The sequence below is a fragment of the Aphis gossypii genome, chromosome 2 (assembly GCF_020184175.1).
Source record: "Aphis gossypii isolate Hap1 chromosome 2, ASM2018417v2, whole genome shotgun sequence".
Lineage (NCBI taxonomy): Eukaryota > Metazoa > Arthropoda > Insecta > Hemiptera > Aphididae > Aphis > Aphis gossypii.
In genome coordinates this window covers 1241537-1305752 of record NC_065531.1, presented here as the reverse complement: position 1 = coordinate 1305752, position 64216 = coordinate 1241537, and the positions used below count along the sequence as shown (strand labels likewise).

Sequence of the window (64216 nt, the reverse complement as noted above, 5' to 3'; positions counted from 1 at the left end):
ATAATGATTAATTTTTATGCGTCAATCATATATTTTTTTACAAAAATAGATATATATTTTTATTTTTAAATGTTTTTTAAATTCTGTAGGCTATAAGTCATTAAAATGAATGGAATTATTTTATACTTTGAGTAAATTTATTTGTCAAAAAGAAAAATTAATAGAAAAAAATACTTCCAATAATTCAATCATATATTATGATTATAATTTATTATAATATAGGTATAGTCTTCTTCAAATAATCAAATACCTAACGTAGAATACTATACCTACTGTATTTATAATAAAAAAAATTATTTGATTTGTTTGGTTGTTATTCGATGGACATGTATAAATCAAAAATAATTAATGTTTATTTATAGAGTTTATTTTTTAATTACTTTTGTTTATATTTCCTTCATATCCGAACCCTTTTAAATAAATAGTATTAATCACCCAAAAATAGGTAAGTTATACAAGTTACTAATAAATTAATGGTACCTATGTCCTATATTATATTATATTATTAATACGTTCACATAACTATTTTTTTGCTAAAAAATAAATAATATATGAAACAATAATAACTACTTTTAAATGAGTAAAAATGTACCTATATTCATTATCACCATCTATTACTGTTATACAATGTAAATAACAGCTTAGTTTGTTAAAAGTTTAAATATTTTTATTTATGATATATTTTTTATAATTTTTGTTTATACTCTATGAACGATTAATAAATTACCTATCAGTGTTTTGGTATGTACAATGCACATTATTTTAATTATGAATAATGATATACCTACCTAATCTATAATTTTGTTTCTTGCGTGATTTTTCGTCATATAAATTTAACTATTTAAACTTCAACATGAAAGTACCTTTGGACTTTGATGTATAAACACGTGATATACTATTAGTAAATATTATGATTTTATAATTCCGTATAAGTAAACATTAAATGGACCCGTGGCTATTTACAAATGCGTTGTTAAATCAATGACAGGTGTTATGCGTAAATAATCACGTGCAAGGGGTTAGGTTATATACCTACTTATATAGGTAAATATTAATTATGATTATTACTTCATGAATTATGGTACATAAATAAGTTAACACATACCAATGATTAATCAAACAGAAATTAGATAATAATAACACTTCATTAATAAAGGATTATCATAAAAAAAAAAATAAAAACCTGTTCGGTGTTATACTGTTTATAGTATACTGCGTAGTACATTGATACAGTTTTAAGGTTAAAATTAATAGATCCATAATAACTGATTTAAAGTAATTTATAAAATTTATCACATATGATATATTTGTATATAAAAGTGTAAAAATACAGCCAAAATAGCAGTTTTTTGTATGAGAAATGTATCAACAATTTCAAGTAGGTATCTCTATAAATTGCTCAACAACTAAAAATTAGTGTCGAAATTGGAATCAATTTGTGTTGATACAGAGGAATATTTAAACAACTTTTTTCGACAAATGCAATACATCCAAAAAACATTTTTTATAGAATAAAATTAAAAATAATTAATAATATTTCATAATGCGTTAGTAAATATGTTAGTTAGCATTATAATGTTAAATTGTCGACATAAAATTAACAAATTTGTTATTTCAAATTAAATCATAATAAAAGTTCTATTATAGGAAACTTCTCTAATTTTTTTAATAGATGCGTGTGTGCCAAACATTCACTCATCAACAACGGTCCAAATTGATTAAAGTTATGCTTTTATGCCTCATCATTGAACAATTATACTATTACAGTATTAAACTATTACCTAACTTATTTAACTACTCTTAAAAGTTAAAACTAACACAATGTCATCTATAAGTTATAAGCAGTTATAGCTATAAACTCTTCATCCTTAACTTATCGTGTTTTATGAGTAGAACATGCGTATATTTTAGATTTTCTGGCGGTGTACTGCGGTGAAGAACGATCATTTTAAACCATCGTCCACCAGGTAACTATAATGATTCGAATATGGTTTACTAGTAATGATGATGTACTTGTAGCCATATTTAAAATGGCTAATATTATACTTATTTTATATAGGCTGAAGTATGTTGTATTCTTAATAATTTCTTAAAAAAATCTTATTATAAATATTTAGTGAATATGTCAAGCATCTTACCATTATACCCACCTATTCATTTTTGAATTACAATAAAAGAACAAAATCGATTTTGATTTTTATAACTCATGTTGCGTAAATATTCTTCCGAATTTTTATTAGCTTTTCTACCATATTTTGCTACCAGAAATTCGAGAATTTTAATTCAAAATAGAATTGAATTTATTGAATTTGAATAAATGTATTTTTGTACTAGAGATAAGCTATTGATGAAAGTAACACTATCTAATTTATATAAATTATTGATATAGAAAAAAAACACAGATGGTATCAAACAAAACATTATTTTTAAACACTTTAGACACTAAGTAATATTTTTGCTGGTAAATAAAAACCATACTTCGAACATAGTGTTTATAAATGTACAGTAATTTATACGACACAAACTATAAGTAATACTAGTTTTGATATACAAATAACTGAAATAACCAGGGTTGGGATTTTATAGCACTTAAAATTGCATAAATATGCGCTATAATATGACTTAAAATAAGTCATATTTAACAAAATAAGGAAATCTTACAGTAGAAATCGACAAAAAAGTCCCAATTAAATAAGCAGATAATAAAAATTAAAACCAAGTACCTAATTCGAAATCATCGTAATGGAATATTATATTTATAATCTATAGGTATATAGGTAATATTATTGATGTAATTGTACGGCGTTGTATTAGCGTAGGTAATCGGCCTATTTACTTAATTTATACATTTACAATTTACTTGATAATTCGATTGACAAAAATCTAAAACCACGTTTTGATTAAACATTGTTTCATAAAATAAGACTGATTTTGATTCAAAAAACAGGTAAAAAAGTAAAAAAGTCTCAAAAAGTACAAAAAAAGCACTACAAATTAAAAAATCACAAAATATGCAAAAAAAACAAAATAAAATTTTTAATTTGAGTTCTCCGTATCATGAAACACATTTTTAGCTTACTCTGCTAATTTTGATTTACGACGCATCACTCAACACTATAGTTGAGTAGGTACCAATTTTATTTTTAATTAAGTATAGTAATGGTAGAAAATTACCAATCTCAATCTGACGATTTGCTTAATCACACACTAATAGCATCACTTGTCAAACTTTTAAAAAAATAAAATGGTTTTTTGCAAATTACTAGAAAAATTAAAAAAAAGGGTAATAATTTTGTGAGGGTCCTCTTATTATCCCGGGCCCCCGTCCCCCTCCCCCTAAATCCGGTCCTGTGCTCACCAATCAGCTTTCGTACTGCTAATTAATAGTTACAATGTTTTTAATAATTATATATTATTTTTGTTTTACTTTCTATTGTTAATAATAAGTAATTATGTTCCATGCTAGTGTCGTCAACTATATATTAGTACAATTTTTTAACTGTTTTGAGCTTTTTTAATTTCCCCTCCTCTCAATTTTCTGACGAGACGAGTATTATTTATCATTATTATATCACGATACCATCCATAATAAAACATTTTTTTTTATGATCTACTTCTACTGCTAAAAAATCGTCGGGATACGCCATCATTAGCTACATATTTATATTATATACTATAACATGTAATCCTGATATATTTAAATAATTTAAATTAGGTAATAAACAGTATTCTTTATTTATAATAATCCAGTAATTAATAATATACTCAAGTATATTTTGTATTTCATCTTCGTGTTTTGTATCATAGCTTATACATATATAGATATTAGATATAGGTACCTAGTACCTACTAGGTATAATATAAGTATTTTTATACGAAAAATCAATTTTACTTACATAAACCCTACGTAAAATATGAAACCTTATATTAATATTTTTATACCTACGCTACAAAATAAACAATTCATTTTAAAAACAAAAAACTCAACGATGGTAGGTCAGGGCCTAATTATTAGATTGTACTGATTAATAGAATGCTGCACTTGATATTAAATTATGCGCACGCATGTGTTTATAGAATACCATGCACTTGTCATGCCATGAAATTGTGCAATAATTATTTTATAAATTGTATACACATTAATTTAGTAGAAGAATATAGAATAAGTGTAAACATCACAAATAATATTTGTTACTTTCATCACAATCATATAATCAAACAAGTATACTAATAACCGAGTTATGGAAATGCGCAATAGTTAATTAATTAATTAAATAAGTTACTATCTACTCTTTATTCCTTTTAAAATAACACGTATATGTTTTATTTACTAAAGTAGGTATCTGGTCTTAATTCGTATGGGTATAATATTTTTAGAAGATTATTTACGTAATAAAATTTTTACAGATAGTTGTAATACATTTCTCAAGAAAATAATATTAATTAAAATAATATACAAGATATAAAAATTCTTGTACGAAATATAATATAAAACACAACTAACTGCTGAAACTCGATTTTTGAAAATGTACACACCAACTTACTGTTTTAAGGATAAGAAAGACACTACAGGCATATAGCCAACAGCAAGGATTTAAAATCAATTAAATTAAGTTTTATAAACTTTGCTATATACGTTCGTCGTTCAAGGATCAAGTTTGTACTTAAATTTATAAAAATATCAATATTGTTAATGATCTATACAGGGTATTTCTGAAACGAATCCGGTCACTATAGTATACACGTATACTATAGGTACTCACTATGATGGCCCAATGAAGATTTTTTTGAAAATTGTTTTTGTATCTTCAAAATCTGGGTTTCTTCAAATTATTTTTAGAATATTATCTTAAATTTAAAAATAAACGTTCTAGTTGTGTTGTTTGCAAAATTCTCATACGAATCAAGCTTCACATAGTTTTTGAGCTTGTTACGCATCTTTTACGCTTAAATCGCCGATTATAAAACAAGTGGTGGACACATCGATTTGTATGAGAACACAGCACTATTAACAGTGATGATAAATGTTTGTTGTCAATTAACATACATGATTAACATAAATTAACGCATTGTTTTACATTTATTATCTATATCTGTGGATATTCTAAATAATTTTAATAAACGTTGTTACAAAATATTTAAACGATTCAGAATTGTGGTACGAAGAATATAATATATTAGTATAATATGATATATCAATACTATACAATGTGTCCCGGGGCGAAGTGACCGGCCGCCGTCATATGAAAGTATACCTAAAATGACGAAGAAATAACCTTTAAAGTGGGGGTCTAACTCTTTTTTTTTTGAGTTATGGGCAATTTAAGTTTTTTTAAACCAAACAAAAACTACCACGGATTTTTTTATGTTTCTCCGAAACTTTTCAACATTTTAACATAATTTTTTTTTGTTTTAAAGCTATTTAATTGTCCTTTCAACCAACATACGCAATTAAACCAAACTTATGTAAATAATTATTATTAAATTGAAAAAATTAAATTTTTTTATCAAAAGTTGGAATTTTTAAAAATAAATCTCGTATTACTCAAAATAATTCAATATTTAGTATGGGTTATTTTGATTGTGTATTATTCTACAGAATAATACCTTGAATACCTTATAAGTTTGGTTTTCATATCTTTCATATTCGCAGAGTTATACGCAGCTAAACATTACAGGTCTTTTGTGATTTTAATTATTGGCAATTTATAATTTTTCTAAACATGAAGTATAACTTAGGCATAAACTCATTAGGGGCGATAGCAGCAGAAGAAATACGACAAAATCATGCTGAAATACAAAGGACTACACAAAGTGTTTCATTTAGAGCTCAAGCTTGTTTGCAGTTAGGTGGGGAACACTTTGAAAATCTTATTAATTAATCAAATAAACATAACATTTATTTCCTTGTTATTTAATTATTATTATTATTAAACTACTTTATTTTTAATTTATTTTTAAAAAAAATTGACTTCTTACATTATTTATATCACCTAAAATTACCATAAAATAAATTGCCAATAATTAAAATCACAAAAGACCCGTAATGTTTAGCTGCGTATAACTCTGCGATTATGAAAGATATGAAAACCAAACTTATAAGGTAATCAAGGTATTATTCTGTAGAATAATACACAACCAAAATAACCCATACTAAATATTGAATTATTTTGAGTAATACGAGTTTTATTTTTAAAAATTCCAACTTTTGATAAAAAAATTTAATTTTTTCAATTTAATAATAATAATTTACATAAGTTTGGTTTAATTGCGTATGTTGGTTGAAAGGACAATTAAATAGCTTTAAAACAAAAAAAAATTATGTTAAAATGTTGAAAAGTATCGGAGAAACATAAAAAAATCCGTGGTAGTTTTTGTTTGGTTTAAAAAAACTTAAATTGCCCATAACTCAAAAAAAAAAAGAGTTAGACCCCCACTTTAAAGGTTATTTCTTCGTCATTTTAGGTATACTTTCATATGACGGCGGCCGGTCACTTCGCCCCGGGACACATTGTATGGCTGCATACTAGTTGCGTCCCGAAAATATCTACGAAAAAAGGTCTAATCCGAATTGCGGCCCGAGTTTATTTTGGGTACAGACGAGTTGCGGCCCGGGTTTTTTAATTCTAAATTCAACATCCTACTTTATACAAAATACATAGCTAAATAAGTAAATTATACATCAATTATTTCAAATAGATATTTAATAAATTTTTTTATCCATATTACTCATTTAATGAATTATATATATTTGTCATTTTTAAACTAAATAAATTTAATTAACATGCATTTTTGTTTGCATATTTTTGTATACCTATTTGAATGAAAATCAATGCATAAATGCATGCATATTATACCATAATAAAATTTAATTACATACATATAATTAATTTAATTTTAAATTCCGGGACGCAATTCATATGTAACTCAAAAAAACTCGGGCCGCAATTCGTATGCATCCCAAAAAAACTCGGGCCGCAATTCGGAAGAAATTTTTACCGCGGGACGCAACTAGTAGCCACCCCATTGTATAACAGGGGTGGCCAAACCGCGTCTCACAAGCCGCATGCGGCTCGCCACACAGACATTTGCAGCTCGCATCATATCGTATCGTAACAAAACATATTTTTAATATGAATTATGTATATAATAATATGACCTTTTTTTTTTTTACATTTTGGCTCTTCCACATTTATTAATACATTTGGAGGCTCTCGAGTCTCTTCTCGCTGGCCACCCCTGATATATATCTATATGAGAAATCCCTTTGTTATTGATTTGATTTATAACAGTAAATACAGTAAGGTATGTGATACAGTAAACTTAATATTTTTAAAATTTTTATTTATACATATAATAATATAATACTCAAAGCTGGACAAGTCAACGATTTTTTTTTTAACTCGTTAAGTTGAATTATTTTAAAATAATAAAGTTAAGTTAAATTAAAAGTTCCTCATATTTTTTTTTGTTAACTCGTTAAGTTAAAAGTAAGCTTTGAAGAAAAAAGTAACTTAACTTAGTTTATTGTTAAAATTTTCTAATTTGCAAAATAAAAAATTCCAGACACATAATATATAGTTAATTAGATAGTTTTTTTTTTTACACTCACGAAAATTACCGACAAAATTTAAAATGATACATCAAAATATTAACTAGATATCAAAAAACCTTCTTCTCTAAAAACCTCATTAAAAATTTGCATTATTGTTTTGGACGAAAATTAACTCAATTTAGATACTTTTGAATAAAATTAACTTGAAGTTAATACGTTTACCTTAAAAAAAAAATAGCTTATTAAGGTAAAAGTTCATTTAAAAAACAAATTAACGAGTTAATGAACTTCATTTAATTTTTAATTCGTTAATGCCCAGCCTTGTTATCTCCATTGTGATTTGTTAAACAATCATGGGCGCCCATAGGTAATATTTTAGGGGGGGTCAAAATAAAAAAATTTTCAAATGTAAGATAATAAAGATACTAATAATATTATGCTAATATTTATTGAGTAACAAGTTCATAATATTTTTTGTCCAGGGGAGGCAAGTGCCCTATCTTGCCCTCCTCAATGGGCGCCCATGCAAACAATATACTATTATAATAATATTATATAGTCATATATAGAAGACGGAGACACTTCAAAATATAATACGTTGTGCAATATTGATTATAAATTGTAATAAATAACAGCCCGCAACCTATACTATTAGCTGCGACCTACCGTGAAAACTTCCGATATCTCACTACTGAGTAATAGGTACTAATAACTATAAGCAATTATATAACATTTTATTACTGTAACTATGGGAAATGGGTATTCATTAATCATCAACTTATTCGTATTTTTTTTTTATCTATAAAAGTAATTAGAATTAATTCAAGATAGAAATTCTGATTGTTGTTCATAATTATACCATTTCAAATATTATACCTAATGCTAGTAGGTATAAGTGGTACAACCATTTGATAAAAATATAACTGCTCATTAAAATTAAAATGTAATGGAAGTATTCTGGAATGCAAATACATTTTTTTAATCAATTTAAAATGAGCACTTCCATACTACATACATATAACTTGAATTATAATATAAATGTTTGATTTATCTATCCTTGCTGCAAATTCATTATTCTCATTATTGTTCGAAAAACTCTACTATAAATTGTATTATGAACGTTTAATATCGAAACTCTGCAAACATTCAAACGGCAATTAAATATAATTCTCACAACGTTTCATCCACTATAAATTATAATATTTATACTTTTGTACTTTTTTTTATGTACCTTAGTCCTTAATATTTATGTCTTATTATTATAAAACTCTAGTAATCTAGTCTATAGGAAGAGAAAATATCAAATAATACATAATTTACTAAATAAACTTAATTAATACTCCGAACTAACTTTATGTAGTATTAGCGAAAACTTCGATTTTACTACAAATATAGATTCATATAAATTATACGATAACATTGGCACACCTATAAATTATATGTTAATTTAATTTTTAACTGGTTTTTATGAAAAATGTTTTGAATCAGATCCACTACGGAAGACATTTGCCCTTTGCCGAACCCAGCAATGTTGTATTATATTATATATCAAAAATTATTACATAGGTGATAGGTATAACTTACTCGACTAAGATATGTCCCATTACTTCCATTCTCGTAGACCTAAGACCTTAGTAATACTCTTAAACAAAATACTTGTCTTCTCTCGTATAGACGTATAGAATACATATTATACATGTTACTGCCACTAAACTGATCTTAACTAAATACTTAACTAATTTTTATAATTATTTACTTATTTATGACAAGTAATATTATATACATCTATGAAAATATATAGGGGAACTCGGTAAATTATTAAAACCTATCCTGTCGCCTTGTTTAATACTCTATGTTTGGCGGCATTTTTTATTTTCAGCTGCCTACACTGTCACCGTTCCAGGGTTACGCAATTTTCCGTGCTTCTTATCACCCTTACTATCAATTAATGTAAGGAAAAGATCGAATTAATAATACCCAATTTTAATTAATAAAAAGACGTCACTAGTCAGTAGTCACTACGTCAGGTGGCCCAGTGTTTAGTAAAGCAGTGGTCGGATTCGTTCCGATTTTTTTGTTTTCTCAGTTTGTGTCAGTTTTCTAAAGTATTTTTCACGAAAATACTATTTATTCTCGTGCGTAGTGTTCTATTTAATAGTCTGAATAACGACAACGATGACGATATCTCCTCACGATAAACGTGTCGCGATCGTCATCCTGCAATATAATTGTTACTGTTGGACTTCGGACGTCGATTCGTCCCGTTTTAAACGCGTGTTTAATTGTTTGTTGTTATAATTATTGTTGTTAACAACATACACGCGGCGGCCGTCTGGGTCCGTGCAATCGACGATTGCCGCAGTGCGCAATAAACAGCTTTTAAATTTTAATTAGTGTTCACGCGTAACGCGTTCATTTTCCTTTCCACTACACCGATCGTTCGTTTAGTTTATTTATCATTTGCTGTTCTACGTAAGTCATAGATAATAGGCAGTGGGGAACGTGCAACCAGTCTACTCGAGCCATACGCACAGTTCCATCCCCACCGCGCTCGGTCGCGTAAAACCGTATAAATATTTTCGCTCGTTGAGCAACGAGCACCAGTGTCAATCGACAGTTGTTCATAGTCGCAAATACTCACGAGTGCAAAGGTATTCTTCAAGTCGTGTGTTTTCGTTGTATGGGTGAGTATCTACTATAATAATATTAATATATATGTGTATTAATTATAACGTTATACATTTAAGCTATGATCGACGCAATGCGTACTTTTTAAAATTATAACTGCAAAAATGTTTAGCTAAGTATAATAGCATACCTAATTATGCGAGTATGTATTGGTAAGACGCATTGAATCGCGTAGACATTAATTAGTATTACCCAGTTTGTTTTCACCATCTACTAACAACGATCTTGCTCACCAAATCTATCTCTTACTGCAATTCCGTTACAGTTCAGTTCCCATGACCGTGTGTAACAATATCAATATATCATTAATATTTTATATTTATAGTCAGGTAGGTACAATATGTACCGCGGTCACGGACGTACATAACTGTGTCAATGTTTCCACCCGTTACCTGTAAGTTACCACCTAAGCACTGAACGTTGGGAACTGTAGAAATGTGGAATATAGTGAGTGAATTCCTTGGCCTAATTATAATATCTAAAATTCGAACTTTAATATTATCTTTGTATCATAGTTAATGATCCATAATTCCGTACTTTCCAGTACCGTTGGTTGCTGTTGTCCACTACAACTGTCCCTCCTCTTCGATATTTTGTATTTTTTTGCGTGCCTTTCGCCTTACGATATTTATGTTATTATTTGTGTCGAGTCGCATGTGACGTGTATTGGTTAATTTCATTGAATTTGACCTATACCACCGGCCACCATCAACCGTTTTATCGAATTATTGGAAATTTCAGTTAATAATTATTGCGCGCTGCTAGTTTCGAAACTGTACTTGCGTTGCATTGAAACGATTAAAATATTATGTGATAAAAAAAAATAATTTATTACGTTCAGTTTTGTATCTATTATTAATGGTCATGCATTATGTAGACGCTTTTACCAATGATTCAATCCAACTTAATTATACGTAATCAATGATATTACACATCATTGGCTTTATGATATTCATAAAATAATATAATGCATAATATTTATTTAATATCATTCCAAGTATTAAATTTCATTAACTCTATGCCTCTATGGTGACTTTATCAACTTGTATTGGAATTTAATCGCTTTTTGTCTTTGTTTTTTTTTTATTCGAGGTTGTCGTATTAGTTATACATCTATATTTTTCTACGAATTAAATATTTACAAAAAATACATTTCAAACATTTAATTTATCCGTGACTATTATTAATTCTTGAATAATTTATTAGTGTACAATATACCTAATATAATTTTGTTTTTTAATGAATCATACGTTATTAATAGATTTATGATTATGACTTACGAGTATTTTCATAAATGTTGAGTTAATCTCGATTATTTTTTAATTGTTGGGTAGGTAAAGTTTGAAGTTTATTAATTTTTATTTTGTATCTGGTTTAGCAGTCGTACGCAAATTTATGACTGTATATGGATTTTATTTGTTTCATCACTGATTTTGCATTACGTCATTACGTTATACTCATCGTTGCATAAATTCTATTTACAAAACATTTTTTTTTTTTTTATCTAAAATAAAAAAAAATATATATTATAACACTATACAGTACTTAGACAAATAAGCAAAGGCAACACTAATTATTGTTAAAAACAATTTATTACTTTTTGAGTTTTGAATGATTTACTAACCTACAAAATAATAACGATTTATTTATATTTAATTCATTGTGTTTTAGAATGTATGTGTAATTATTTATTTAATTACATAATAATATATGAGTTTGTTAGTTTAATACAACATTATTTTATGATGTCAAGATAATTTTATTGTTACAAATTGTATTAAATATGTAGGTTATATAAAAAAAGGAAGACTATTGAATGTATATGTTTATTTTATATAAACAATAATATCTCCAATATAGTATTATATAAAAAAAAAAGTTATTTATTTATTATTTCTGACACTGAATATAAATAATCTTTGTTTTTACATTATTTTAATAAAAAGGCATGCAGGTGTTAGTTTGATTCACTATTAATTTCTAAAAATACATTAATTTAAATTTTATTAGGTTAGTAACTTAATATTTTAATTTATTTATATTTAGAGCGTGAGAAAAAATTACTAGAAGTAGAAGGGCCTGTTGGCGCTGTAGAAGACAGCTGCTACAGGGATGAATCCAGCTACATACCAACAGTCGGTAGATGGGGAAATGAATGGCCGAGTTGACTCGAAACCCGGCCTTCTCCTGACAACCACAATAATGATGATGAGTATGCATTTTGGCTGAACTATGGCCAGAAAGCGGACGACTGGCCAATTGGTCAGCCAGTGCCCTTGCCAAAATGGGGTAGTTCAAGGCCACCCCTCGTGGTCAGCTCTATTGAGGAATATGAAGAGCTGACCAGACAATTTGAAAATGAAGTACAATTATTACTTCAGGAATATAATTATGATTCAATAACAAACTTCATCAAGTAAATAAAATATAAACATGATATACTTACTTATTATATCAAAACTTAAATTATACTTCTGTTTTAGATTTTATAATGAATTCAAAAATGGAAAATATGAAACACTGGAATACTTCTTTAGAAAATATCAACCACCATTAACTAAAAATGCAAATACCTGTGTTGGTCTTGGTTTGTTGTTGATTGGTAAACTGGCATTGTTGGAAAGCAGATTTCCTGGTGTTAAAAATAGCCTTTATTTGGTGTCTTGTGAAGAATCTATAGAGGTTAGTTTTCACTTTTTATTAATTGTTAACATGTACCTATACCTAATACTTCATCTAAATCACAATTTTTTCTTTTTAAATATTTAGAGCCATGAGGGATACATTAGTAATGACTATCCAGACCCATGGGTAAGTGATAAAGAACATGTTATGGTTGCAATGCAAATTGAAATCAATGGTCGTGGTGGTGTGATATTGTTGGATCCAGGTTATCAAATTGGTAGAGTTATTACTGTAATGATCGATCAACAATATCCTCATACTGGTAAATATTTTCACTAAAATCATCTTTTATTATTTATTTTAACTCATATCATGTATCTTTTCAATAGGTCGTTTTGTTCCATCATCTTGTCCTCAAAAAGAGTATTGTTATCAAACAATGGTCGGTGAAAAGTATGTGCAATGGTCCGTATGGAACGGATCAAACAAACCAGAAACCAACTTGGTGTATGTAGGAGCATCTTATCATTCTCCAGTGTCTGTGACTGAACGTCGAAATTTAGTTTATAACTTTAGAAGCTTATTGGCCACCAATAACAAAGGTCATTTATTAGCTGGTGTTTATTTTAAAGCAGCACTTCAGTCCACATTCACATTGTTTTGTGATGATGATGAAGATCCAACAATTAAACACCGAATTAAAGTTCCATCTGATAAATTTATTACATTAAATGTAAAGAAAACTTAAACTAAATGTTAAATTGCATTCTATTTATTTCAATTATATTTTTTTAGGAAATCGACAATGAGGTTGAAAAGATACTTAATACAAGTAGTAAACATCTTAAGATGACCAAGGTTCAATTTTGTAATATACTATCTGAAGTTGCAAAAATATTAGAAGACAACGACTTTCTTGATCAAATGTGCAAAATTAATGATGATATCTTTAAACTTGGTGTTGATGAAAATAACAATAATGAAGGCGTTAATAATTACAATTTATCTGGTTAATTTAGCATTCACAATTATATAAAATTAATTTTTTTTCTCAAATATTATTTTCTTAAGTGATGATAAAATATTTTCTAGTTAGATATTATACAGTTATTTTTTTCTTATAATATTATTTATTATAAATTAGACATTATTAGTTATACTATGGAAAAGGATAAAATGTTGACATGAAAATAAATTTTTTTTGAACAAATAATTTGTTTTTTATTATTATAATTAAAATAAGTATTAACTATAATTAAGCTTTACCATCAAGAATAGCAAATTGAATACTATAAAGATCAATTAATCACTCACATAATAAGTATATATATGTATAAAAAAAAAATACCAAACATTAAGAATAGCCTAATCCTTTTTTAAATCATAATTCTTATAAAATAATTAATATTACGTATTACAATATTAAATGTATACTATTTAAATGTCATACTCTTTCACACCATTTCCTTAACATTATTTTATGGAACACAGTTTGAAATATAATTTGTGAATACAATGAAAGTGTAGAATTTTCTAAGGTAATTTTATTTATTCTATATTATAAAATTAATAGATAGTAAGAAAAATTAACTTGCTAGCATAACTTAGGCGTCATTAACAGGATATTGTTGGATCTTTTTAGGGGTTCGCTGCTTTGCTGCACGTTTTCTTCCTTGATCTTGCTGACTTTCTATAGGCAACACCTCACTGAAAAACAAAATATATAATACATGGCAGTTATTTATGTACAATTTTTAAACTTTTATAATTGATAAGAATAAAAATGTCAACATAAAAAGTATTCATAAAAAAATAACCTAAACTAAAGAATGTTTCATAATATGTAGTCAGAAAATTCTAATTTTTAGTATTGGATAGTTAACATACATATGGATTAAAAATAAACAGGATATAAAAAAAACACACGCTGTAAGACATTATGACAAGTTCCAAGTTTTTTTTTTATATAGATGTTTTGATATCAAATTATAGTGGCTAATGATAAACTTTATTATTGTTAATTTAAATTTAAATATTTAAGTTTGAAAAGATGATATCAATTATTAATTAAGATATCTAGTAATTTCTACGGAACACATTATTTTAAATTTTTTCCTTGCTATAAATAATTCTGATTATAAAGTTATGAATTTACTTTTGGAATCTTTTTCATGTATGAAAAAGTATTACAATTTTTAAAATAACAAAACTTAATCTAACTAGATAAGACACAGTTTCATTATAGTTAAGCAGAGGCATCTTCATAGGGGAGGGGGTAAGGGGTTAAAACCCCTTACATAGACACTGGATATATATATACAGGCGCAGATTCAAGTGGGGTTGGTATCCCCTCTTTCATTGGCTATATCAAAATGTGTTACCAATTTAATTTTTTAGGTACTTATGCATTATTACGATTACCTTAATTTTGAACACATGGCATGCAGAGTGCACATCCTTATATTTATCTTTTTACTTTTACAATAATACAAAACATAAATTTATAAATTGTTGATAACAATATTATTATTATAAAGTTATTAATATATTTGCTCAACGAAACAGAAGATTGAACTATAACATTCAATTTTTATATTGTATTTTATTGTGAATCTTATAAAATATTTATAAGGTAATTTTAAAAAGTAAATAATTTAATATACATTTAATACAGATTATGAAAAAAAAAGTATTCGTTATTATATTAATAAGGAATTATTGCATTAAGTACTTACATATAATTATAATTATTGCATTTTTCAATTATAGATTTTTTTTTTTTTTTGTCTTATTGCTTATATTTGAATTTTGAAATTTATTTGTTTACAATTAAAATGTCGCGCAATAAAATTACAAACTTTTTTACACAAGTGTCAGTGTTACAGCAGTCAATCACTTTAACAGTTTAACAGAAATACGAATTTAAAACAGAAAATAGTAATAACATTTCCTGAGCATGTGACTGTGATTAAGAGAACACAAGTACTGTTATTTTTTCTAGACAAGATATACAATTGTACCTTGTTATATATTATGTTACTAAAGAGCATATAGATATTAACAACCTACATATTATTTAAGAAAGTTATAGAAGTTAAATCATAATAACATAATATCGATTTTTATATGAATAAAATGAGTAATTAAATTTTTTTATTTTATTCAAACCCATTAATTTGCATACTTTAATTTATGCAGTTGTTTACACCTCCAAATGTGATACAAAATCAATGATCACTAAATTATATTAGATTTCCATATATTTAGTCACTATAATATTATATAGTAATTATAATAATAATTTGTATTACTTCATATTATATTTATTTATGGGTCGACAGTCGCGAACCATAGGTTGGGAAACACTAATTTAGACCATATTGATATATCAATGTCTGTAAAACTAAATTTTGTATGTGAAATTAAAAGGCAAATCAATAAAGAAGCACTTAAGGTTAATTATTAACAAATGTATAAAGAGAATAAAAATACTAGATTCAAATGAGTATAGCATGCTCATAAAAACTTTTTATTGAAATGTTAACTCACCTGACATAACTTATATAGATAATAAGAAAAATATTACCAGTGGTGTGCTGAACAATTTTTAAATTTCAGATAAAACAAAAAATTAAGTACCTACCTGCTTAAAATATGAAATTTTTATGTTTCATAAATAATTTTTTATAGCAAAATTAACTTTATAATATTTCATTATATATTTTTAACATTAATTATCACACATTTAACCATTTTAGACAGATGCCTCAAAAAAATGTTTCTTCAGCACAACACTGAATAATTTTGAACACTAACTATTGGTTTTTTTTTTTTTTAAGATAAAATAAAATAATTGCACCTAAATTAAGCAAGCAACAAATTTAATTATTTTATTTTAGTGAGTAAAACTTAATATATAAAATTAATAACAACATCTGTAATCAGTAAGGTATTAAAAACCAACTAACAAATAAAAAAAGACAGTTATCCATTATATATTTCATCATAAATAATAACTGATTTATTATTTATTATTACTACACATACCTGCTACGTAATGTTGAAGGAGGAGGGGGTAATGCCTTGAGATGCCTTTTTAAAGGAACTGAAGAATTTTGAACTCTAATTGTAAACATAAAATAAAAAAAAATAATACCAGTGTGTACAAACATAAAATCAACTAAAAATATAATAGTGTTAAAGTGTTTAGAGGTGTAAACATGTAAATTCTTAAAAAGCAGTTAATAGTGCAGTGTTATTATAACTTAAACATAAATACAGAACAAACTTAATTTTCATAAAAATTCCATCCCTCAATGATAAATTACATTTTAACATAAATCATCAAATCATGCTTAGATTTAAAAATCAAATAAAAAGGGAAATTTCTCGGATGTATAAGAAGGAGTTAAGTATACCAGTATACCTCATTGAGTAAGATACTGTAATATTAAACTGAAATTTAATGATATGTCATTATATACAATAAAAAAATGATTTTGAGTAGTAGTATGCCAGACTGTATTTCTAAGTACATCAAATGTATTATTATATATTTATTTATCTATTAGTAAATATTAATATAGCAGATTGAATTAATTTTTGCTAAAAACAAACCACATAAATTATTTGACAAAGTTTGTCAAACAATTGAAAATGTTGATGATAAAGTATTTATAAACAAAAAAACAGTTTCAAGTTATTATTTTATTAAATATCAATATAACTATGTACTTGGCCAAATACGGATATATATGGAAATATGGATTAATGTAAAAATGTCAGTTTTTCATATTTTTATTTTATTTTTCAGTTATTTTGAAATTCTTAGGAATTATTTACACTAAGAGTCAACTAGATCCAATTTACTATCAGATATTAACTTTAAAGTTCATAAATAAAGCATTTTTATAAACCCAAAAATTAAAAATAATATAAAAATAAAATATCAACAAACTTATAACTCCTTTCAGAATCTTAAATTATTACGAATAGATTGTTTTTTGAAAAAAATGTTACTTTTAAGAATAAAGATGAAATTTTAATGTAGTTTTTTATATTTAAATAGAAGAGTTCTTAATAATAAAAAGTTCTTGGAACTGATCACTATAGAAAAAACTTAAAAATTTTAAATTAAAATAGAACGATAAAATAAATTTATTAGCTATTCTAAACTTGAATATATTTCTATATCAATTAAGAATAAAAATTTGTGACATTAAATTATGTTTATTTTGACGTTTGTACATACTTATATATTCACCTAATTTAACAAAAATACTTACTACTCTAAATGTTATGTAGTTATGACTTATGACTATATTATCAAATTAAGTTATTACTTTTTTTTTTTTTTACAAAATTAATTTAAAATTAGTAATATCTACTATATTCTAATATTTATTTCATATACAAAATAAAATCAAAATATATCATACAATCATACATACCTATGAGTGTAGGGCAAATAACGACTACGATGTGAATTCAAGTTTTGAGCTTTATTGCGCCATTCATTGTTGAACTCTTCTGCTTCATCTAAAAATAAAAATTGTTAAGTCGTCATTCATTTCAAAACATGTAACATTTTATATGCATGTAAAATAGTATTAATTATCATTGAAATATAAATAATATAGATTACAAATACAGAAATCTTATATTATGTTATGTATCATTCCTATAGCTTTTATTATTATTAGTATGATAAAAATAACATACATTAAAAATGAATTAATATGATAGTTAAGATAAGTACTATTACAAAAATAAAAATACACAGTATAGATAGAAACAAATTTAAAAGTGAGGGACGTGGCCTATATACTTATAACTAAATTTGTAGCTCTAAGCATTTAATGAAGTATCTGGCTGTACCTGTATGATATTTTATGTGCTGGAATATAGAATTAAGACTTGGTTTTAAATGAATGGTATACCGTCAAGTGAGCCATTTAACAGAGCAAATAGAAACTCTAGGTCTGCAATATTGTGGCGAAAGGATAATATTAAGATATTGAGAACCTGTTTTATGTTGGTATAGTTGTGAGGTAAATGATGAATATTAAATATAATGGGCACGGACACCTGGAAGATTTAAAGAGTTTTGTGTAACATGTGATAAAGTCGAGTGATTTTAGACCTTTATTAACTACATTATTGACATACGGATTAAAACCGACATCAAATCAATAATTAAATCCTTAATCTTTAATACTGTAAATACTTAACACGTTTTAATTTGAAGTCATATTATGAAAAATAATTGTATAGAATGGGAGAATGAGTTTTGGATAAAGAGATTATATGACATATGGCTAAATTTAGAGATAGTCCTAGGTGGGAAACCCATTTGTAGAATATATTTAATTCACTTTGAAGCAGAAAGGAATTGTCAGGTGAGCTAATCTAAGAAAATATTTTAATATCACATGCATAAAGTTAACATTTTGCTTGGGTAAGCCATTGGGGTAATGAATTAACAAAAAGAGAGAATAATAATGGGCTTAGGGACCACCCTGAGGAATACTAGATGTTACAGTTACAACATACATTTTAGAAGAGGATCCTGAAATAGAAACAAATTTTTTTCTGCCTTTCCAATAAAACTTAAGCATGGGTAAAAGTGGATTACTAACGCCTAAGCACTTCTGTTTGTCTATTAATAACTGATGGTTGACTGTATAAGGGTTTTTTAAAATCAGTAATAATAACCTCAACTTCAGACAATCACTAATATAAATTGTAAAAACAAGATTACTAGTTATGGTACCCTTATCAGGATAGAAACTGTTGCTCGTTTATTAACACATGATTAAAATATCTTTTAATATTATTAGGCACAATAGGTTCAAAGATTTTTCCAAGGTGAAATATGATAGAAATTGGATGGTAATAAGTGACAATAGACGAGTCACCAGATTTTAAAATTGGAGTTATAGAACAGATTTACCAGATGTCAAGAAACAAACCATTGTCAAAAGCATATTGGTATAGTTTGTAGTGGTTAAGTCAGAGAATTGCAGCTGTTGTAAAGTAGACATGCAGAAAATATCATTTGGATTTTGAGCCATCAGAATGATTGTTTTTTAGTTTTTTTGAGCGTTGAAAGCACATTTTTTTACATACCGTTTAATACACATACGTGTAGAGAGCATCACTCAAAACAATTGCTGTTTTATTTATAGTGTATCTATATAGGAAGAATAAAATTAGTCCCTCTTCCCAAAATGTCTGCTAAATTTCCTACTCAATTCAACAATTAATACTAAGGATAATAATAAAACATTTTTAGAAATTAATAGGGAGCTTAAGTCTTCCCAAAATTTTGGGCTATTTACGCTTATGATGAAAAGAAATAAATTAAATTTAGGTATCATAATATTTAGCTTTTACTCTGTTTTTAAATTATACCAACCATCTTCTAAATTAATATATTCTTGGTTTTCTTCTTGGTCTCCTGAATATAAATTTTGTTGACGTTCAACAATGTGTGCACGGTCTCCAATATGATGTCCAATAGCCAACTTCTTAACACCTGTCCTTGAATCACAAACTGCTTTTTTTGTTTCTTTTATTCCTCCTGGACCGGTACGTGTAGAAGTGGAAGCTTTATATACCTAAGAAATATTGAATACAAAACCAAATAAATAAAAAATTATCTTTGATGCATAATAATGTACGTACTTGAGGTTGTCCATTCGGTCCATTTGATGAGTATGACATAAATGTACTGCTGCTACTGAATGATTGGCCTGGTTGATTACCACTGAGCATCATATTCATAGAACTATTCATATTACCCATCATAGAACCAAAATTTCCAAACATTCCACCACCAAATGGCATCATCATGCCAGCCATCGGATCAGGAAATCCACCACCAAAAAATGAATTCATCATTTGGTCCATTTGGCGCATTGAATTTCTGAATTAATTGAAATGATTAATAATTTTTGTTAAAATAAGAGTAAATATTTAATTATATCTGAAATATAGTGTTGATATTTTATACCATAATACTTCTCATGGAAACTATTTTTTTTTTTTTTTGTTTAGTAATATTTTAAATAACTTTTGTTTCCAAGAATTGTTTAATTGCATAAAAAAATGATTAATTTAATAGTTTACTAAAGTATAGAATTGAAAGAACTAATTATAGATCATTAATTATTAATTTATCTTTGGTTCTTGCCAAATGCTTACTATAATACTATTGATGGTTAAATCTTAACATTAAATGTTTAATGATTGTTTAAGCAAGCAATCTAGCAGTCATATAAACTTAGTGCTACATAAGATAAAATACATTTTTTAATATAATATGAAATAAAAAGAATAGATATAAAAATAATAATAATAAATGATAGATAGTCAACTTTAATCACAAAGTCAAATAAAATATATAGTTTATGAGTTATTAAAATGAATATAGTACGGAAGACTGGTTTACAAAATGATTATTTAAATCAAAATAAAATAATTAATTTTTATAATCTTTAATCTATGAAATTAGAGCTAAGTCCTAATGTTATTTTGGATTCATCCCAATATCTACTTCTCCAATAGGTAGCAAAATATCGATATGTAATTCTAGACCAATGCTTAACTTAAGCTTTACACATTACATACATTTAAAAAAACTTTCATTAAATACCTTAAGTTGCAAAAACTCTTCTAAACATATGACAATAAATATACTCCCAATAAAATTAAACTTTTCACTCAACTTTTCAGGAATAAAACTCTCCAAATTAGTTTTAAACAACTAATTTGGCTTTCAGTCTTCAGTTTTGGGGGAATGCAAAATAATTATACAAATAAAATTCTATCTTTTTAAAACTCAGCAACAAAAACTAATTAGGTACTGTCCCTTTAAATGAATTTACATAACTTAATTTACATGTACATTTTAATATTATGTTTGATTAGAGAGATAACTTTGCGAAACAGCGCCGTAAGCAATCTATCATGGTGTTTGTGATCTACCTACTCTAAGCCCACAAAATTATGCTCTTAATTAACCTAATTAACCAATTCTATGTTAACTATTAGTACACAAGCATATGTACCTAACCTGCTTATGGCATGTTACAAAACAAAACTGTTCAATTTGAGTCAATGGTGCTTTTTCTTTGCTCGAAAAGAGCTTGGAAAAAGGATTTAATATTCGAGCCCAGATAGAACAAATGTGAAATGAGCATTTAAAAAATCTCGTGTGTTATGGACTGGATGTGATAGCTCCCCTTTTCCATATAAAATAAATGTTGAATACGCCACTGCACATAGGTAGTGTGTTTAGTTTTAAAAATGTAAAGAAATTGTAGATTTAAATAAAAATTAATGTTGTATTTTTTGAAATATATTGTTGGTTTATTTTAGATATCACTAGGGCTCGGATGTTGTTGCACTAAAAATGTTATAAAATTGATTGCATTATTGCTGTGAAAAAAACCCAAAATTGCACTTAAAAATTGCAATAAAAAAATATTTTGTACCAAAAAAATTAAAAAAAATATTAACGAGTAGATAATAAAAAAGATTCAAATTCAAATTCTCGTCAGTTGTCATTAAAAATCTAGTAAATTGTCCGGTTTTCTTATTTTTTCAGAAATCTACAAATAATTTTATTAAAAATTAAAGCTTTTTATTTAAACTATTTTTTGATTTTTTTCTACTAATTAAATGGTTTTTCCAGTTACCGCCGACGACGACGGACAAATAAGCCGTCACGAGTCACAACCAATAAAGCCCGACATAACCATAGATTAAACCTGTATAATCTAACAAAAAAAAAGTGAAAACACAAAAAAACACATAAAATTGTATTGAAAATGACAATAATTAACAAAATTGCAATAAAATTAAAAAAAGGTCAAAAATTGCAAAAAGTTGCACTTAAAATTTTTATGTATTAATTGGTACTCATTTGAAACAAATTTATAATCTACTTAGCAACGAATCCGAACAATAGAAAAGAAGTTGCAAATGCAACAACATCCGTGCCCTAGATATCACAATAATAAAAAATGTATTATTGGATAAGAAATAAGTAGGGTAAGAACACTCAGAACATTCTAAACAATCTTTACAAAAATTAAGTTTCAGATTGAAAACTGATGTTCAGCAAAAAAAAAAACCTAAACTTAAGTTCAAAACAAGATAACATAATTAAATCTTCATCCAAATTTTACAAATGGGACATTTGTTCAACAAAAATATTATTCACAAAAATATTATACATTTCAACATACCTATATGGATTATCGTTTCCAAACATATCAGTAGTTAATGCATTAGGAAACATGTTGAATTTTCTGTAGTAAAAGTCGACTCCTGTAAGAATTGCAAAGTTGACTCGAGAAATTCAAAATGGTGCACTATTTGAATTCCCAGTATCCAACACGATGAAATGCCAAAAATATAATTATATTACAACAGATGGAAGTTAAAACGATCGCACAATATTGAATTTACAAGACAAAATGTGTAGAAATTAGAATGATGATTTCTCAGTATTAAAACATTTAAAATTCACACGAATCAGCGAAATGCGAATAACGTCAATAGTCAATACTCAATGGTTATGTGATAATTGCAAATTTTAATAGAAAATGATTATAATTTGTGTCTTGTGATTTTATGATAGTTTCTTCAATACAATCATTTCTAGAAAATTCAGGAACTTTCTTCATAAATCAGTGTGACCACAATTGAGAAGTTAAAATATTTTATGGTAATTTATAATCGGTATCACCATTCATAATGTAAACATTGTAAACAAACAAGGTTTTGAACATATTTTGAACTGTAATTTTAGTTACACCATGGCGGCATGGCTAAATTATTTTATTTATAAAAAAAATAAAACATTCACTTTTTCTGTTTCCAGTGTTTAGTTAGACATATTACATAATTCAAGATACTATAATGTATTAGTATATTACCTATTTAAATATTTAATAATATATAGTATAACCACGGTCTTACACTCTTATATACAACCAACGTATATAAGACCATGAGTATAACTATTTAAGTAATATATATACTGGCCAAATCCACATCAGCTAATCTAATCTGCCCTTCTCCTATTGATCTACCCAAGGGTCAAGACCACGATTTAAGATATAATTATACATCGTGGTCAAGACTGATTTTATATTTTTATCCTTTTCTTAAAAAGTTACATCTATAATCTTCTAACAGTTGAACTGTTGAACAGTTCTAAATGTTCTAACTGGAAAACATTTTTGATGATTTCACTTCGACTAATCATCGAAATATAAATATATTTTACCTAATATTTTCAATAGGTAACGCCTGTTTTAATACCTAAAATTTTCTAGACAAAAATACCACTTATTATATATTGTTCAATTTAATCGTCTTCGTATGAGTATAATTTATTACCTAGTCACTTATAAACTTGGCTTAAATAACTGTCTCTTTGACCCTTTTGCACACTTAATTTGTACAATTGTATGAATGTATCTGTAACCAGTGTAACCTCTCCCATATTACATTCGATTGCCCTACTCTGCTGCTGGCCACACAGCTTACCTATTATTTAACTTAACACGCCTAATGTTTTTTTTTTCTTAACTAATACCGTTAACAAATTTTTAAGAGTATTATTTTTGATGTAATCTATTTTTATGACTAGTACTAGGAGTGTAAAGGGTGGAGTTTTAAAATATACCCCCGGGTGGTATATTTGTTAACTCGACCCTAGACTTTATAGATGCTTTTGATATTACGTAGTTATCACTAGAGCGCGAATTTATATGGATTAAAAACCAACAAATGTGCGTTAAAAAATATTAAATATGCATAAATATACGCATCAAAATGTTAAGGTATGCATGCAAATTCAAAAATATGCACAAAAATATTATTAAAAAAGTTATTTTTTGAACAATTCTGAAATAATGTCTATTATATGTATAATGTCTTATATGAACTTCATTGTCATAGTCGTAAATTCGTAACCGATTATTTTCTTATCTTGGTTTACGTATTTAATTTCCCCGATTATTTATCTAAGCCCTAAGGCCATAATGGCCATATTATTTTGGATTTGCGAAAACCGTTATAAGTACCCAAACCCGTAGTCAGTGGAGGTGCAAGGGGAGCGTTGCCCCCCTAAAATTTAATGAAATGTCATGTATATAAACATTAAAAATTGCATTAATGTTTTTATATATAACGCCCTCCCCCCCGAAAAAAATTTGCTCTACCCCACCTGAAAATTTGGTCTGGCTACGGGCCTGATTATACCTATTAATTTTTTGATATTAATCGGAACTATAAAAATGTAATATTTTTATTAGTATTTATTTAAAAAATCTTAAAAAAGATACCTACATCGAAATATGCACTAAAAGATGAAATATGTAATTCAAATTTTAAAATAAGCTCTTAAAATAGAGAAATGTTCAAAATATGCATTAAAAAAGTTTCATTTTTTAAACCGTTGTCATGAAACAAATTTTGGGCTCACTTAGCAGTTGGCGAATCATACAATCAAGCATCAACCGCAGAACAAATATGCGATCATGCAAATGCTACAAATCACTAATCACGATTAAAGAAATGAATAATTATTTTTTGGTGGTCAAAATTAAGACAGTTTATATTGTTTATACTATACTTGTTGTTTACAGGTGTATGTTACACTCCCATTCTTTCAATTAAATCTCACTTTTGAGCACAGTAAAAGAAGATTTGTGTTGATTGAACACAATTCGGTACACAATACTTATTTTTAATTAATTAGTAAAGAGGTGCGTAAATACTAAATAGCTATAAATGTATAATTATTAAAAATTTGATTATAAATATAAAAAAGAACCCAAAAATATCTTTAATCGCGTTTTAGAGTTTCAAACCGCGATAATTTGGAGGGAATTTTACATCTTTGTTCACCACTTGAAGCGCTAATACACACTATACAGTTATTATCAGCATAAATTGTAGAGAGTATTTCAGAAGCATTCATATTTTTATTATTAAAAAAATAATAGTACCAAACTACCAAAGAACAAACATATCGGTATACGGTTCGTTGAGTGACCAATGACCATCTTATCTTTAATCGTGGCCGATTGCCAATGCCATAGTATAGCCCATATTGCCATTTTTTATTCACATACATTACACATTACACAATATTATGATACTTACCTATCATGTTAATATTGCAAGTTTAATAATTATTAGTTAAATATTGCTGTATTGACCTTAATATAAAATATAATTTAATTATCTTAAAGAAATTCATACCAATAGTCACTTATTACTCAATTCTATTGTTTTAAAATTGTGATGTTCATAACGTTTACATAATATTTAAAGAACTAATAGTTGCAATAATAGGTAGGTAGTACTTATTGTTATTCTAACATAATGAATACGTTTTATTTAACTTTATGAAAACATAATCATAAACCTATAGAATGAAAACATTATTATCTTAAAATAATTTGTTTAAAAATGAATTATATTTATTTACTTTAAAATTGTATTAACATTTATATAATTAATAATAACAATTAAAGAAAAAACAATCATTACTACAGTAAAGTAACTTTTAGTACAAATATTGTAATGCAGTCTTTACAGTTAAAATATTATTCAAAACTTTCAAGATTCTTATCAAACACTCGCTCATCTAGAACTGTACATTTTAATTCTCATGATATATTTTCTAAAGAAAATTCTTTAAAATCTGTGAAATGTTTTAAGTCATTATGTCCTGAACTGAACACTGTTGGTAAACGTCAAGCTGCTGTTCTCATCCCTTTGTGTATTGTTAAAGATGAAATATCATTATTATATACACTAAGGACAAATAATTTAAAAAGAAATAGTGGCCAAGTATCTTTCCCTGGTGGAATGCGTGAAGCAGATGAACAATTAAAAGATACAGCATTACGAGAAACTTGTGAAGAACTTGGAATAAGTATAACTAGTATTGATATTTGGGGAAGTGGTAGATTTATTGTTTCTAAAGACATAGCAATTATGCCATTTTTAGGAAATATTGGTGTTATAGAACCAGACAAATTAAACATTTGCAGTGAAGAAGTACAGTATGCATTTGCTGTTCCCCTTAAGCATTTTTGCAAACCAGCTAATTGTAAACATACATATTTCAGACATCAGTCAAACAAAATAATGATGATACCAGTATACACAAATGATTATAAAAAAATATGGGGTATGACTGCTTATTTGACTTGGATAGTTTTAAGATCCATTATACCAGAGAATTTTCATCAAAAAATTAATTTATCATTGAATAGAAGAAATTAAAAAGTGTAATAAATACTATATTATCTATTAGTTACCATTTTAAATCTTTTATTATAATTTAGTAGTAAGAGAGTAAAAATAATGTATTAATTTATTATGTACCCTATTTTTAGCATGATGTATAAATATTTACTAGGTAATTGATTTAATATCTGTAATTATGATTATAATTCACTTTATAAGTAAACAAATTGTGATAAAATATTTTTAAGTGTATTTTTGCAATATATTTATTATATATTAATATTTTAATAAATTAAATTATTTTCATTATATTACGTATTCATAATCATAGGCGCCAGGTTTCATAAATGCCAATGTGGGCCGAATTTACTAATTATTATCCTTAACTTTTGCCTTTCAAAATAATTTAAATATATGTGGTTAAAGAGCAGACACAGGAAGTGGACTACTTATGTCTTTATTATTAACTATCTCCTTTTAAATTAAACTCAAATCTCAATCTTTTTAATGGGGGCTGAGCCTCAACTCCATCTTTTCAATGGGGGCTGCGGCCCCCGAGCACCCATGCAGTCAACGCCTATGTTCATAATTATTATTAATGTAATAACAATAATAATGTACGATCATAGGCATGTGCAGACTCCGGTTTTAGAGGTAGCATGATAATTTTTGGCCAATTAAATGGGTACATAGTTAAAGTTGTAAGTATTATAACATTATTCAATATTTGCTAGCTGCAAAAGCCCTAAGGAAAGTCCAGGGTCAGCATATGCTGCCTCTGCTGTTCTCATGCACACAATAGTACAGTATATGTGTAATTATCATTATAAATTTATATACCTAAAATGTATTATGTACTACTCTTTTCAATCTTGCTAATAATTAATATGAATTTGAGTCAACATTTTCATTCAACAAGCATTATTTAAATATTTAAAAAAAAATTTCATCAATTCTAGGATTTATTATTAGAGCCTGTAAAGATTTTATTAATCCAATTTCTTTAAAACCATAGAATTATTCACTAGTCAGTTCTATTTAAGGAAATATTTTTACAGACTGGTCATCTGTCAATATTCACATTAAGGTATTCAAAATTATTTATCATACAAACATAGTATTCCACAAAAACTTCAATCCTAAATATCGATCAAGTCTTTGTTACAACCATTAAATTTGTGCTCAGGGTGATTTAGATATTTTTTAAGCATGTGCTATAAAAAAAGTCATTAATGTAAAGTTAAAATTTTTATTTAGTCAGATTTTAGTGAAAGATAAAATATCAGAGGAATGGAGAAGTATTTTGGATTTTGAAAGCCCTATTTAAAGGTTAAGAAAATAGTATGAAAATTTAAGGTGTCTGGTGTATATAATTTATAATTTGAAAAAACAAAAGATTATTGAAAATTCGAAAATACTTAGACTCAACGTCAATGGGCCATCTTCACTGCTTTAGCCTATAGAAAACATTGCATTTATTGATATATAACACATTAACTAATTATTTTCTTACATTACTTGACACTTGACAGCAGGTATTTGTAGGACGTTTCCTTAGCTGTTAGGACCTTGGCCCTGTGCCCCTGACGGAAATTTAAATTTATAGAATGTTAAATGTATTGATATTTGATAATGATATTGTGTTGACTGATAATAAGTTGTTGATTTCTGGTCATAGGGTAACTTTATGTTTCTGGAGATAACGTTTAAATTATTATCTAATTTTTATCAATATTTAAAATATACAATTTGAATTATACACGTGTTTTTTAGTTTCTATACTCTTATTTAGTTATTTTTTTTATTCAGGTACCTAGTAATGGCTAGTATTATTTAAGTATTTACAGTCTACATTACATGTTATGAAGTATGCAATATGGACATAAATAGTCAATAGACAATAGTTATTACTTATTAATATTCTATAAATTCAAAACAAAATTATAATGTACGAACCAACACTTAAAAATTTAACAAATGTAGATTATGGTAAACCCCCCGATTCCCAAAATCCAGTAAGTTATAAAAATAATTTTCAATATTTATGAATATTCATGTTTAAAATTATTAAATTATTTCTCAGATTCTTCAAGAATTGGGTACTCCACACATAGATTCGTTTAATTATATGATTGAAGAAGGATTGAAATTAGCTATTTCCGATTTATTACCTGTTGAATTTGATACAAAAGGAAAGTATCGTGTAAAACTCACCTTACTGGTAATTAATGTATTTTTATAATTTGTGTAAAATTGTATTTAAATAATGTATATTTAATATTTCTAACTTATATGAATTATATACCTAAATAATAAGATAACTTATATTATATTTTATTAAAAATATATATGAATAATTTTAGGATGCGACCATTCATCAACCTCGAGTTCCTACAGGATCACTTGGTGTTAAAGCACATAGTATATATCCATTAGAATGTCGACAACGTCATGGTACTTATTCAGGAAGATTAGAAATAAAACTCAGGTGGAGCATTAATGATGTTGAACAGATAGTAATTGACAGAGATATTGGCCAAGTGCCAATAATGTTAAAGGTATTTATTTTTATTATTATTACAGTTATTTGGAGATATACCTATCTATAATTAAATATATATATTATTTTTAAATATGATGAATGGTAAACTAATTTAAAGAGTTAAATGTCATATATGATTTATACTAAAACATAAATATTTTTTTTAGTCTAAATTATGTCATTTGGAAAAAATGTCTCCAAAACAATTAGTTAAGTTAGGAGAACATCAAGATGAATGGGGTGGATATTTTATAGTTAAAGGCAAAGAACGTTTAGTACGGCTTTTGCTTGGAACAAGGAGGAATTTTCCTACTGCAGTTCAAAGAAATACTTGGAAAAACAAAGATCAATATTTTTCAGATATTGGTATTATGATTAGATGTGTTAAAGATGATTTAACAACTGTTGTAAGTTTTTTTAAAACAATTTTATACCATACTATTTTTTAAGCATATAATTAAAAACTATTTTTTTTTTTTTTTTATAATAAATAATTTTAGACAAATAATTTACATTATTTGACAAATGGTACTGCTAAATTAATGATCCCAATTAAGAAGAGAATATATTTTGCACCCATAATTTTAATAATGAAGTGTCTAACCAACAGTTCAGATGAATTTATATTTAGACATATTATTAAAGGACATGAAGATGATTTATACTTCATCAGGTAACTTTCAATATAAATAATTTATATTTATTAACTTCTATATTTAAACTGTTGAACATTTTTTTTTTCAAAATTAAAACATTTTTTCTAAGATCTGTAATGGAAATGATGCGTTCCTTACATGAAAGTAATATACATTGTCAAGAAGATGCAAAAGAATATGTTGGTGTCCTGTTTAAACCTAGATTTTATGAATTGCCTGAATGGAAAACTAATAAAGAAGTTTGTGATCATATGCTCAGGTTTGAGAATTAATTATCATAAATCTTGTAAATTGTTAACATCGGCTAATTGTTATTGTCAATTGTTGTAATTAAATGCTATAATTTTCAATTTGTTCCAGGAACTATGTTTTAATCCATTTGAATACCGATTTCGATAAATTTAAACTTTTAGTTTTTATGTTACAAAAGTTATTTTCAGTGGCTCAAAATAAATGTTTAGTTGAAGGTGCTGATGGAATTATGATGCAAGAATTAATGCTTGGTGGTCATCTTTATCTTAAAGTAATAAAGATAAATACTTTACACAATAGAATTATAAAATTAATATTTTTTCAGATTCTCAAGGAAAAGTTGCAAATGTGGTTGAATTTGGTTAAAATCAACTTGCTTAAAGTTGACCAAGGTGGTCAACCATCTATCGGTGATATGATGACTGCTTTAAGAAGATGTGATATGATTGAGCACTCGTTGACAAATTTTTTTGCTACTGGTAATCTTCACAGTCAATCTGGTCTAGGAATGCAGCAAGATAAAGGTACTCTATTTAAATTTATCTAATTATTAATTCATAATTTATATTACTTACCATTAAGGCACACGTGCCACATGCAGTTTACAAAAAAAAGATGTATGTATATTGTATTCTAATTTTTATTTGATTGAAGTCCGAGGTTATCAAGTTTTATTTGAGGTAAATGACTAAACAATTATCTTATAAAAATATTTTTAATGTTTCTCAAACGATTTTTGAATACATTGGTCAAATTAAATGATGGCTGCTGTTTTTCCTGTAATTGTTTTTTTTTTTTGAATAGTTTGGTAACTTATGATCTTTTACCATATTTTTCTTAAGTTTTTCCATAAATATTCATCAATTGTTTTAGTTAATGTATTTATTTGTGTGTCAATTAAGTAGTTTCTATGATTAATAATTAGGTGAATTTTATCATAACTTGATGATCTTCACTCGTATAAACAAATATTTGTTTCTGGTTCTATTTTATAAAATTATTTTTGCCCATAATGTTTCTCTCTTAACATTAATTATCAAATAATTACGATTATAAATACTATAGCTTATACAATCCTTAAACTCTAATTATTGGTAGTATCATTGTCAATATCTATATCATCATATGAGCAACTTTACCATGTGGATGTGACTCAGCCATATTAATCATTATGAAAATTCATAAAAATTATTCAATGAGTATTAAACACATACAAACATAGCCATAAAATAGCGTTATAAAATATATAGGTATATAATTAATATTATACACAGGGGAAAAAGTAGGTATTGTACCTAATTGGTACCCTGTTTCACGAGAGAATCACTTTTCGCACATCTCGACTGACGACGAGCACCGACGTGAATCAAAACACTCTGAGCGCCATGTCACCCTATGGGCACGCTCTCTAGAGTGTGGTGACATGCGTGCTTGATTGTTCTCTCGTGAAACAGGGTATAAGTGTAGATATCAAAATATGACACACAATAAATTAGATATCATACAATAAATGCACCATATTAGGTTCCAATTTATAAAATAAAATGTTTTAATATTTGTTAACAAAGGACTTACAATTTTGGTTGAAAACATAAGTCGAATGCGTTATATGGCTCATTTCCGTGCAGTACATCGTGGTGCTATTTTTGAGTCTATGAGAACAACTGAACCTCGAAGGTTGCTGCCAGATGCTTGGGGTTTTATATGTCCAGTTCATACTCCTGATGGAACTCCTTGTGGACTTCTTAACCATTTAACCAAATCATGTATAGTAAGCAACAGTTTTAAAATTTAAATAAATTTATTTATATTTTTAAGCTAAATATTTTGTATTTAAATTAAATGTATTATAATAATATTCAATATATGTTTATCTAGGTCACTAAATCAGTCAGTAGAAAAGTACTGCGTGACATTCCAAAGGTATTAGTATCCCTTGGTATGTGTGAAGCATCATATAAACCTCAGGACATCAATATTGGATTTGTGTACAATGTAATTCTCGATGGTCGTATAATTGGATATATACCTGAAACATTGACAGCACTTTTTATCAAAAAGCTCCGTACCTTGAAAGTGATAGGAAAACAAGTAAATACCATTTACATTATACATAAACTGGTGTTACCTATAAAATAGTTTCATTAAATTTTTCAAATTCTGTTATCTTGAATAAAATGCTCAACATTAAATACTATTAATTTATTTAGTAAATATAAATTATAATTAAAATGTTTAGATACCAGAGACTACTGAAATTGTTTGGCTTCAAAAGAAAGGAGAAAATATTTTGGGTCAATTTCCTGGTCTTTTTTTGTTTACTGGAAACGCAAGAATGATGAGACCAGTTTTTAATTTAGATTTAGAACAAATAGAGTTGATTGGAACTTTTGAACAAGTTTATTTAGATATAAGTATTTCAGAAGATGAAATTAGACCTAATGTATGTATTGCTCATACAATTTCAAAATTGAAAACTGTATTTTAATATACTATGTATTATTCTCACTATTTAGATAACTTCATATAGAGAAGTTACAAAAACAGATTTTCTTAGTCATTTAGCATGTTTAATCCCTTTGCCGGACTACAACCAAAGTCCTCGTAATATGTATCAATGTCAAGTAATTATAATTGTGTATTCTTTAATAAATTATAATAAATAATGATTATATTAATATTTATTTTTATTTACATGTGTAATTGTAGATGGGGAAACAAACAATGGGAACCGCTTGTCATAATTGGCATTTACAGTCTGAGACTAAATTATATAGGATACAAACACCAGCATCACCATTGTTTAGACCTGTTCATTATGATGCATTATCAATGGATGATTTTGCAATGGGTACAAATGCTGTTATAGCTGTAATTTCGTATACGGTAAAAAAAAAATAATATATTTGTATAAATAATACAACTATAGAAACTTAAACAATGTTCGAATTGTTTTTAGGGTTATGACATGGAAGATGCCATGATAATCAATAAAATGGCATTAGATCGAGGTTTTGCTCATGGCTCTATATTTAAAACTGAATTAATTGAAACTAAAGTATATTAGTATTTTTTATATTATTCATTAAACCTAAACTAACATAAATATTTTTCTTAGCCACATACTTATTTTATGCGTGATCCATTTAAAGAAGGTCTTTCTGATTCTTTGGGTTTAGATGGTCTTCCACATATTGGTTTAAAACTATCTAAAGGAACACCGTATTATAGGTAAATAAAATATAATTTATTCAAGTTATTTTATAAAACTAAAATATAATTTGTTTAAGCTATTTTGATGAACAAATACAAGGATTTATAATAGCTAAGTATTTAAGTAATGAAGAAGTTATTGTTGATTCAGTTCGTCAATGTGGGGATTTTACAACTGGCCGAAAAATACCTAATAAAGCTACAATCACTGTGAGAGTTCAAGTATGTTAATTTGATTAATTTATATTAAATTCAATAGTGTATTATTTCTTGTTATATTATATTTATATTTTCAGAGAAATCCAACAGTTGGAGATAAATTTGCTAGTCGTGCTGGACAAAAGGGGATATTTAGTAAAGGCTGGCCTTCAGAGGACTTGCCATTTACAGAAAGTGGAATGGTTCCCGATATTGTTTTCAACCCTCATGGTTTTCCTTCAAGAATGACTATCGGTGAATACTTTTCTTTACTGATAATTTTAAACTTTACTTTTTCATAAAATAATTTAAATGTTTATGTTTAGCTATGATGATAGAATGTATGGCAGGCAAATCTGCAGCAGTGCATGGTGTAGTACATGATGCCACACCTTTTAAGTATAGTGAAGAAGATACTGCAATTGATTTCTTTGGGAAACTCTTAGAAGCAGGTAAAGTGTCTATATTTAATTGGAAAAATGATACATTTAGTCTTTTACATTCAGAGGTGGTTCATATATTTATGCATTACCTACATTACCATCAAGAAAAATATTTAATCATAAATCATAATTATACTACTTAAAAAGTATTTATGAATATTTTGTTTTAACATTTTAAGAAATTTAGAATTTGAAATATTTGAATATAGTATGTTATTTGCATTGGGATATTACTTATATATAAGGCAAAAGGCTATGCTATCTTCGTCGGGTATGATGATGCTGAGTAGGTGGTTGGTAATTCACACAATTGCAGTACATCATAGTACAGTGCGTTGATTATAGAATAGGTGTACACTGTACAATGATAGATTATGTAATAGTCCATTCTATAATCAATGGTACCGTATCAAAATTAAAACATGTCATTACATGCAAGGTGTATTGTTCCCATGGGCGCCCATTGGGAGGGGCAAGGGGGGCACTTGCCCCCCTGGACAAAAAATATTAAAAACTTGTAACTCATTAAATATTACCATAATATAATTATTATCTTTACATTTGAGAATTTTTTATTTTGACCCCCCCTAAAATTTTACTTATGGGCGCCCATGATTGTTCCCATACACCTAACCAATTAAATTTTTATCAATTGATCATTTTAGACATTATGTGTCTTCTGTATTATTTATTTATATTCTAGTTTTATTTTAATTTCTCTAATATTTTCATTAATTAAGAATAAATATAAGTTTTACTTTAAAACTAAATATAACCTAAATATGCATTTTAAACATAAATAAAATAAAAGTTTAACAAATTAAATCTAGAAATATTATTATAATATATATTTTTGAATGCACATAACATTGTTAAAAGCTCATGAGGTTCCACTACAGTTATATTTAAATTTACATTAAAAAAACACCATACCTGTATGCAGCAAAGTGGATTGACTAAAAATAGTTTTTTTTTTTTTGGAATTGTCTTATTTATAATTTAATTTTTTTTAATTCATGTGCTTCCCCCCCAGATATGGTAGATACGACTACCAAGTACCACCCACCGGAACTTTCCTGGTATCCCAGTGGGTTAGTTGCCACTGTCTGTATATGTTGTCTTCATCTTATAAATGTTCAACACATGGAAAATTGTTGTCAATTTTTGTGCTTAAAGGTAAAAACATTATTTGTGTTCTTCTTCAAAAATGTTAAGCTAATTTTGAGTATTTTTAAATTTTTAATATTTTACATAATATTTATAATTTGTTAAAAATTAACACAAAAATACGGTAACATGAGAATATAAATAATGTACTTATAAGTACTATAATAGTTTATTTGACTTAAATATTTTAGTTAAACACAAAATCATTTCCATTAAAAGAAAATTTTCCATATACATCTATAAGACAGAGGCATCATATTATGCAGCTGTGGTATCCTTAAGTTATTGATAATATGTTTAGTTGTTTTATTGATTTTCAATTGAATACCATTTATTACTTAAAATTCTTAGGTGGATACAATTATTTTGGAACAGAACAAATGTATAGTGGTGTAGATGGCCGAGCAATGAAGGCATCTATATTTTTTGGTGTTGTACATTATCAGCGATTGAGGCATATGGTGTCAGATAAGTGGCAGGTAATTATATCACAAGATCATCTATTACTAAAAACAAAATAATATACTAATTTGATGTTAGGTACGAAGTACTGGCCCAGTTGATGCTGTTACAAAACAACCTGTTAAAGGCCGTAAAAGAGGTGGTGGTGGTCGTGTTGGTGAAATGGAAAGAGATGCACTTATATCACATGGAACTCCATTTTTAATGCAAGATCGATTCATGGATTGTTCAGATAAATCAACAGTTAGTATTTATAGTTGTAAAATTATCATAACTTAATTTGGAATTAAAATAGCAATAGAAGCTTCCAAAAAGCCCTTGATAAATAGCATCTTAACTTTAAATTTTATGACAAATCAATGTTTTATAATTTTAAAAATTATAAAGTAAAATGGTTTAATGTGAATTAAATATTTGGTGTGTTGTATATTTGTAAGTTGGAAACAACACTTGCTAATATGGTGTCTTCTCAAGTCTCAATATTAATTTTAACATTAGTTCTTAAACCATAATTAATTATACTTTTCAAACATTTCAAGTAAAAATATTTTAAATTTTAAAAATGTAACTATTTGTCTTTTAACCATTATTTTATTAAAATGTATTTCACTAAATGCTTTATTATTAATTAGTAATTAATAATTATACTGTATTGTATCTTTTTAGGCTCTGTTGTGTTTGAAATGCCATACAATACTATCTTCATTAATTAACTTTAAAGAAGATAGTTATTCAAGTAAAATTGTTAAATGTAGAACTTGCGACTCCACTCAAGTACAAGAAATTGGAATACCTAATGTGTTTCGATATTTATGTTCTGAACTTGCAGCAATCAATATTAAATTACAATTAAATATTGAAGTATAAATACTGTGAAAAAAATAAAAATAATTACAATCAATTTCTATTTCTATTTTTATTTTTTATTATAATTAACTATATCATAAAACAATTGTATACATAAAAGTGGAAATAATTTTATACGCTTGTTTTTTTTGAACTTTTAAATTATATTTTTATCTGCTAATGTTTTCCTTTTGGAGTTTAAATGATAGAATAATTGAACAAATATAAAATAATATTTAATAAGTAAATCAATAGACATTGTATGATAAATAATCACCTAGATAAAATTGACTAAGTGTAAATGCAAATTAAATCTAACAAATTTTAAATAACACTTCATTCAGTTTACTGGATAGTTTTTTAGCTTTTGAACGGAGTAAGGAATGTATTGATTTTACAATGATGTGTTTGTTTTTTGTGTGTGTGTGTACAGCATAACTTATTGAAATAATATTTCAATTTCAAACTTCGGGGTGGTTTCCGAAGACAAAGTGAATATCCTTGGTGCATTATAGAGATCAAAAGTAAGATTTTTCTATTAGTTTTCAAAAACGTTCCACATCTCTGTATAATATATCAATACACCTTGATTATATTAATAATGGCTCTCTAGTTGTTACCATTTGTAAAAAGAAAGTTGATACAACATGCAACTTACAGGTTAGGTTGTACATACAACTGCTTGCTTAAAATGTTATATTATACATAAATTTATATTTGTATATGAAAATTTGGTAAACCCAAATACTTTATAGTATAAGGTGGCCAGACGTCCTATATTATACAGTAAAGTATTATATTTCAAAAATCTGTCCCGTTGTCCTGACATAAGCTTTCGGGACGCTAAGTTGTCCCGTATTTTTTAAAAATATGTTGTTTTTCATATGTATACAAATATGTAAAGATAATTACTTAAAATTAAAAATTTAATCTTAATCTATCTGTATTAAATGTCAATAAAAGTATAATTATTTTCAAAATAACGTTAACCTAACCTTGGCCTTTGAATGAATTATGAATTCTGAATAAAATTATATCTATATCTAGACATCAATAATAATTCTGACATTTCACACTCAACAACCAACGTTGTACCAGATTACTATTATATTGTACTATCCATCTTTATGATGTGATACAAGATTTAATATATCATAAATACCAAGCTTAAAATCACAAAAATCAAAATATTTTCAAATTTATTTGTCTTACATTGTATCAGTGATATTGAGATTGTTTTATAAAAATCATTATGTGTAGTTAATGTTACTATTTATCATAGTTTTGTTTAGCATTCAAGTTTAAGACACTGATTTATACCATCTATATTAAGTTAATAAATTATAATAGACCTATTAAGTATTAGTATAGGTGCTTGGAAAATTATATAAGGTCATCTAACACTTAAATTTGAGTAGTTGCCTATACTTGTATAACAGTATATTAAATTATTAATACAGAACTACAGAAGTATAAGCATTAGTATTTAATGTAAAATAATAAAATAAGAACAACTTTATTTTACATTTAAATAAAGGTGCCAATAATTTGACCTAGTTCTTAAAATAATGTTGAAATATAGTTCACACTTAATGCCAAATTCTATTTTAAATACCATTATTAAATATTATTCGATTTGATAAATATTATTTGTCAATGAATAATAGTACTATAAAGTCAATGTCATATTTTATCCGCTAGTATTTTCAATTAGTTGTAAAACCTTATCAGTAATTTTTAAACCTTGACCTTCAACATAAATTGTACAAACCATAATTCTAAAACATTTAATATTTCTCTATAACACTGTACAATGAATAAATTTGAACAAGAAATGACTTAATTTAAAAAGTCTACGTGTACAATACATTACTAGTAATAATCAATGGGAACAAATGATAACAAAATAACAACGTGGTTTACTCATAATTTAATCTATTATAGTATTGTCACAAATACTGACATTACGCGGTAGCTTTTTTCAAATAAGCAATAACATTGTTTCTTTCATCTACTTTCTTGATGCCAGCAAACACCATTTTGGTACCAGGTATGTATTTCTTAGGGTTTTCTAAATACTCGAATAATGTTTGTTCATTCCATGTGATTCCTATGATCAAACCAAATATATATAAATTATTAATTAATCAATGTTATTAAAAGGTTTAACAAAGCTTAATTCTATTATTGAGATTCAAAAAACAAAATGTTTAATAAAGTTTTAAAAGACTTATACATTAAAGTGACTTTAAATTTACATTTAATTTCATTATAAAAGTTCAATGTTAGATAGGTAGGACATTTCATAAAGTAAAGCAAACTGTTCAGTTGGATCTTTATAAATAATTTATGAATGGTTCTTTTTAAGAAATTTAAGAACATGGTAAAAATTATAATTTTACCACAACTATTCAATAAACTAAAAATCAAGTTTTTTTTAAATAATAACTGTTGTGTAAAAATATTAAATAGTTAGATATATAATAAAAACATATTTACCCTTCTGTTTGTTGGCATCAGTGTAAGAATAACCAGCAGCTGAGCCGGTTTTACGACCAAATAAACCATGTAAGTTAGGTCCAACTTTGTGTTTGCCGCCCGCCTCTACAGTGTGGCATTGAGAGCATTTGGTTTGGAATACCTAGAAATTACATTAATATTTAATCTAGTCATAAATCTTAGATGAGGTGTATAATACTTACTTTAGCTCCTTTTTCTACGTCACCCATTTCTTTTAATTAATTGAAAATTGGTTTATCTGCAAAAGTTTAAAAAATCAAAACGTGACTCAAAAATAAACCTCAAAAAAAAAGTTTTTTTAATTAATAAATTATTTGCAAATAATAAAATTTATGGCAAAATAAAACAAATTATTTTTTTAGAAAATATAATTAGGTTAAAATATATTTACAAAATTGAAATAATTACTTACAAAAATGAGCGAAAAGGCGGGTACGCACGACCTGTCAATACAAAAATGTATGTGAAAAGAACGAGGAAAAGTATTGGTTAGTAAGGAATAGGAACTGACCCAGTCATAATGTCCTGCGACCGCCTTGATTGCGAATTATGTTGTAAGTCGATTGGGTGGGGATGCCGGAAGGTCATGCTTTTTATCATCCATGATTGTAGAATTGATTAGTTTGTAAATTGTTTATTCCAAGGTATAAACCAAGGTGACATTACCAGATACCATTTAACTAATCATTTTGTTTATCAATTATCTACATACAAATATATATATGTATCTAAAATGAATTACTTACCATGAACTTACTAACAGCAATGTTTACTGTTGAATTGTAAATTTACTATTCTTATTTTTCAGCTGATTAGAAAATTAGTTAATTTACAAGACATTAGTACACCACACATTTCTTGAGTTTGCGATATTTAACTTTTTAAATCGTTAAAAACTAATTCATTATAATATTTTGCTGAGAAAATTTTATCAAAATGGTTGGCTTTCTTAAAATTGTCAATCCAATATCACGAAGTACTTATTCAAAAATTGTAAGTATTTGCTTTCAATTTAAATTAGAGAACTATATAGTTAGACTTAGGTTCCTGTTAATTACCATAAACTTATGATTTAAAATTAATGAAAAGAAAAAAGTTGTTTGGTTCTATTTCTTTTTACATTTTTACAAATTATAGAATAATGAATGGTTTAGTTTCAAATTCTTTACAATACATTACATAAATATTATTTTTGTAGTATTCTATTGAGTGATTTATTTCTGGAATCATCGAATTAAATTTTATATAATCTTGACACATTTGTTTATTATTATTAAAATTCTAAAAGCCAAATTATCTTTTTATTTAAAATAATTAGAACCTAAACTGTTGAAATTATGTAGAGCTTATAGTTTTATAGAAATATTTGCTGTTTCATTGATTTCTTATAATTGCACGATACTCATAATCAAAATTCACATTTTTAATTGAAATTAATAATACAATTTGCATAATTTTTTAATAAACGTAGGATGAATTGAAGAATTTATGACAATCTTGAATCTCATGACTTCTGAATAAAATAATTGGTGGGTTCTTCTAAAAGTTCATTCTTTATTCATGGTCTGATATTTATAATTCATTCTTGTTTAATTAAAAAGTAATGTCTATTTTAAATTATATTAATAACTGTATTTTAAAATTATATACTTTATATCTATCTATAATTTAATTCTTATATGTAGCTTTTAAATTCTTATTAGAAATAATTTTTGTATATTTCTTATAATACTTTTCCAAACTGTCTTAAAAATAATTAGTTTTTATTACTTAAAATTTTCTACTTAAACTTATGTTATTAATAAATTATTAGTTATTTCTAATATAGAAGTATTGCATAATATGTTGCAATAATTCAGTAAATATTAGTTTATCAAACTAATCAAATAATTAATAATACAAAAATTAACAGTGAAAAAATTGAATACATCATTAAAAATTGTTTTTATCAATGAACTAACATTATGTTTATATTCAAGTTGCATAAGTTAACTAAATTTATGTGTATTTATTTTTTAGAATAATTGGAGCCGTCCATTAATTGGCACAAGAAACTTACATCAAACCCAATACTATTCATCAAAACAGAATACAGCAGTAAGTATATTTTTTAAAAACAATCTCCTAACTAGTTTAATTATTTTAATTAACACATTAAAAAAAAAAAGTTATTTGAAAGTTTGTTCAAAATTGAATAAATTAAACTATTTAGATTTATTTTTATTTAAAATTATAATCAGTATAGTTAATTAATGCTTAATATTAATTAGTTATAATAAATTTACTTCTTTATATTTTATATGTATAAATTAAGTTTTACTTTTCTTTGTCAATTATCTTAATATAATAATTATAAAAATATAATTTTGTAGAATTAATTGAGAATAATTTCTAGGGAACTAATGCATATTCAGTAATTGATCATGAATATGATGCTGTCGTGGTTGGTGCTGGAGGAGCAGGTCTCCGTGCTGCTTTTGGCTTAGTACAAGAAGGATTTAAGACAGCAGTTATTACTAAACTTTTTCCCACTAGATCGCATACAGTTGCTGCTCAAGGAGGAATTAATGCTGCTTTAGGGAATATGGAAGATGATGATTGGCGATGGCATATGTATGTAAATTATATATTTTTTTAATAAATATTTAAAGTAATGTTTATTATTTATTATAGTGGTTCTTAAATTTTTATAAATGCTGACCTCTGATGAAAAAATTTTAGAAATTGCAGACACTGCTTACCAAATCTCTTTATAAATATCTTTTTTTTTTTACAATATATTTCGCATAATGTGTCCAGGTTTAAAACACCGGTAGAGGCTTTAGAGCCCCCGCTGACCACCAACATGAGTATTGTGAACCGTAGTTTAAGAACCACCAATTTATTATACTTGAAAACAAAGTATAAGTGTATAACCATAACATATTTATTAGGTTTTTATTCTTATATTTTTTGATAAAATATTGAATTGAAGTATATAAATCATAAGTGGATAATGATTTCACTTACAAGTATATACAGATATAAACTTATAGCTAGGAAAACATTGAGGAAAAACATATTAACGTGCATTATATGGAATATATGAATGAGTATTTTAGTCATTAAGCAATTTGTAACTAAGGAATATTATATATTATATATATACATAAATGATATGTAATTTTAAATGATTTTATTTATGAAATATATTTTTAAAATTTATTTTATTTATTTTTTAGGTTTGATACTGTTAAAGGTTCAGATTGGTTAGGAGATCAGGATGCTATACATTATTTAACTAGAGAAGCTCCTGCAGCTGTCATTGAGCTAGAAAATTATGGTACACATATTTGAAGTTTGATATTAAATACAATATTTTATTATCTTTTATACTTAAAAGAAAAAAATAATACATAATTAAATTACTAACAATTATTATCTAGTGTTTCTTTAAAGTTATAACTATAATAATTTATAATATTTAAAAATTGTATAGGTATGCCTTTTAGTCGTACAGATGAAGGCAAAATATATCAACGTGCTTTTGGTGGTCAGAGCTTACAATTTGGAAAAGGTGGTCAAGCTCATCGTACTTGTTGTGTAGCTGACAGAACGGGTCATTCCCTCTTGCATACTTTATATGGATATTCATTAAAATTTAATTGCAACTACTTTGTAGAATATTTTGCTTTGGATTTAATTATGGATAAAGGACAATGTGTCGGAGTTATTGCCTTATGTTTAGAAGATGGTACTATTCATCGCTTTAGAGCAAAGAATACAGTTAGTATTTGTATTTTTTCTTCCAAGTTATATTTTACTTTACTAATACAGTTATAAATTTTATCCTTTAAAGGTTTTAGCTACTGGTGGTTATGCTAGAGCCTACTTTTCATGTACAGCTGCCCATACTTGTACAGGCGATGGTCAAGCTTTGGCATCAAGAGCTGGCATTCCAATGCAAGATATGGAATTTGTACAATTCCACCCTACTGGTATCTATGGTGCTGGCTGTTTAATGACAGAGGGTTGTCGTGGTGAAGGAGGATATTTAATTAATGGTTTAGGTGAAAGATTTATGGAAAAATATGCACCTAATGCTAAAGAACTTGCATCCAGAGATGTTGTATCTAGGTCAATGACTATTGAAATCATGGAAGGAAGGTAAATACTTATATTTTTAATAAACAAAAAAAATATATGGTGGGTTATCAATAATTATTAATCTTGAGCTAACTTAAAAAGTTTTTAAGAACAAAAATGAACTTGAATAAAAATATTTGAAACACATATTAACTTTTAGAATCTCAAATATTTAACTCAAAAAATAATGTAAAACAAATTTTGGAAAATTTTAATTCCTTCTAAAAAATAAAATAAAAGTAATGACACATTTAATTTAAATTCCTACAAATTTAAAAGTATGTATTGGGTCATTTGATTGTTAGAGGAAAACTGCAATAATTTAATTTTCAATATTATTTAGATTGAAAAAATTAAGCTGAATCTAACTGTTAACTAATCAAGAAATATTGTTTTAGAGGATGTGGTCCAGAAAAAGATCATGTTTATCTCCAACTGTATCATTTACCAGCTGAACAACTTCATGCTAGATTACCAGGTATTTCAGAAACCGCCATGATATTTGCTGGAGTTGATGTTACCAAAGAGCCTATACCTGTGTTGCCAACAGTCCATTATAACATGGGTGGAATACCGACAAACTACAGAGGACAGGTTAATAAATAAATACTAAAAATTTAAAATAGTATTGTTAGCATTAATACTAATGTAAATTAATTTTTTTTCGAACTTAAGAGTTTAGAATATTATCTAGGGCACCCTGTACACTGCTATTTTTATTGTAAATTATAACTATTTAAAATATTAAACTTTTAAAATATCAATAAAACATTATGTGGTGCCTTAGATAATAACAATAAGAATATTTATATTTATATTTCTTACCTTAAAGTTTGATTATAAGTCAATTCACTCTAATATTAAAACTAACAAGACAAAATTGGATCTTCTGAATGCACATTTGGTATGTTGTTTATAGAAAATAGAGAGAAAATTATTGGTTAATAATGCATTGAGTTCTGATATCCTAATATAATTATTTATTTTAAGTTATTAATATCAATGAGGTTATCAAAACATTATGAGTTCCAATACTAACATAGCTATTGTGGACACTTAAACTATGTGTTAATCAGGATAATTTAGTCATTTTGAGAAATAGTATTAGTATTCAGTTATTCAGTCTTTGATTAAGTCATATCAGTTACTCATTTTTAATTATTTTATATAGGTTATCAATCCTGAAAATGGAGAAGATAAAGTAGTACCTGGATTGTATGCTTGTGGAGAAGCTGCATGTACTTCTGTTCATGGAGCTAATCGCCTTGGGGCTAATTCATTACTCGAGTTAGTGGTATTTGGACGTTCATGTGCATTAGATATTGCTAAATATAATAAACCTGGAGATAAAATACCACAAATATCTGATGTAAAGTTTTAAAAATATTAAATCTAAGAATTATTATTTTAACAAATAAAATAATTTACACATTTTTATTATAGAATGCTGGTGAAGAATCAATTACCAACATTGATAAATTACGTTTTAAAAATGGAACGATACCTACAGCAGACTTACGTTTAGATATGCAAAAAACCATGCAACTTTATGCAGCTGTTTTTAGAACTGGATCTACACTTGACGAAGGTCGTAATAAAATGCAATCCATTTATTCAAAGCTTAAGGATATTAAGGTATGATTAATGTTTTTTGTATACAATGTTATCTAAAAATTTATATTAATTTATCCCAAAAAGATATATTTCTATTATAATCAGTAGCACACAGAGTAAGTTTAAGAGTGCATGTAGACATTCAGTTAACTAAATTATTACCACCCACCCTTCTTTTAGTATTTAAAAAAATATTCTCTTTCAAAAATATTTCTTTTGTAATAGGTAGTCTATTTATATTAATTGTAATATAACGTATTAAGCTTTCATGTGCCATCACATTCAGTTATTTACACCCATATTTTCAAAAAGAAACCATACGGTAACATTACTCATCTGAACTTCATGAATTACTAATGATTATGATTAATATTATTATATTTTTTTTAATATGATTTAATAGTGAATAAGCTATTTTACTTTTGTATTATAGTTTATTACATGAAATAAATCTATTTATACTTGCCATGATTTTATCTCATTTGAAAGATACTTGAAAAGTAAAAGTACAATTATATAAATCTTTACATATTAAAAAATAGGACACTGAGTGGTTTTTTGATTGTTAATATAATTATAATTGTTAAATTTTCAGTAAATAATTTAAATTAATATTGAAATGTTAAAACCCCATGGAGGTAGAAGTTATAAATATTATAATAATATAATATTATTGTTATTAATATTATAATATTATATTACTATGTTATAGTTATTATACTGACCAAAACATAAAACTGAAAATAGTTAATTACTAAATTGTATTCATATTTTTACTGTTTTAAATTTTATTAATTAACCAAATTTATTACAAAATTGTCCGTTAGCTCAATGTTGACAACATATTTGTTGTTTAATTTTACCAACTAAAATAAAGTTACATGTAATAAATGAATGAACATTTATTTTCAATTTATTTTATAAAAAATTTAGAAACATAGTACATTTTAACTTTTTCTATAGCTTGTTAAACAATATTTATAAATTGTTTATACACTATATTTTTTATTAGTATTAACCTATCATATAATTTATAAATAAGTATTATGGATTTATATTATGGTAAAAGTGATGATTGTGAACTGTGATCAGAGCCGACCTAGGGTGGAGCGAGGCCTGGGGCAAATTTTTTTGGATGAATCCTATAGCAAAGACCTTTTTTTGTAAGTCTAAAGCTCAAAATGTCATACAAAAGCGCGAGACCTGGAGCAGGGGCCCCGCTGGCCTCTGTCTAAGACCGGCTCTGATTGTGATAGGAAATGTATAATTGAATAGGATGATGAGAAATATTCTCAGTGCCCAAAATTAGTTAACTATGTAGGGGATTTATGTTAAAAAACTTATTTTGTACTATAATTTTTATGATTGTTGATTAAATATGATAAAAATATAATATTATTAACTGAAGGACATAAATTCAATAAAAAATCTAAGGTACTGGAACCCATAATTTTATGATTATGGATTATACAATCATCAACCACGTTACCTGACCACTACTGTAATTTCTTATATTATCATTATTATCCAAAATAAATAAATAAGCTTATTGATAAAATTTTAATATTATTATCAAAATAAAAATTCATATTTTTTATTTAGATAAATGATCGATCAATGGTTTGGAATTCAGATTTAGTGGAATCATTAGAACTACAAAACTTAATGATTACTGCACAGCAAACAATTGTATCTGCTGCTGAACGTAAAGAGTCCAGAGGGGCACATGCACGAGATGATTTCAAAGTATGATATTATTACTAGTATTATTATTATATTATTTCTAAATTTCAAATTCCTTTTTTATTTTTAGGATCGTGTTGATGAATTTGATTACAAAAAACCGTTAGAAGGACAAACTGAAGTACCTATTGAAAAACACTGGAGGAAGCATACACTTGCACACATCAATCCAGACTCTGGAGAGGTTTGTAAAATTATATTTTTTATTTTTTATTGTGTTTATTTAATTATTATTGTTTTTTGTTTTTCAGATAAAATTAACTTATAGACCTGTGATTGATCATACTTTGGATGATAAAGAAGTGAAATCGGTGCCACCTATGATTAGATCTTATTAATATTCACCAACTGCTAATAAACTACTGCTCGTAACTCTAGTCTGCCCACTCAATCAAATCACATAACAGCTCAAATCTTATTTGCATTTAAAAATATGTATGAAAAAAATATCTTAAATAAGGTACATCAGTATAAATACTATGATACTGATTAACAAGTTGTTTTACGAGCAAAATTCAAAGGAAGTATTAATAGTTAATATTAGTAAAAAATAAATTACTTAAATCTATTGTTATTATTTTATTTTGTTTATTACCTGTATATAATTATTTCATCCCGTATCTTTTGATATTGGTAATATATATATTTTTCAACAACCAAGAATAATATGTTATAATTTGTTTTTGATATTTATCCTTCACTTTGATTTCTTTTAAACTGTTAACTAAATAATACATTAAATGATTATAAACAATATTGACATATTATGTTATTATGTTATTAATATAATTCATTTTTAGTTATTATTAAGTAAAACATCCTTAAAAGTTATAATATAAGTGTTACTAGTTACATAGAATAATTCATTTATTTAAACAAAATGAGGATTTTTCTTACTTATTATTGCTATAAATATTGTTCTATTCTGATACCATTGTGAATAGACGTATAATTAGTATGAACAATTATAAACCTATGTTTTTGTGGATTATGATAAAATAAACTGATAATAGTATAATAATAATAATATATTAATATTATCATACAACAGTAGGTGTTTTACTCTAAAATATATTTATAAGTTACTATAAATAGTAAAACAATATGTATTTATCTTAATAACTAATATTAGTGATAAAAAAACTATTAGTATACTAATAAACATTATACACTATACAGTACTTCTGTATTTATTATATGTCTATAATATGACCTACCAATATGATATGAATGTGTTTTTATGACAGTCTTCTAAGAAATTATAATTTGTAAACAGCATTACTGCATATAACACCAGAGTGACCAGACGACTTATTTAAAATAATTTTTTAAATATTGTTCTAAAATTTAAAAATAATAGCATTTGGTAAAGTAATATTTCTGTACAATATAGTCAAAAAAATGAAAAAAGAGTATGTTAATACAATACTTTTATGTAGTAAGTAAATATTTACATTGAAATGTTAAGAAAATACCCAACTCAGATTTCTTTAAAAGCTCTTGTAGAATTAAGACAAATAATCAAAAATTGTAAATTTGTTTAAAAATGTATTATTTGAAATATTGATATTAATTAAGTTTCTCAATATAACTGTGTCTCATCTCTTAAATCTATTACTGTTACCGTACACAGGCTAATAAATTAAGAGTATGTAGCAAAATTTATAATTTTAAAACATCTACTCAACATAACATAACTTATTAAAATTTAAATTAAATTAAAACCCCACACGGAGCATTCTAGATAACAGAATCTCACAATTACATTTTATAATAAGTCAAGTCATTTTAAAAATAAATAATAAAGTAAAATTGATCACCTATTCTAGTATGTAATTTGGTATACCTACTATGTTAGTAAAATGGGGACGTGAATGCAAAATCCTTTCTTAAATGTTTCATAAATTGAATAAATATACCTAAACATAGTACAAATGGTAAATATTTAAATGAAGTTATTGGTTATAAAATGAAAATTTTTTTTGTTTATTATTTTATTAAAAAAAAGTAAAATCCTATAATATAATATAGACACTGTATATTTACACAAAAAATAAAAATAAAAAATAAATCATATAGATACATATTAAAATGAGTTAAGTTACCTACTTGGATGTATAAAATAAATTATATTATTATAACTGTGTGTTGTGCATTAGTCATCAAGTTAATCAATCGATAAAAAATATTATTACTTACACAAAATTAGTTTTATTTTTTATTACATTATCTGATGTGATGGATAAAATAAAAAATAAAAATTGAAAGTTCGTTCATAGAACAGAGTACAAGTGTAAACTGACTTATAAGCAGTATGCATCTAACTTTAATAAGTAAAATTAATACTACAATGAGAATTTAGGTATAATTACCTGATTAGCTGACTGTTATAATATTAATAAATAGTAAATTGTGATTTATACGAGTATAATAGGCATCACTTATGAATTATGATGTACCTAGTTACCTATACGTTATAGGTATGGTTTTATGAATCTGTATTAAACCCGCTGATAAACAGTTTCAATTATAATATAAAAACATCAATACTCAACAGGATCAACAGGAAATAGATATCTTTAATCTAAATATTGTTGATAAAATGTTATCTGAAATTATTACACAACTTTCATCATTTAAAATTAAATTATAAAACTACGTGTAGGTAAATTACATAAAAATATATAATAAATAATATATATATATATACTAAATACCTACCTAATCTAATATATTAATAATATTTCTATTTATTTCAGAATGATAGTTATATAAGATAAATAGTTTGTGACCTAACCGAAATATAAGGGTTTTTCTAATAACGCATTGGCTGCATCCGAGTTAAGTCCCGAACTATTCTAGGTACCTACTACACTAGTTGGATCCCGTATTTTTATAGGTACTACACTAGTTGGGTCCTGAATTATTTAAGGTAAAACACAAGTTCTTGAATATTTTTTGGTAAGTACCACACTATACAAACATTTTCCTTACCATTTTAACTGACTTAGAACTTTCTATGATCTATTTACTATTTAGACCACAGGTCCACATTTTTTAACAATTGTATAATTTATATAATACTTTTGTGGATTTTACTAAAAGATAAATTTATAACTAACAATATGACTAATAAAACTGCAGAAATAATAAATCGATTCGATTTTATAAAATTAATATCTTATAAATTTTTACCAACACAAAATTCTTTTTTTTAAATATTATTTTATTTTTATTAAATCTCATTTACTTTTGAATTTAACAAAATTATATTAATATTATTGTATAATATTTTCATTACACTATACTAACTTTTCAATAAGTACTATTATTTAAATTATACAATTTCAAAAAAAATTTTGTCTTTTGGTCTAAATATATCATAGATAGTAGGTACTAAGTATGTTAAAATGGGAAGGAAAATGTTTGTATAGTGTAGTACCTATAAAAATCCCGGGCCCAACTAGTACACTAGGTACCTGTGATTAACCCCCATATTCGGAACCCAACTCGGAGGCGCCGCATTAGGTATATTAATAGTTATTAAACGTTTTTAATTTTTTTAATAATTAATGAAATTTAATATTAATTATTTATATAATTTTATGTAACGAACTGAAGTCCAATGACAATGGATAATACAATAAATTAAAAGACAAAATTATATAAATTAACAGTTAAAAATAATAGGCATTCAATAAATACACAAATCCTTAAAAGGAATAAGTATAGGTACCTATACAAAATAAATGTTAAATAATGTTTGTCAAAAAAAAATCACATATGACATAATATTATAATGTAGAATATATATAATAATTCAGTAATATTTTTATAGCTGTTAGTTATCTATTTTATACGTCAATACCGTAGAATGGTGTACGTAGGCTTATGGTATAAATAGCTTAAAAATTATTAATCATAATATTTTTTATAATTTTATTGTGTAAAGAACATAAGAATTTACATAATATGAAATAGTTATTAAACTAATACTTTTATATTATAGAAGTGGAATGTTTCATGTTTCAACGATTAATATTTTTTGAATAACAATGAAATAATAACATTTTTTGAGAAGAAATTATTATTTTAGATGTGAAGAATTAGTGTCGTTCTTTTAAATAATAAATCTTGTACAACATGCTAAGTCTCAGGTGTTAAAAAATTTATAATTTTTAGCTATGAAATAATTTATATTATATTTTCGTGGTTACGACGTAGTTTGTGAAAGTGAACTTTACATGCTTATAAAACAAAATATATGTGACCATAGATTTTTGGTATTTTTAATTTTTATAAGAAAATTGTACAAGAAACTTAGTACTATAAAAAATTATAAATGTATGTTCTAATGATCTGAATACCTAAAATTAAAATAATTGTGCTTATGTATTCTTATAGTTTTCGAATTACTATAAGACTAATTCAGAAGGAATTTTATATTAAATTTTCAAGTATTTTGACATAGACAAAACAAATTTTATCGATATTTATGAAAAAGAAATTAAACAAAACAAATATTTCAAATGCCTGCCTACAAATAGCCTTAGCATAAGTGAAATATTTTGAATATTAAATTATATAAAGAAAATGACAATCTAAATAACTGGTGAAATTTTCAAGATTTACCTATACTTTTTGAATAGTAACAAATATTGAAAATCGCCTGAGGATAAATCGTTATTGTTATGCGATTTCGTAGAAATTTAAAATATAAACGCTTATAAAAAATAATGTGACTAACAATTTTTATTTTATTTTTTTATTTCAATAAGAACAACTTATAAGAAAACCTTGTATTAATTTTTCAAATTTTTTGGTAACTCAAAATTTTTATCGACATTTCAAAAACAAATACTTAGAAAAATCAAAAATTTCAGTTATCAATAAATACTTAAAAAAAAACCATAATATTTTGAAAATTTAACTGTATATAGATAATACTAATATAAACATTTGGTGAAAATTTCAAGTATTTATAGTGATTCTTTTTTGAGTTACAACTATAGGTATATAAAACTTTTTTTTTCCACAATTTTTTGAAAACTACTAGAAACTTTTTACTTTCAACCTCTATAATTTCACAAAAGATATTTACTTTGCCATCGTTAACCACCGCTGAAGTTTTAAATTGAATCATTACTTCGACAAGTTATGCTGTACATAGATACAAAAAAATACACATACACGTTATTGTAAAATCATTACATTAATTGCTCTGCTCAGAATCTAAAATTTAATATATTATATTCAAATAGTACAAAGAAACCCAAAATATTTTGAAATTTATATCATGCATGAAAATTAATAATAAATATATTTGATAAAAACTTGAAGTCTCTAAACAGTTGAATCATTTTTTAAATATGGTTTATCCAAAAACTTATGTTTTTGGTTTTTCTTAATTTTGTGTTTTTTCGTAGCTCCAGGGTTCAGGAAGCTATATTTTCTTGGAAAATAGTTTGTTTTATACTCCGATAAACTAAATTTCCGAAAAATATTATTAAAAAAATCATGTACTTATCTATAGTGCCGGCACCAGGTTTTTTGCTGCCCTGTGCCAATTACCTACAATATGCTGTCTTTATATAATTTATATATTTTTATTTATAAACAATTCTGTCCCCTAAAATTCCAAAAAAAATTGACACCCTGTGTAATCGCACAAATTGCACATGCCTTACGCTGGCACTACTTATCTACCAATATTAACTGACGAAACACGTTTCCGATGAAATATTTTCTACATACAAATACGTTTCCAAAGAACTTTTCCATCTTCGTATGCGCCCTAATCTATATGGTTATGCAATACTGATACATCCATATTTCAATAAAATACAATTTTACAAAATTGATTAGCTTTTGATATTTTTCTATAAATCTATGAGATGTTATGATAAATTAACTATATAACTAAATAATATTGTATAAAGGTATATTTATAAATAAGTATTAATTAATAATATACTTATAACATTGAATATTTAAGAGAAAAATTTTAGCGGTAAGTTTCAAACCTGTTGTAATGCGACAATTTGATAATAAGATAGATGTTTCTAAACATAATTCATATTTTAGATTTATAATGAAGTGATGAGTAATGTATTGATTTTTTAATGATGTGTGTTTGATAACACTTTTACATGTACCTAGATAAAAATACTTGGATTTAGAGCTTTAAGGGCAGTTTCCAGTTTTAAAGGTGTTGTTAATGGGCTTCTCCCTCAACCATGACAATTTTATGTTCATTATTTATCATATTACTTACTATAATAATTGTTCTCTACTGTGTAGATTGTAAATTTCTCTTCTAATAAAGAAATGAGGTAGTTTATTCTGATATAACAAATTGTATCAAGTTGATCCTGTAAGTAAAAATGAAAAAAAAAATAAAGGAAAACGTTAACTTTGATGTAAAATCTGTTTTTGAGAAAATCGATTTCGTTTTTTTAGTGTAACTAAAAAACAAATAACTTTCGAATAAATTTCCACCGAATATTTATAGGTATTGTTAGTATTTTCTATAAAAGTCAAAAGATATAATTTTATAACTATTTAAACATATTTTTTTTTTAGATTTCATGTTTAAATTTAGACGAAATTAGATTTTAAATAAAGAATAAATATTTAATTATTTTGTAATTTGTTGTAATTTAAAAATATTATTTTTGGCTACTAGAACATGTTAACGTACGTTATAGTATTTAAAAAAATACTATGATATTTCCTAATGGAAGTAATGTTTTCAAAAAAAAAACGATTGAACTTATACTGTATTATTTAGCTATAACGATAAAATAAATTACTTTAAAGCAATACAATAGCTATCTTTACTAAAAATTGAATTAAATAAATTTATATTGATAAATAATAAAACTAATTCTGTGATTAAACAAAATAATTTTAAATAGTATAGGTAGGGTCGTAGGGAAATTATTCTTACTATAGGTATTTTAATATTTACTACACCATCTTTAGTAAACACGTAGTCCTAATATAGAATTGAATTATTATACTCTGTTGACTGTAGTATGCAAGTGCCAAGTATAACTATAGTCCAGTTATGTACTCACGAGTCACGGATGAAAAGTAGTTAACGTACTGTGTCTACTGCTGTCAAATATATATGTATGAAGATTAAGTCAATCACGAATATTGAATATATTCGGAAATCTTAGTTCATATATTTAAGGTAAATTATAAAGGAATATTTATAATTAAACATGCCGTTAATACAAACTATTAACGGCAAATACTTTCATACATACCTGACACATTCAGAGCCGGCGCTAAAATTTGCAGGACCCTAACAAAATTGTTTGTGATGCCCCTAATTCCAAAAATAGATCTTATATCTATAGTAGCAGTTTGAGCGTGAACGTAAATGTACTGTATATATACTGCGGTATAGTCTGTGAGCAATTGCCACACACCCGGCACTATCACTACAATAAGTTCAAAAAACTTGCACTTCTAATTCAAATTATACTACTATTTATCAATTGTCCTTAAAATTTAATGTAAAAAATTTGGCTTTGCTTATTTAAATTTACGACGTGTTATCAGCTCATTATATATTCGAAAATGTACAGTCTTTCTGTAAACCAGAACCTTAAGAGTTATATGTTTACCGTATTTGTATTAATATTATATATTATACCTATCGGCTATCAGGTACTATTTACTCAAAAAAAAACATCCAATAAAATATTAAATAATAGGTAAGTAATGACTTGACAGTTCAAAAATATTACAAGCTTGCAATGTGGGTAGTATAGGTATTTTTATTACGCAAATTTTCACGCACTTAGTATCCTTCATTACAAGATTAGAAACTGTCATGTAGGTCATAATAGTGAATAACATCACTCAAATTCTGATATACATTTAAAAAATATGCTAACCTTTTTCATATTAGATACATAATATTAATGAAAATATTTAAATATAATCGACTTGTCGAACTAATAAATAATTAGGTGAGCGCGCATCTAAATATAAAGAACTACGTTATTATAATTAGTACCTACGTTGAGCTTATATATTTTTTACACGTACACTTATTTTAGTCGTTTTAAGATATAGATTTGATGTTTATATTAGAGCAAATTAAAATCTTGTCTGAAGATATTCGCTTTGTACGACTTAACAGACGGACACAATTTATTATTTTTTACACACTTAACAATGCGTGTGTATGTGTGTGTGTACTGTGTAGGTATGCGCTCGTCATATATAGGTACCTCTTTCTCTGCGGTAAATAACGATCGTATGACGTATCTATAGGTATGTGTAATCGAGAGCGCTCGCGTTTAAACGTTCGTATAGATCTATATTTATACAATAAATATACCATGCATGCATGTTTGTAGCGTGTACACTACATATATGGTGTATGACACTAAATATGTGGTGCGGTGCGGTGCGACATTTTAGCGAGTGTGCGGCTCGATTTTAACATTTAACGGAATGCTGTATATGATATATTATAAAGTATATGATATTATCATTTGTATTTTATGGTTCTGGCTCTCCATTAATAAAATAACGGAAATGCGCGTCCATCCGCTGTTCGATTCATTTCGTTTGCAGTAGGTGGATATAGGTACACCGAATGTCGAATACCCTATATCGCGGTTGAATTATTACTTATTAGTGCAGTACGAATAAAAACCTATGGGAAACTAGTAATCTTTATAGTATATAGTATATTATATTAGTATAATGTGTGTATATGTGTAATAAATATAACTATCATACGTTCGTACGTGAAATGAGAAGTAAATGAGCTAAGAGTATCAGTGTACTGCATAGTATTATATTTATGTACATAATAATAACATAACATAACGGTAGTCGGTAGATTGCGATATAATAATATAAAGTATACTGCAGAGTGCAGGTGTAGATGTGCGTACGTTTGCGATACGTATTTACACACGAAATATTATGACGTATCTCTCTACTTATAGAACATAATAATCGTATTATAGCGTAACATATTTTATAACTTTTAAATTATCTAGGCAATAACAGAAAACGAAATCATGAGCGAGGTGAGAAGATTTTAAAATACAAAATTATTCTCGATACGACGGTAGAAAAAATTGTTTCAGGTATTTTTTTACTTAAATCTAACCGCCAACTTTACTCCCTTAGGGGCCGGATTGACATAGGCGCAAAAGGGACTTTTATTCCAGGGCTGCGGAATCTTTCACACATTCATATTGTAATCGTATGAAATACAATAAATCACAACGACTCTTTATTGATAAGAAGTATACCAGTTATGAATCGCTTTATTAGGGCGACTCTGTCGCTCTGATATGTTCGGCCGCGCCTACCTTCAAAGTAAATTACAACGGCGCATATTATTTATTATATTATTATTGTACTCGCCGTAGAGATATTGTTATATTTACAATAATAAAGTGTACACTAGGTACGTGCGTGCGAGCGTCGGCGGTTTAAGACATCGTATTCGTACACAGCAAACGATATATAGAGAGATGAGAGACACCTTTTAATAATCTATTTTCGTTATTCGTGTAGGTCGTCGTCGCATCCGTATAACAAGACGTCTAGACGAAGTCGTCTGTAGGGCGTATTCCGCGGGTCGATTCGCGCAACGGCGGCGTGGCGTATATAATACGTACGCGAGCGGGTCTACGCATATTACATTATATATATATATATATACACAACGACGACGACGACGACGACACAGTCGCGGGACGCGCGGCGGCGGCGGCGTTTATACTTTGGGGAGAGCGGTGGTCGAGGTTGCGGCGGCGTCGACAGCCGTCCGCCGGATGCTGTGGAATGCGACGGCGGAGTGCGTCCACAGAGGCCGGTTAACTTGCGCGCGCGCATGTGTGTGCGCGCGCGCGCTCGTTTGTGTGTGTGTACAAATATATAATATTATTATATATTATTGTGTGCGAGTTCGGTGGTACTCGGCGCGGCGGCGATAGTTGCAACGATGTCTTGCCCGCGCTCGCCGCCGTTCGTTTTTGCCGGATCTGCGAATGAATGGCATTCCGACATGGACGTTGCGGTGAGTGGACGGCCAGTGTACACACACACACACACACACACACACACATATATATATATAATAATAATAATATATTAAATAGGCCTCGTCGTCGTGGCCGGTCGAGAAGGAAACGCGTGGCGGCGCGTAGACCGAAAATACTATATGTGTAACGCGCGTAAGCGTGTAGCGTCGGTGAGTTTTTAATCGATCCGAAACTCAAGCTGCCCGACAACGCCTATTATTTTATTTTATTTACGCCAACTCGGCGTACGCGCGACACTATACCCAGTCATCGATAACGCCGCCGTCGCGCAGACCGTATTATATCGTATTGTTGTTATAAATTATTATATTACGAGAAAATGTTTTAATACGCGTTTGGGCAGTACACGCGCTTTGAGGAGGGGGGGATGGGGTTTGGACTTGGCCAGTAAACATAAATGTAGTTTTACTACACTTTTAAAGTGTTTAAGATCAGGAAACGTTTATAATTTATTATGATATTTTATTGCGTTTTTTTTTTTAAAAAAAAACTATAATATGATAGTCCACCAATCACCTACAATTATGTTGACCCTAGTTTTGGCTGTGGGTTATATAGGTATACGTAAATTTCTTCCCTGATCAATGCTCCATAATTATTCATCATGATATTTATTTTATTCCGAAAATCGAAAAATAAATAATACATTTTATAATATCTATATTCTATATTGTATATACATTATATTGACTATTGAACTATCCTCTATCCCTTGGAAAATTTGTTTGTGGACACCACTGGTATCCAGTCAAAATATGACGATTAGTTGTATAGTAAAAGTGAATATAATAATTAATTATCGACTTAATTACATTATTACCTGTGGTTTTGTTTAATTATACAATATTTAGTGTGGTTTGTACAAACGATTTATTCAAAATCGCGAACATTTAAAAATAATTTTCTATCTAGTAAAATATTTACTAAATTTTTGTATTTAATATTTTAATCTTTGAAAATTCAACACAGTTTATCAGAATTTCCATTCAAATTAAACGTAAAGTCTTGTATTTTTATTTGATTATAGAAAATCAAAAAACAATTTTTTATTATGTAGGTAATTTTAGTCATTCTATTGTAACAAACAAAATATTAACTATGAAAATTTTAACCATCATCTACTGCTATAATTATCAAGTATAATACAATTTTTGAAACATTTAGACTTAATTAAACCTATAATATTTAAAATTAAAATCAAGTATAAAAATGTTTAAAAATAGTTTTTTTATTTTTACATACCTAGTCAAATTGTAATAAATAAAAAAATCAAACAAATCTGTGTCACTAAAAGATTCTTTCATTAAGTTATTAATGTATATAAACATTTCATTCAGTATATGTACTCAAAGTCTCAGCATAATATACATTTTTATTGTTTCAGGACTTCAGGTATATCTTAAATCAAAAAAATACATTAAGTCTTTAGTTACTGAACATACATGTATAAAAGATATTTTGGCATAAATAAATGGTTAGTTTTTGATATCTATACCTTAAAGCCTAAATGAGCCAATATACATGAAAATATCATTAAAAAAAATTGACAAATATATATTTTTTATTTAGGGCCTTAGTCTTTTACCATGCTGAATACCAATCGGCACGCGTTACCTAATTATATTATGTCGTTAACTATTGTAGTCTAAGGTTTATTAATATCATTAAAGATTTAAAAAATACGTCTCAGCAGTTCATTAAACATATGATATAGATATTCATGAATAATATTAAGCAAAATTATTCACAATGTATTCATATTTTATACCCTTATACAATAAATAAAAATAAAAATAATGTGTCTATTAGATCAAAGTTTTACTTAGATTTTATAAATCCATTTATTCACTTACACTGCAGGTATACTTTATTATAGGTACCTATAAAGTGAATACACAATTAATTTAGATCAACGGCCGTAGACAAAATATGAATAACTTCAGCGTATTCCTATACAAGGAACATACGAATAGAAATATGAGAGGTACTCATCATCATAATATGCTATATCAAGACAAGTGTATCTTATATAGTATATATGTCACTTTTATCTTATTTTGACGTACTGTCTATAGAAAATGGGTGATGCATTTCGTCTAACCGGAAATAATGGGAATAGCTCTTAAATATATATGTAGTAAATACGTATAATACTCATTTCGCTCATTCGCTGGAATGTTATTGCTTTGCAGTTTGTACACCATACTAGCAATACTTCATTATAGTAATAGTACTATATAAAGCAGACTTTTGAACGAAAATACAAAAATTATTTGATGGGACATCATATCATACGAATATAGAGAAAATGATCGACGTCTATGGTATTATCCTTTAACACACTATAATAAATGTCGTGGTCACCTGTTAGCGAATACTGTATAAGTTACATTATAGAAATGGATCGCGATTTACACAATTATCGTGGTATAAAATTAGTCATCATGGCTGTTGTGGTAAATGCAACCTCGGTCCATTTTATGTATTTTACTTAGTTTAACCTAATTCGTGAGTGATAATAGAAATAATTATATTACGATTTAGTTTTATAATTCTCGCGTTAAGCATAAATCTCCATAAATATATAACAATAACAATAAATTAATGTATCTATAATCTATATAATATAATATAACCTATATTGGTAAAACTCTAATTTTAAACTTTGTTTCACCACAAAAACATTATTTTAGTTCCATGAAATGATATATGTAATATGTGTAGTGTGTAGGTACATCAGTTATTAAAATGTTTGTAAAGTATATTCCTTAAAAATAGTTTTACAAAAATAAAAAATATAATATACTTAGTAATTAGTATACGCCATATTATGGTAATGGTATATTGGGCCTAGTTTTTATTGTACCTACTATTATTACTTATTAAATCATTTTTATGAATTATATAAATATTGATAGATTTAAATAAAATTTGTAACTACTAATATTTTTAACATACCATAATCCAGTTATCTTCCAAATATTTCCTTAGTAAACAAAGTTAGATAATTCGAAATAATTGTTCTTTCAAATTTTGTTTCTACGTCAATGTGTTAAGAAAAATTGTTTTTTAAATAATTTACTGTATAAAAGGATGATTGTCATTTGGAAAACAAAAGTTTGTAATCTCTAAAGAAATTCTTCAAATAGTTAGTATAAAATCTCAAGAATTTAAAAGTATGGTTTTTAAACATTTGAATATATTTAAAAATTCTAAAAATCAGATTTTAAATAACTGCATTGTTAAAGAAGAAAAAGGAGGTGGACATGCTTGATGAATAAGCCTGTATATTATAATAATTAATAACTAACTTATAATTAAGAGGCGTTTATATGTTCTCTCAAATTACCTTAATGTACATTGATATAATAAATAATACTAAATACACATTAACAATTCCACGTGAACGTGGTAATTATTTGTACAAATTAATAGTTTCCTATGTATTATTTCTCTGTGAACAATGTGAACCTAATACATATCTATCTAGTTAGTAAACAATTATTTTATCTTTTTCATAAGTGTTAAACTTATGCTATTTTATATAGTATTACTAATGTATTCAAACTTATAAATCATAATATTAATCAATCGTTAGGCTAGTCTCTAAATATAAATAAATAAAGTCTAGAGTAGACAACCTTATTCTTGTAGAAAAGAAATTTACGCACAAAAATAATAAATACTTTTCATAATAGGTATGTTATATTATTATGTACTGATTTAATGCATCTTTTTATATTACGAGCACTTAACGGTTCAACAGCTATAATACCTATACTTTGATACAAATATAATATTTTTTCTAAAATCATTTAATCATGTTTAATAATTTAGACCTGTGACAGCTACAATTACAGTTCAATTTATTTGCTGTATAATATAATATGTGTTCCGTGTAAAAATCTTTGTGATGTGTGGACACTGTTTATAGTCTATACAATGGACATTCGTCCTCACACATACTAGATAACGGCTGTGTGTATGGTGTGGTGTAATGTTTGGCTGCAGTCACAGATGATGATGCGGTCAAGCACCGCCCAGCGTTACTAGCTTCCGGATGGTCACCCATCCGGGTTTTTAGCAACAAAACAATATTCCACATACTATAAACATGTGTTCCAAAAACCTACCGTACCATACCCTATCGTAACAAAAAAATCTCACAGTTAATAACCATATAGTTGCTGAAACTTAATTAATAAAATAAAAAATAATTTTTTTCTACTAAAATATAACATAACAATCTGTATAAAAGTATAGACAATAATAAACAAATAAATTTATAAAGGGAAACATTATATATAAAAAAAAATTTTTAATTAAGTACAAGGAAGCTATCCTGTGAAAGGACCTTTAAGAATTCAAATTTAACAGATCCATTCCGCAGAAGAGAGTTCCCTGTATTTTCATTATTTAATATTTATTATTAATATTTCATCGTGAAATACTGGTGTATAATTATGCTATGATTACTACTTTTATTGAAATTTTTAAACTTTTTCTTCAAAAGTCTTTCAAGAATTTTTTAAACTTATAAAATGTGTAATTACTTTAATAATTAATTACAGAGTTCAAGGTTATTTCATTCAAATATATTTTGTTGTAATAGGTACTTAGAGTTTTTACGTTCAAGGAATGAACAGTTCAAGATTTTTACGTTCAAGGTCACATCATTCAGTATAAATTCAACTTGACGTTTCACAATAATGTTCAAGAATTTGTTTTATAAAATTGTTTTCCTCAAAAATATAGTCATATACACATTTATTAGTCAATTTTAAATATTATAATACAGTTTTTTTGTAGTTGTTTTTATACAATATTATTATTCATACATACAATATACAAAACTAAATATCTAAATGTATCATACCTAACATCTTATACATTTAACTATTATAGATAATTGTATTATTTTAAAGGTGTAGACCAGGGATGGTAAACTTGTTGAACACTACGTGCCAAAATTGCCCTTTTTACCAGTATGCCATGAAACATATTATGTATTATATTATATAATATACATTTAAAACTATTACACCTATGCCTTATAGTAATGTTTTCATAAATACAATTATAAAACAAAGAAAACGTAAAAACAGAAAAATAATATCAATTATGTTCGCGTGTAAGTATTATATTATTATACATTTATTCCTTATTTATTTTATAGTGTATGGTTATACCAATTAAAGTATCGCTACCTACAACCTACTCAATAAAGTAATTTGAATATTGAGAGATAAAAATCAGTAGGTAGGTATACAATATACATGTTATAGGTATTATTAATTTTTATTAAGTTATTATTAATAATAATAGTTATTTAAAATAAAGGAAGTGATAAAAGCAGAGCCGTATTTAAAATTACACTAATATTTAATTTTGCCACCCTTAAGACATATAGCCTCTGGGAATGTGGTCGCTCGTGCTCCCTCCCCCCTAAATACCGGCCTGGATAAAAGTCAATAATAGGTAATTGTCAATTATTACTCATTTTATGCAATGAATTATTATTATATGATAATTCAATTACATTTAAAAAATCAATCAATATTATTTAAACTTTATTAAGTACAAAAATAACGCCAGTTGTCTTTCGTCTAAATGTTATTATTTTTATTATTTTATTATTATTAGTTAATAGTTTAGCCAAAATGCTTTCAACAGTTAATACGCATTAAGCCTAACTAAAATATATGAAAGCAGTTTTTAAAGAAAACAAAGAAGCCACATCATCAATTTTCTAAATATAACTGACCTCATCAGTGAAATAGAAAATAATTTAATTCTTTATACTCTTTATTTTCAGAAATTTTACTTAAATCGTTATCTATTATAGCTACTGCCCATATCTATTATAATATAGAATCAAGTGCAATCTATATTATTTATTTTCATATAATATTGATAAAATGATTTAACAATAACAAATTTTAAATTGTTTAAAGTAAATCTTTATAAGCTGTATACCTATATATTGAATGTTTATTTTTTTTTCACAACAATATGTAATTTGAGACTTCTCATGTTTTAAAAAAACGTTTAGTATGTATGGCAATTGATAATATATTATATGAAACTATACAGATATAGTTTGTATAATTTACTAATAAAAAGAACGTAACTAATGGACATTGGCTACTACTTACCTATACTAATATGGATAGTGAGTACGTTTATTTTTATTTCAAGTGGACTAGTAGCCAGTAGCGGTTGGTCAGTGCTCAACAGATAAAATTGGCTGCAATATAACATGGGCGTAAACGCGTGATCAAAAGTAATGGAGACTGGAAGGTTTAAACTAAGTCCTAGCAAAAAAAATGAAATAATATAGTAATATATTACTTGACTTATTTATTAGAAATTATAAAGGATTTTCTCCCTAATTCTCACTTTTCATTAAACAAAAGTAATAATTAAAACAACTACACTGATATAATTTTTCACGTAGTTTATAATTTAATAATTTACTTCAGAACAAAAATAAACTAACCATACAACATAATAATATTATAAGTATTAACATAGTTAAAACACGTATAACTTATAACATAGCTTTTATGTTGATTAACATAGTAAGGTCCGGGAGGTAGATTCAAAAATTCATCAGCAGTTTATAAATATTTGGAGGTTTCAACACATATCACATCATCCCCAATCAATGTTTTGTTAAACATTTTACATATTTGCATGTATTCTTAATCAACAACAAAACAAAACGTATTTAAAAATTTTAAATACTTTAAGATATGTACATTTTTAGTGTAATTATTAACTCACAAAAATCAACAAATGTTATCATAAACGATTCTAGCCGAAATTATAATATAATATATACATACATAACTCAAATTATGAACTAGATAAATTAAGATTATAAAATGATAAAATCTAATTGTATTTATATTTATAATAGATAATATTAAATATTGTCATCTTTTTTAAATTTATGAATAAAATAAATAAAATGTTTTATTGAAACTATTTTATCTACTCTTATTCAAATATTATTAGTACATTTAATATTTTAAAAATATGAACTGTAAAAACTAGCATGGAAATTTTAAAAATGTTTGAAACAAAATTTCATTACATTAAAGGTACATCCTTTATTCTTCAACCATTAACTTCTATTTTAGCCCCTCTTACCCTGCTTTATAGTTTTGACGGGGAAAAAGTATCATTCATTAATT

General features: G+C 26.4%; 6 protein-coding genes and 2 long non-coding RNA genes across 16 annotated transcripts; 4 read left to right on the top strand and 4 right to left on the bottom strand.

Annotated features, from left to right (window-relative positions):
• Positions 1-12411: 12411 nt before the first annotated feature.
• Positions 12412-14081, top strand: LOC114131642 (uncharacterized; the record flags this gene model as incomplete). Its single annotated transcript, XM_027996902.2, has 5 exons — positions 12412-12659; positions 12727-12925; positions 13013-13190; positions 13258-13601; positions 13664-14081. Coding segments are annotated over 5 exons (1188 nt in total), but the record flags the coding sequence as incomplete, so codon positions are not given.
• A 316-nt stretch (positions 14082-14397) lies between these two features.
• Positions 14398-23517, bottom strand: LOC114131643 (myeloid leukemia factor). 2 transcript variants are annotated; one of them, XM_027996904.2, is made up of 6 exons: positions 23122-23516; positions 20555-20795; positions 20286-20487; positions 18319-18406; positions 16916-16990; positions 14398-14575 (listed from the first exon to the last, which is right to left on the bottom strand). In XM_027996904.2, the coding sequence occupies exons 1-6, from the start codon at positions 23172-23174 to the stop codon at positions 14473-14475; spliced, it is 762 nt and encodes a 253-aa protein (XP_027852705.1). In that variant the 5' UTR covers positions 23175-23516; the 3' UTR covers positions 14398-14472. The 2 variants fall into 2 exon arrangements, with proteins under 2 accessions (XP_027852705.1, XP_027852706.1); XM_027996905.2 differs by lacking the exon at positions 16916-16990 and having other exon boundaries at positions 23122-23517.
• A 2748-nt stretch (positions 23518-26265) lies between these two features.
• LOC114131652 (mitochondrial coenzyme A diphosphatase NUDT8) lies at positions 26266-27457 on the top strand. 8 transcript variants are annotated; one of them, XM_050202321.1, is made up of 3 exons: positions 26266-26840; positions 26907-26956; positions 27028-27457. In XM_050202321.1, exons 1-3 carry the CDS (start codon positions 26477-26479, stop codon positions 27070-27072), a joined length of 459 nt encoding a protein of 152 aa, XP_050058278.1. In that variant the 5' UTR covers positions 26266-26476; the 3' UTR covers positions 27073-27457. The 8 variants fall into 8 exon arrangements, with proteins under 8 accessions (XP_050058278.1, XP_027852731.1, XP_050058279.1 ...); XM_027996930.2 differs by having other exon boundaries at positions 26267-26840; positions 26907-26961; XM_050202322.1 differs by having other exon boundaries at positions 26268-26831.
• Positions 27458-28381: 924 nt separating this feature from the next.
• LOC126550522 (uncharacterized) lies at positions 28382-28777 on the bottom strand. Its single transcript, XR_007604646.1, has 2 exons — positions 28667-28777; positions 28382-28605 (listed from the first exon to the last, which is right to left on the bottom strand). It is a non-coding gene; the product is annotated as an uncharacterized LOC126550522 (long non-coding RNA).
• A 111-nt stretch (positions 28778-28888) lies between these two features.
• On the top strand, positions 28889-36982 carry LOC114131667 (DNA-directed RNA polymerase I subunit RPA2). Its single transcript, XM_027996958.2, has 21 exons — positions 28889-29163; positions 29232-29369; positions 29512-29706; positions 29858-30097; positions 30191-30363; positions 30456-30605; positions 30707-30869; positions 30924-31122; positions 32167-32369; positions 32477-32689; positions 32838-33041; positions 33115-33222; positions 33308-33484; positions 33558-33656; positions 33717-33829; positions 33889-34033; positions 34108-34264; positions 34336-34461; positions 35971-36098; positions 36160-36324; positions 36748-36982. Exons 1-21 carry the CDS (start codon positions 29095-29097, stop codon positions 36946-36948), a joined length of 3366 nt encoding a protein of 1121 aa, XP_027852759.1. The 5' UTR covers positions 28889-29094; the 3' UTR covers positions 36949-36982.
• Positions 36983-38842: 1860 nt separating this feature from the next.
• LOC114131670 (cytochrome c-like) lies at positions 38843-40023 on the bottom strand. The gene is made up of 4 exons (XM_027996960.2): positions 39860-40023; positions 39630-39685; positions 39427-39568; positions 38843-39037 (listed from the first exon to the last, which is right to left on the bottom strand). Exons 2-4 carry the CDS (start codon positions 39654-39656, stop codon positions 38892-38894), a joined length of 315 nt encoding a protein of 104 aa, XP_027852761.1. The 5' UTR covers positions 39657-39685; positions 39860-40023; the 3' UTR covers positions 38843-38891.
• Positions 40024-40212: 189 nt separating this feature from the next.
• LOC114131668 (succinate dehydrogenase [ubiquinone] flavoprotein subunit, mitochondrial) lies at positions 40213-47503 on the top strand. Its single transcript, XM_027996959.2, has 12 exons — positions 40213-40440; positions 41467-41544; positions 41843-42060; positions 42669-42769; positions 42926-43212; positions 43286-43593; positions 43971-44166; positions 44744-44941; positions 45016-45207; positions 46789-46932; positions 47000-47113; positions 47181-47503. Exons 1-12 carry the CDS (start codon positions 40384-40386, stop codon positions 47265-47267), a joined length of 1980 nt encoding a protein of 659 aa, XP_027852760.1. The 5' UTR covers positions 40213-40383; the 3' UTR covers positions 47268-47503.
• LOC126550523 (uncharacterized) lies at positions 47311-49526 on the bottom strand. Its single transcript, XR_007604647.1, has 2 exons — positions 49129-49526; positions 47311-47653 (listed from the first exon to the last, which is right to left on the bottom strand). It is a non-coding gene; the product is annotated as an uncharacterized LOC126550523 (long non-coding RNA).
• Positions 49527-64216: the final 14690 nt, after the last annotated feature.

Coding starts and splice junctions, on each gene's coding strand:
- LOC114131643 (XM_027996904.2), bottom strand. CDS start 23,174: ATGTTTCCTAATGCATTAACTACTGATATGTTTGGAAACGATAATCCA. Junction 20,796..23,121: donor GGAAACGATAATCCATATAG/GTATGTTGAAAT, acceptor CAATTAATTCAG/AAATTCAATGCGCCAAATGG. Junction 20,488..20,554: donor GACCGAATGGACAACCTCAA/GTACGTACATTA, acceptor AATATTTCTTAG/GTATATAAAGCTTCCACTTC.
- LOC114131652 (XM_027996927.2), top strand. CDS start 26,477: ATGCAGTCTTTACAGTTAAAATATTATTCAAAACTTTCAAGATTCTTA. Junction 26,962..27,027: donor ATTTGCAGTGAAGAAGTACA/GTATGCATTTGC, acceptor TACATATTTCAG/ACATCAGTCAAACAAAATAA.
- LOC114131667 (XM_027996958.2), top strand. CDS start 29,095: ATGTACGAACCAACACTTAAAAATTTAACAAATGTAGATTATGGTAAA. Junction 30,870..30,923: donor GTGGTCATCTTTATCTTAAA/GTAATAAAGATA, acceptor ATATTTTTTCAG/ATTCTCAAGGAAAAGTTGCA. Junction 36,099..36,159: donor TGGTGTCAGATAAGTGGCAG/GTAATTATATCA, acceptor ATTTGATGTTAG/GTACGAAGTACTGGCCCAGT.
- LOC114131670 (XM_027996960.2), bottom strand. CDS start 39,656: ATGGGTGACGTAGAAAAAGGAGCTAAA. Junction 39,569..39,629: donor ACGTAGAAAAAGGAGCTAAA/GTAAGTATTATA, acceptor TGTAATTTCTAG/GTATTCCAAACCAAATGCTC. Junction 39,038..39,426: donor TGATGCCAACAAACAGAAGG/GTAAATATGTTT, acceptor GTTTGATCATAG/GAATCACATGGAATGAACAA.
- LOC114131668 (XM_027996959.2), top strand. CDS start 40,384: ATGGTTGGCTTTCTTAAAATTGTCAATCCAATATCACGAAGTACTTAT. Junction 42,770..42,925: donor CATTGAGCTAGAAAATTATG/GTACACATATTT, acceptor AAAATTGTATAG/GTATGCCTTTTAGTCGTACA. Junction 43,213..43,285: donor GCTTTAGAGCAAAGAATACA/GTTAGTATTTGT, acceptor TATCCTTTAAAG/GTTTTAGCTACTGGTGGTTA.